At 44.3% G+C, this 72,089-nt stretch overlaps 3 protein-coding genes across 6 annotated transcripts in view; 2 read left to right on the forward strand and 1 right to left on the reverse strand.

The window, feature by feature from the left end:
* The first annotated feature begins 2,974 nt into the window (after nt 1–2,974).
* Nucleotides 2,975–4,040, forward strand: LOC124223405 (mitochondrial intermembrane space import and assembly protein 40-B). Its single transcript, XM_046635326.2, has one exon. It carries the CDS (start codon nt 3,111–3,113, stop codon nt 3,582–3,584), a length of 474 nt encoding a protein of 157 aa, XP_046491282.1. The 5' UTR covers nt 2,975–3,110; the 3' UTR covers nt 3,585–4,040.
* A 231-nt stretch (nt 4,041–4,271) lies between these two features.
* sima (HIF-1 transcription factor component sima) lies at nt 4,272–57,295 on the forward strand. 4 transcript variants are annotated; one of them, XM_046635271.2, is made up of 14 exons: nt 4,272–4,571; nt 16,996–17,183; nt 17,323–17,471; nt 17,771–17,959; nt 18,084–18,349; nt 18,434–18,540; nt 22,512–22,659; nt 45,654–46,149; nt 46,401–46,755; nt 47,340–47,662; nt 47,743–47,969; nt 48,067–48,212; nt 48,318–48,781; nt 52,742–57,295. In XM_046635271.2, exons 1-14 carry the CDS (start codon nt 4,510–4,512, stop codon nt 53,036–53,038), a joined length of 3,417 nt encoding a protein of 1,138 aa, XP_046491227.1. In that variant the 5' UTR covers nt 4,272–4,509; the 3' UTR covers nt 53,039–57,295. The 4 variants fall into 4 exon arrangements, with proteins under 4 accessions (XP_046491227.1, XP_046491224.1, XP_046491226.1 ...); XM_046635268.2 differs by lacking the exon at nt 4,272–4,571 and adding an exon at nt 12,767–14,499; XM_046635270.2 differs by lacking the exon at nt 4,272–4,571 and adding an exon at nt 13,303–14,499 and having other exon boundaries at nt 46,401–46,671.
* Nucleotides 57,296–60,518: 3,223 nt separating this feature from the next.
* puf (ubiquitinyl hydrolase 1 puf) overlaps nt 60,519–72,089 on the reverse strand; it is a 14,714-nt gene continuing 3,143 nt past the window's right edge. The window contains exons 6-12 of the mRNA XM_046634671.2: nt 66,255–72,089; nt 65,083–65,800; nt 64,734–64,924; nt 64,418–64,595; nt 64,145–64,311; nt 63,354–64,024; nt 60,519–63,181 (exon numbers count right to left, since the gene is read on the reverse strand). The exon at nt 66,255–72,089 is cut by the window's right edge and continues 187 nt beyond it. Coding sequence (XP_046490627.1) covers nt 62,313–63,181; nt 63,354–64,024; nt 64,145–64,311; nt 64,418–64,595; nt 64,734–64,924; nt 65,083–65,800; nt 66,255–72,089 — 8,629 coding nt within the window. The 3' untranslated portion in view covers nt 60,519–62,312. The remainder of the gene's footprint in view (nt 63,182–63,353; nt 64,025–64,144; nt 64,312–64,417; nt 64,596–64,733; nt 64,925–65,082; nt 65,801–66,254) is intronic.

Here is a 72,089-nt window from a genome sequence, read left to right on the forward strand (position 1 = left end):
TAATTTAAATAACCCAGGTATTGCTCAGCTTTGAACTTTGTGATCCCCTGGTAAAGAACTGTCGCGTCGCCTACTCCGAGGAAGTTTCGCAGTCCTCGGTATGGACAATTGTTCCCCGATCCTCTCGAGGACGGCTATCTCCAGAGCTCGGCCGGGCACCCTCGAGTTGCGACGGTTAAAATAAATAAAATTAACTACCTTTTAGAAATGTAAAATGAAAATTAGTTGCGCCCAGAAATGAGATAAGCGGGCAGAGCGGCGCGGCGAACGGCCGGGTGTACGGGCACAGCCTCGCTTCATCCTGCATTTAAAATGCGATCCGTAGATCTCTCGGATATCTCGATCCCGCTCTCGCCCCGGGAGTAGAGACGACGGGATGCTGCGTCAGAGGAGAGTTCTCGGTATTACTCGACAGAAGATTACACTTTGTAACTCTGCCCTCGGCTGACGCCTGCTCTCCTGGCGCAAACTCACTCTCATCCTAGGAGCGCGCGGTGCACAACGCCAATGCCAGTCAAGTTCACCTAGTTATAACTGTCTACGCACCTAAATGGTACACGGGCAGGGTACGGGCCACCATTGTTGGCGACAAACACAAACGCGAAGTCGAGGAACGTGACTGCGGGGAATCGTTCTTATCATTTTAGTTGTTTCGTTTTTAGTGTCGAACCGTACAAAGACGACTGCGCGCAGCACCGGGGTATAACAACGCTCCATTCTTCTCGTAGCAGGTAGCCAAACGTGCGTGTTCCGCCGCCGCATTGTGACGTCACTCCCGTACGGACGTAGGTATATACTCACCCACCCACCCCACCTACTCAGCTTATCCGTTCCTCCGCCCGTCCGTCCGTCTGTCCGTCCGTTTCTCCTTGCGTTAATAAATCAGCCCGTCTCCCGTACGCCGCAGATAACTCGGCGGTATTTTCTCCATGCATGCAGAGATCCGCGTAGGCGGGAGCTTCGCCAAAACATAAAACGTGACCCCTTCTCTCTCTCTCTCTCTCCCTTTCTGTATCCCTCTAATACCAGTGCATTGGTCGAATTATTTTCGGGGGTCCTCTTGACCCAACCTTCTACTTCGGTTGGAGTAACCTCGTCAATTGTTGCGCGGACACATTTATCCCAGATCCATTTACCACAAATACATATATTTTAACGTTCTACGTATCCGGTAATTTCTGTCTAACCAAAGACTAAACTTATTCTAGACTGACTCGGAGATAATACAAGAAGGTAGAACTTACGCGAAACCGATGTGCGTTTTTTCCCCCATGGTCGGCTCCCTGGCTGTTCCGGGGCCCTTTCGAAAGTTCGGCAACTGTCACGGATATGAAAAGTGAAAAAAGTATAAAAGAAAAAAAATAAAAAATAACGGATGCCCAATGCGTATCTATCAACGTTGCCCTCCGATTTCACCCGGGCATGCAGGCGGACGCGGAGGCTGGCCGGCGTCGCCCCTCGAGACCGCTTTGTGGATCTGCTCATAATTTATTGGGAGCTGCCTGCCAGACCAAACCGTAACAACGCTGCGCTACGTTGCGTCGCGTTACGTCGCGTCGCGTTGCGCTGCGTCACCGAGCCGGCCCAACCTTCCTACCAGCTTCCTACCTACCTACCTACCGACCAAGTCGAGGGATTGTTCTGCAAACTTGTTCACCGATAAGCGCCGAGATATATGGACCTCGTTATGTCGCTCCGTCCGTTCTATTACTTACACTCATCCTTTCGCGGACCCTCAATCAGAGCGGCTTAAACTTACTATGCTTCAGCCCGCCCCGCCGTGTATACCACACACGTTATATATACCTATATAATCATACGCACCGTGCTAGTGTGTTAGTTACCACGTACCGTACGCGTACGTGCAATCGGTTCATTCTTGCGATGACCGTGTACGATCCTGCAGCAGAGATAACCATTGGAAATTCAGTCGCTAAAGGGCATTATTGCTATAAGGAGTCTCCCAAATATAACGATATCGCATAGATAGGGTACCCGAAGTAGGCGTTATGCATGTACGGATGGATGACATGGTTTGCATCGATTTATTTCAGGCTGACGATGACGCACACGCTCCTTGCTTCTTGCGAGCAATTTCACTCGCGTATCTGGAATACAGTACCTATTCTCTACCATTAAAATCTAATATTTCCATTTCCATCGAGCCTGATCCGGCAGATTATGAAGTGAAATTCGTAGGTCGCTTTGCGCCTGTACGACCACGCGACGCAACCGGGCATACACGAGGTCGTTTCAATCTCTGCCGGGTTGAAACGGCATCTGTGGGGGGCAAGTTGAACCACGCGGCGTTGTTATGCAACACCGAAGTTCTAGAATTCCAGCCTGCAGGCCATACCGGCGTGGCGAATGGTCGACGGTGATACGGGTGCGTCCGTAACTATTGCTAACTTCTCGTTCTGCCGTTTATTATCAAGGAATAGTAAATTTCCCTCGAAATCGTTGTACGATTCACGCTGCCGTCAATGTGAGTGAATTGTGGCCAACGATTATTACTGTGTATCATGCGTTACTTAGACGTCTCTTTGTTAGTATGCCATTGATTTCTCGCACGTTATCGTAGTACTAACCTAACCCGGATCGGGATCTAACCTTGAATTAAGGAAAAAAAAAAATAAAGAAAGACACGGAATGCAGCTCCTCGGTCGCGAGGAGAAACTCCGTTCACCTCACTAGGGATCGTAAACATTTTAACATCTATTTTTTTTATTCTCTTCGTTTACAGAGAACTTCCCAACGACTCGAACCGTGAGATAAGTGCGGTATTTTTGAAGAAGCATGTTATGCAGGCTGTGAAAAAATTATTCGGAGCTGTTGGGGCCAAGTCGCAAGTAGATATACTCAAGTACAACGTCAGCGACCGCAGATTCGTCCTTCGCTGTCAATCCGACAGCTACGTTAGACTGAGAGCCGCTTTAACGTTGGCCAGTGACTACGAAGGGGAGCCTTGCGTTTATACCGTTCATAAAGCGTCTGCGAATCTTCTATCTCTAGCTGCCGATAGCAGGACTTTTATTCATTAAGTAAATTTGGTAGTATTGTTCAGTTTTTTCAAGTCATAGATTTAAGGTTAAATCAATCGTCGTTTAGTCATGTCGATTGTTAGAAAAGAGGGTAAGGACACAATAATATTTGCCTCCAAAGAGGATCACGCCTCTCCCAGTAAAGTGAATCTTCCCGAACCCGAGCCAAGTCCCGGTTTGATACTGGCCAACGGAGAAATAAACTGGAACTGTCCGTGCCTCGGTGGAATGGCGACTGGCCCTTGTGGTCTTGAATTCAGAGAGGCGTTCTCTTGCTTTCACTACTCCGCCGCAGAGCCAAAGGGCTCGGATTGCTACGACGCTTTCAAAACCATGCAGACTTGCATGTCCGAGTATCCTGCGCTGTACGGAAACAAGGAAGCCGACCTCGACGATCTTGGTCAGGCTGAGAGTCAGGCGGTAGTTAGCAAAGACTCTGAAGATCCGATAAAGGACAGTAGAGAAAGCAAGAGCGATGAGAATGGGATCGAAGCGAGCAGTGGTAGTAAAAACGAGATGCAACACTCGGTAGGGTCCAAATGAGAGATGTATTTACATATTATTGACAACGTTAGATATTGTTACTTTATGTACTGCCAATTTAGTAATTCCTTCGTTAAACAATCGGCTGTTGGTCGATATATCTTCGAGGCATGTGGATCAAACAGTTGTACAAAATTTCATCTTGCCGTCGATAGATATCGAAGCTTAACCAATAGATTAGAATATCGGCAATGTTTTGTATCCCTGGTGTAGAAAGAGGTAGAATATTATCGTAGAGGAACAGTAAACTCTTTTCACTTACTACCAGTTGTAATCGTTCGAAAGCATATGGTGTGCCGAATTTCAATAGTTGTATCTATCATTCTTACGTGCATTTTTGTAACACGCACAGTTGTCTGTTGCGTGAAATTGCGATCATTTCTTTTCTTCTATGGTACTGCTATGTCACGAATAAACGAAAAATGGAGCGCTGCATCTGTTACATTTCCCAACGAACGCTGCTATTCATGTGTAATTGTGTGATTCCTGTTTATGCATATACGAGTAAACCGTGAGAGTAACATTTTGTTTCAAATGTAGAATAAACGAAGAGCAGGGGGGCCGATTCGTTACGACGCTCCAAGTCCCGTTAACGCCGTTTGAATTTGGCGCCGGATTCGGTTAGGTAGAAAGTAGTTGACGGTTCTGCCGTCGTTGGCGTTGACGCAGCGTGTGGCGGCCATGTGACGTCAAATTATCCCCCTAACAAGTTTACCAAGCACGTCGGAATCAACGAAGTTCCCCGTCCCGTATTTTCCTACCAGGATCGTTGGTTAGTGAGGGCCGAAACAGTGACGTGGTTAAAGCGTGTTATTTATACCGCATCGGTGTGATTACCTGAGCACGTTGAGTAGGATACGCGTGTGCATTCCTTGGCAGTGTCTAAGAGTGTCGGGTATTCTACGTGGGCGCTCAGTTTTTTGGCATGCGCCAGGTCGATGAAATGGAGTCTAACAATAAGCGAACCAAGCCGAAGGAAAAGCGACGGTGAGTCCTTGCACAAGTTTCTGTTCAATCAATGCCCGCTTTTTCGACGAGTCGATCTTTTTCCATCTCACGATTCTTCGCACCTGCGACACATGATGCAACAATGCGAACACCGTGTGCGTGGAGCAAGCACACACCTCACTCTCCATCCATCCATCCATCTCTCTCTCTTTATCTCTCTATCTCTCTCTTGTCTCCCTTCTGCTGATCGTAATTCTTCGCGAGTGCGTACTGCGTGTAACCGAGAATTTCTCGGGCACGATTACACGTATAAACGTGATTGTGTACTATCCAACTCGCGTGATATCCCCGTCCCTTTAATTTTTTACGACTTTGGCCTGGGCACGGCGACCGTTGCGCGGGGCGATGTTTTCCGTCCGATTCGTACCCACCTTCGGTAACCTGAATAATAATTTCCCAAAAACTTTCATCTTAAAAGCACGCATACGCGTTATCGTGACGGCACACCCGCGCCTGCCGTTCGACCGTGTAACGTTGACCTCAGCTCTGACTCTGCGAATTTTTGCAGTGGGTTTCGATTCTGAAAACTCATAAAAAATCCTATCTGTAAGGAGAAAAAATACGGATTCCATTGTTACCGATGCCGTCGGGCAGTGTGAAGGGAGGGCCGAGTTGTAATTTTATCTGTCCAACAAATCTAGCCACTCGTTAGGTACTCGCGTATAATTTCATTGTTTTTTTTTTCTAATCCGTAAATATATCCCTATTGTCACCTCCGTATAGTTGAGAAGTCCGAGAACAGAGATACTCGAGGCTAAAAATATCTGTCGTCCTTACCTCTTGCAGGTCAGACATAGAGATCGGTATGTAGAAAGTGCTTGTTGATTCTTGATAATATACCTGTATAACGGGGGATTCGTTGTTTGTCGAAATGGCGCTCACAGACGATCATCCAACATCGAGCACGTATGCATGTACGTATCTACCTGGGCGAAATTCTTTCGAAATCTCACGCTCACACATGCATCGCCGATGTTCCTGCGGGAAAGCGTGTAGATTAAGATAATGAAGCAAGTGAGCGAGCGAGCAGCTGGGTAACGATGACTCGATAATTTCGTACCGCACGTGCAACGCGTGTAACTTATGCGATGTATTAAAGAGGAGGGCGCTATCCGTTTCTCTACAATCGCTTTCGTCAATTAGTCGAACGAATTAACTATTTACCAGGGATCAACAACAGCGCATGGAAGTCGTTAAACAACGATTGCGGTCGGTCAACTATCGTCGCTATAAGTCAGGGAGCGCACTTTGTCACCGAAAGCGGCGGAGGCGCAGGTCGACGTTCTTTCATACGCTAACGATCGGGATCGATTATTTTGGGTAATTCCTCGAACAACCACACCCTCCTTGACATCCTCAATGCCTCGTTATTGAAATTAAATTATCCATCATCACCGAACTCCGTTTTCTTTTTTTTCTTCATTTCGTTACCTTTTCGATTATAATGTCGTAACGCGGTTGCGTTGGATTACATTGCGTTGCGTCGCGTCGCCTTGCCTTTGCCTTGCGGTCGCCGTTGCTTCCCCGGCGACTACTCGCCGATGTGGAATATTTCCACTGCCGTAGGTCGAGCAGCCGTTAGCTGCTGTTAGATTTGAGGAGGCCTCGAGTATTACGACTCGGTTATGCACGCCAAGCGACCAACTACCCTGCGTCACAAATGCCTCCGCGTTGCGTTGCCCTTACTCACTCGAGATACACGCCTCGGGAATAATAATCCCATATCGACGCCCCGAATCATTATCTATCTTCACCTGCATCACAAAATTCTCGCCTGTTTACTTCGAATACGTCTCAACGATGCGCGGGGTGCATGATTTAATGACCGGCTATTATTTAAACATTAGTCTGGCCGCATACTAGAACGACAAATTTTCCGCATTCCACTTCGATTTGAAAAGTCACTGTCGTCCGCGGATCCTGAAACTCGTCATTTTCTTATTCCGCGCTAACAAAGCTTGGCGTCGCATTCGTATCCGCCTCTCGCGCTGCGTCCGCTTTTGCATAAAAATAATCCCAAATACATAATCCTGCAAATCGCCATTATTAATACCATGGTAATTCGATGCTCCGGCGGTATAAGCTGCGTTGTAAAGCATCCAGGTCACGTCGCTACCGCGGGATTTACGTCAGAGTTTGGACACAGACGCTGGCCGTTGTTTTGCGAAAGGAAACGCACAAGCCGCGAGTACAACAGACGGATCTTTAGACTGTGTTTTCTTCCATCCGGAAAGGAAGGAACGAAACTTTCGGCTGTTGACTAACCAATCCGTTATGTATTCACAAACGTCCGAATCACCTTTGATTCTGATGAGTTTCATCGAACCTCGAAATTTGGAAACTCCAATGAGTTTGCTCAAAATCGTACACCCTGACAATAGTTCGCTCTGACGAAACTAGCCCTTTGCCCGAAAAGCCTCTTCGTTTGTTTTTTTTTTCTCCAGTTTTCCCCGTTTGTTTATTCTCTACTTGTTCCTCGCCCTCGTGACGTCAATGAAGCCGAGTGCTGCACCTTATCTTCCCCTCCCGCTTCGTATCTTCTTCCTTTTCTTCATACACGAGATGGAATTGAGGGGCTGGACTACTCCTCACCGCCGGGTTTCGAAGAAAAACCGCGTTCGCTCTCCGCATGTACTTTACACTTTATCGCCTCCCTTTGTCTTCCATTTGCTAATAACGTGCCCCGATGCCGTGGAGCTGTAAAAGCGCAATAACGCGTTCGCCTGGTCTTTTCAGTATCGGTTTCTCGCATAGTCTTCGATCCGATTGAATTCTGCCGGTCAGCTCCCTAATTTCGACAGAGTGGCGATACGGCGCAGCGCTTCGCTGTAATGGAAAAGGATGTGTTGCGTGTGTTCGCTTGATTCACCTAACGGTAATTACCGTATTGGGTATGCAATAAAAATATTTTCAAAATTTCGACCGTACTACGAGAATAGCTTTCGCTTCATTGGCGAGCGATTAGGGTGCGTGTGTATCTTCGGTCGAGACGTCATGACGAAATCGCGTCTTACCGTATTTAACACCCTTGACCTAGGGCAATGTATTCTTTATTTCTCATATAATCGGCAGGACAAAGTTCGCCTTCGTTTCGTTCTGGCGTCCTTAAGTATAGGTGATGCGATCTAAGCAAACCCTGATAACAATGAATATGTGTAATAAAACCATCCACGACAACTGTACTATTCACCGCGTGACTAGCTAGCAATAAGTCGTTTTTGCCCGTAGGCCGAAGCGTGAATATGCACTTATTTGCACCAGGGTCTCTGATATATGCATGTTGTTGTTTCCCTCGCTGGTGCTGATTGGAGTTTAGTTTCTACTGCGATATATGTATACTTCTTTGTTGTTTACCGCTTGTTGCCTACGTCATGTATCCATGTTTCTATTACCTTTTCTTCCCCGTCCTGCTTGAATCTTGTTTACGTGTATAAAATCGTTTTCATTTTATTCCAAGTACGATGCCATTGTTGTATGAGGATCAAGTTAGTAAGGTTACCGTAACGACGCGTGTTTGGGAAGAATCGTTACTCCGCACCCTCAGAATTGTCGGAAATTTAGTAAATCGCGACGGATATCGCGTTTTCATATTTTGCAAAACCAGCTCCTCGAAAGTCATTCTAATGTGACGGAATGATAATTTGTTTCCCTGATGTTTCGAACGTCAACGTTACACCAACTTCAGTTTCATGCCTTTCATGCAGTTTCATGCATGATTGTCATCGTTTTTTGCTTCTCTACGGCACTGTAATTATTAGAGCAACCAGAGACTCGACCTGTTACATCATCTTATCCACCGCAAGATATGCGAACGTACCGTATATACCTCTAGTTTTTTCGAGAATCTGAAAAATGATAATATCATTTGTATTACAGTGCACTCTCAATAGTGCCGCTGCGGCACTAGAGGGGAAAACCTTACTATTGAGAACTATGGAGAGAGTGATTCTATTGAGAGCATTGTATTTCGCGATAATATGCGAAATTTTTCCTACGATCATTCGAGGCGTCGCGAGTTGAAATTATCTTGTTCATTTCATTAGCCTCTCCTATCGTCGTGCAGGACAGTTGACAAAAAAGGCGCCGATGATGAAGTTCGCGTGATTCGATTCGTTCCCCTTTTCCGACACACAGCGCTTAGGGACAGTGACAAAGAGACTCGAAAAGTTCGATCTGACATACGCGTTGCTGTTTTAAATGCGGTGAGCGCGATGATATGGATGCATGCAACGCGTGTACCAGCACATCCTGACGTCGCCGAGAGAAGGACAAGTCCAAGGCCACGAGACCATCGCGAAATAAATAATTCACCGGAATTTCGGAGAAGGTTTACTGCACGGCTGTTCGCGGATAATTGTTACTCCTTTTCTCTCTCTACTTATACTTCTCTCTCTGTCTCTCTCTCGCTCTCCTCGTAGTACACTGTCAAAAAAATCTGACTGAAATTGAATACACCTTCGTTGGAGGCATTTTCGCAGATGAAGTCTCTGAAAATTCGAACACAATGTTGACAATTAAAGGAGTATGTTTTAATAATAAATCCAACGTACGGTAATTGAATATTATTATGCAAGCGTACTTTGCCAAAACCTCGCAGTTACAAATTTTTTTGAACATCATTACTCTTACAATAAAACATATGCTAAGAATGTGTCCGAGACACGTGTATTTTAAGTGGGGTAATCCACCCTCTTTGGGGCACTTCCAAGAGTTGAGATAAAAATTTGAAAAATATCTCTCTCGTTGAAGATTTCACTATAGGTATGCAACAATATCCGCGATTTATTTTGCTTGCAGAGTATAAACGGCATGCGGATGTTACCAAGACACAAGTCGTATGGCCACGAGTACAATATGGCGATTGATTTATGTACACTTAGATCATGAATTAAGCCTTGGATTATCGTTACCTCGAATAGATGTAACGAGGAACTGGTATGGCCGATACAAGATATATTATGCACGATTCGTTCCCGCAATGTACGAATGCACGCGTTACGAGTCAGGGGCAGAAGAGAAGAAGGGAAAGAATAAGATCGCAATTTGCGAAAACACACTTTATTTTTCGACATTCGGTACGCTACGTGACTTATTTATTGGGCTTGTTCGTATTCGCTGTATAATTACAAGATTGACATTGGACAGGACTTTTCGTCGCAAACCGAATTTTCATCTACGCATTTAAGTATAAAATACACCGATAATTTACAACATTTCCACGTAAGTATGATATGCTGAATAACCGGCAATGCAAGCAGACGGGTGACTTTTTGTTTTTATCCTGTTCCGTTTCACTCCAGTGCCATTGGGTATAAAACCGGAATTTTAATGCCATTCAGTGTTGTAGTTATAAACACATTCGATCTGATAATCAAACATCACGGTAAATGATTTTTAAAAGTATTGCAAGTGGCGGCGAAAATATACCTGCCACTCATTGATAACGTCCAATCGTACCTGGCACGTGTTAAAAACGTCGGAGGTGCAGGGCGCATGTATAAATTAATTATTATCGAAAAATCACGCCGAGGTTGACGACGTACATGTTTTTGTTTTTAATTGTGTTTAATTATCATTTTTGTTATTTATTAATTTTTGCCCCGCCCGTGTCGTGAAGCAGTCGCGGTACGTGTGTGAAATAAGTTGACCCAGTTCCTAAACGAGTCCGATGCTGTTTGCTGCGTAGCCGCAGCGCCGATAGTAGCAACGCGTCACGCGTATTCCGCCTACTCCTCCTGTGTCCTCGCAACGTCTCTCGTATAATCGTGAGTGAACTATGCGCGGACGGCGGTAACTTAGTTTTCCCCACATTTTTACGGCGAGAAAATACCACCTTGCCACCCTCGGCATCCTGTTGCAGTCGCGCGTATCGTATCGCATCGCCGCATGAGCCGAAAGAATTATATGTCACACATCACGCTCGCCTTCGTCGCGGGGTCGTTGACTCGTTTGGCGAGATGACATGAGAAAATCTGCTCTCGGCTGACTGATTCGGTGTTACTATTTATATCTATAGTGCTATGATGATACAATTTACACGTACGTGCATCGGTGGTCTCTTATTGTCAGCGGCGTTGCACTGTTTGAAAAGAGTATCTTTTGAAAACTTCCCGATACTCTCTAGTGGCGGCATCTCTCGTCTGCTCCTCGCGGCGTTTCGTACGTTTAAACTTATACCTCCTACCCAATCATAATGCCGGAATCTGCACTATGCCCAACTATCGATGCGAGATCATTTCCGCCGCGTCGCGGTTCCTCGTCAGCTTACACCTACGGGAAACAATTTTACCCCTTCATCCTCTCAAGATAGCGAAAATACACGCGTAATGTAATAAAGGACGGCAGCCGAATACTGAAAACTTATCTTGCAGCACCGAAATCACATTTAATCCACGCAGTTACAGAACGGTGATTCAAGCCTATCATCGTATTACGCACAAATTGTGAAACGCATGATCGTGTACTAAAGTTCACGCCACCGTGCGAGAGCGATCAGATTACATTAGATTAGATCGCGAGGCGATACAGTGTGTTGTTTGTTATACTTATTAACCATTTAATCGAAAATTGATTGCCCACCTAATTGTGCATATCGGTGTAGCCGGGGGAATAAAAATGTTATATCATATAGACGTACACGAGCGGCGAAGATTTTACCGTTCACTGCATTTTACCGTGAAATTTTTTCGCTATTCAAACTAGGATAGCTGTAGATAATTTATTGATAAATAATCGGTGCACGTTCAATACGTGACGTGATGTCGGAGTTGGACGAATAAGCCAAGAATGAAGGTCGGGTAATGAGAAGGAGTGGAGCATCGCTGATATACTTTATAAATCGGTATACCTAATTGATTGATGCCGCACTGCACTGCAAGCGTTCGTACTTGATCGTCGCTACGTTAATTCGGGTCAATTTCCTCTCGTTTAAAGTTCGCTGTGCCGCTCGTCGTGCGGCTCGCAAAATATTACACCGCGAATTGCGGACACACGATGTAGTCATGTACGGTACGACTAGTACCTATTGACACGGCGGAGGTCATAAGTCCGCGGTATGCCGAGCCTGCGACGTTTTACGATCGGGACAAGCAGCTTCGTCTGTGCTGATCTCATTGGACTTGTGCCAAAATTAATAAACCGCCTTTACCGCGCGCCACTGCTCCAGACGTGAGGCAACAATTTTACAAAAAAATGAAAAAACAAAAAAAAAAAAAAATGAACTGGTTGTTAACTTGAAGCGGTCCTCTTTTTCTTACGCGGGAAGAAATATTGCCCTGAAATTCACTCCGCGGCAAAGAAAGAAAGGTTATCGATGCATAGGGAGCAAGAGAGAGAACAGAACTAAAAGTGTGATCACGGGCGGCGAAGTAAGTATAATTTATTTGTGTCAATTCAGAACCCGTTGGTCTAACAAAATGCTTGGTTGATTTCAACTGAATTTTGTTTGATGAACAGATCTACAATTGATAGAAATGAATGTATAAGTACTTTGCCGCTCGTCACCGAACATTTAGTTGATTCAATGACTTTTTTCTCGCAGTCTACACGCTTGATATGCGCAATTACAGTTTATCATCCCGCGCCACGTGTATTTCATTGAGACTTATTTGGTCTAGTCTTCTTCGGCCAATGAATGTAAAAAAATGTGTGTGTCAGCTCCGACGCACGACTGGAGTTTACTCCTTACGAACGATAATTATGATATATATCGAATAGAAAAAGAGGGTAAATGAACACATTTTCCAAAATGATAAGAGAAACAAACATATATCTGTAATTATTCGGATTATTTATATTACACTTGATTTTTACTCCTCATATAATTTCCATACCGGGCCCTATAACTCAAATCGTTTCTTAAGGAGTAAACTCCAACAATGTACAAATCCTATCACGCTACCTAATCTGAAATTCCTCCATGTGTGTGCGTTTTTTTTTTTTTTTTCTTATCTAATCACGTACGCTGCAATTGTATACCTGTAATCAAACTCAGCGCTGTTTCGTTGTAAAACAAGTTCTGTTCCAATTCCTTCATATTGTACATACAAGGCACATCTCACAATTTCCATCGAAAGATTAAAAATTAATTTTGTAATTGCTTTGTTGTGTAGATAATGTTCTTTTTCTCGACTTCCTCTTTTATCATAGATAATTAAAAAGTAGAAGCCTCTGCGGCCATTTTTTTTCCTTCTCTCTCATTCCGAGACTCGCGTCTCGTAATTGAGTTTTCTAATCGCCAGTCTTACGATTCACGGTGAGAGAGGAGAGGGTTTATAAATACAATTTTGATCAAGACTCTCGACAGCGTTATCTATCGGCTAACGGCTATCGAAGTTGGAAAAGATAGCGGCGCGACTAGGCAACCGCCGTTTTGCCACCCGCCCCTTGAGCATACCCAGGTCATCGAGTGGGTACGTTTTCGAATTCAGATTTAGTTATCGTTAGACGACCGACGGGTAGAAGAGGTACTTGTATCTCCGAGTGTCAGTGAATCTGGACAAACAGCCGGGGTGACGGTGGTGATATTATTTTATCACATATACCTATGTAATACGAGAAGGAAAGAAAACTGAGAAGAATTTTGTCGCAGAAGAAGAAGCAAATTATTGCGCATTTGAAGGCGTCGCAAAAACGATAATAATAGCAACAATAGTAGTAGTAGCAGTAGGAGTAACAATAATAATAGTAATAATAATAATAACAACAACAATAATAATAAAAATTTTTTTTTAAATCGCGCTTACGAAACTATGCAGAAACCGACATCGCCAGGCCATCTTTTGTGGCGCTAATTAAACGATGTTTATTCCCTTTTTTTAAACGATTTACACGTTATACCTCCTCATATAGACATTAGTTAGCTTTGTAAGTCGGGGTAAGAAACCCCACTGGATCTGACTAGTAAGACTGAGGCGGTGTCGGTATATATAAATAATTTAAATAATATATACGGCGATTCTTCCGTAATATTATACGCGCGAAGAAAATTTGAAATTATAATAGAGACGACGACGACGACGACGACGACGTCGGTAGTACGAAGCAGGGAGAAGCTGTTGCGTAATCGCGTTGATCATCCTCTCCGCATTGCGAAAGAATATCGAAAGAAGGCAACAATTAGCGCAATGAACTGGAGATCGGTAATGTCGTCGAACGCGGGGGAGGCGATCGGCAGATCGGTCGTCTATCCCTCCTGCAGTCCGACGATGCAGCATCGAGACTCCGAATGCGCCATGAACGTGAATTATTCGCAAGGAGTTGGACACTGCGGTCTGAAGCAGACTCTCGACGTCGAGGATTTGGGACGTTACTTCGAAGGTGACTATAACAGGAGCAACGAGAGGATCAGATACACCTGCGGCAGCGAGAAGAGACATTCGGTCGCCAACGCGGGGATTTCCGGGCACGCGAAGATCGCTGGTCCTTCGGAGTTACGGATGTGGGCCGAAATGAGAAACGGCTTAGGGGGCTCCGAGAACGACGGCTTCTTATCGACGAACGAGACCAAAATGGCGACGGCCAGCCTCGAGCCACGAGGAGAAAACGCGGACTTCCCTCGCGGCTCAACGAAATGGAACCGTCCGCCGTCTCGGACCCGCTTCGATCAGCCCGTTTCGTGGTTTGAGCTGCAGCCGAACCTAAATCCCGAGATAAAGACACCGTTTCCCGAGTTTAATGCGAGAAGTGACAACTTCTGCACCGAGTATCAGTGGCTCCGGTGCCCGGCCACCCAGTGTCCGATGCTCCTCGCCGACGGGTACGAGGGCTTCGGACGCTCCGGCGAGCCGCCGACGTACCCCTGCCTGCAGGACCCCTTCAACGAATCGGGATTCTATTACGGGGAAAATACCTCCCACCTCACCCTGGCTGATTGTGAATACAGCCAACGATACGACGAGGATTCACTGTAAGTTCCATACTGCGAGACGAGGCGTTTCGCGGATAGCAAATTTTTATATATAATTCACCGACCGCCTCGAGGGCTTTCGTTATCGTGCTTTGTAATTTCTAAGGACGGGGAAGGGGAGAGCCGATACGCTTGTCTCACCGAATCGAAACCGAAGACGACCGAGTGGCTCCTTCGTAGCTCTTATCTCGAACAGTAAACTCTCGGGTAAAATGGTTCAAGATCGCCGTCTTTGTGTTGTTGCAGCGTTCCAAGGGTCTCGTCGATACATCGAGGTTTCGTTGTTATTTCTACACCGAAACTGTTGTGTATTAGGTGTTATTCTACTATCGCATTTTGTTTATAGTCATTATTGTTGGCGAATACGCCGTTTCCCCTCGCCTCATACATACATTGTTTATTATACATATATACGGATGACGCATCGTAAGCGCCTGTCTTTTCATTTCTCTTCCAAATTAGTCCAGTTTTTACCGCGGCATTAGTTACGCGGTTCGACCAAATCCGTAGTTACGACGGCAAAAATTGTCGTCAAAATCCGTCTTGACTGTACGATAGTTTCTTATAATGCGGTTCGCACGGGGCAGGTCCGCAACCAAATCAACCAGAGGAAAAAGACGCAATTCTATTCACCCAGACGATCAAATGCCCCCCTGTATGTAATGTGTTGTGGACAAAATTATTCGTGTCATGCTAGCTGCGTTACGGTGCGGAATTCGATCGGCTCGTGACGCACGATCATTATAAATTTGGATCGTCGAGACCGTCTTAACGCGTTTTTCCACTAATGGCAAATTTGTCTGAAACAAAAATAACAATATTATGACAGTAATGCTTCTTTTTCCTTCACAGCCGTTTTACGTTATTCGTCTTATCGTTTATTATCGCGTCTCTGCGAGGCAACATAGAAATCTGGGCGCGGTAGCCGTTGGACTGGTTATATAAGGCAGACTTCGGTGTTTCCGTACAGGGAATAGAAATAATTAGCTCGTACATTATGACTGCGCAAGCAGCGCAAGGAAAAAAATAACTACCGGAAGAGGAAGTCTACGAATATGGGTTCAGGCTGTTGAAAAATGCAGCTACCTTACACTTGGCGTATATGTACTGAAACTTGGTCAAAGTATACAAGGCGGTGAGTGCGACGATTTGCAAGGATAATAGAATATAAATAACTTGGCGTAATCAGTTCAACTGACAGGATCTTGCGGTGTTTTCTTATCTGGGTCGCGTTATATGCCAAAGTCTGGTCGAGTGTGACGAGCAATAAAACAACGTTCGCGTATAAGATAGATCCGTGGATAAGCTAAGAATCGATACGCGATAATAATGTCTTAAAACGGAGCTACGACAACCTTCGGTTCGATTCGGGTCCCCATTACATGCGGTATTGACTATACACAATACCCATTAGGTATACGACAATCGCAGTAGCAAATTATTATAAACTGCTTGGTTATAAGAAACAATCAGTGCTCGGCGATATGACTCATATCGTTGTACATGCATGTGTGCAGTAGGTATACAAACTTGGCAACATACCCACGGAACGTATCTTGAAGCGTTCCCCGAAACTGTGCAACACGCAGAAATTAATTCTTACATGTGCGTATGAGTAATGTTGCGTCATGCTGAATATGGTGAATGACATGCTTTTTCGATTCAAAGAGATTTTATTTATCTAACGCGAGCACGTTTCACGCGTTTTTCCATGCGAGTTTTCCGTACACAATGTACCCATTTCCATGGCGGTCGAGTGAGTAAGCGAATGCGCACGCGCGGACTAAAATTGAAAATACCACTTTTAAGTCCTAGGACTTGGAGTGCGAGTGAGAGTCGAGTTGCGAATTCGTTACAATGGCAACCGCTTGTACGTGTGCGCCTATATATTATCCTATCTCGTGTACGGATCTAATTATTATCCCTACTATTATACACCCTGTGCAGAGATAAATAAGCGGTATTTTTAATATCAGAGGCCGGGACTTGAATAATGATCTAATACACCTTATACGCAACTCGAAACCCTGGTCACGATGCTCAGTGACCTCTGACCCAGAATCGGCCTTACTTTGGTCTGATTTGCCGCTTCTCTGCGCCGCTATCCGCTATCCGAGTGTCCACTCTGATAATTGAAAGCAAGAGACAGGGGCAGCAGCGACGCGTGATTGCAGTCGATTTGATCGACGTACCTGAACCGGAAGAGACAGAGAGGGACTAAATCAAGTTTTATTATCAGCCGGTGCGCGTGATTTCTCACTGTTTGGAAAATATAACGGTCTCGCGTCCGACTAAATTTGAAAATTCAAGCTAATCTCACTACGGTCTAAATTACTTGACCTCTGTCGAATTATAATTTTCTTTCATAGTCTGAGCTAAATTTGTTGCCTGTATGCAACTTTCGTACCGATATAAGTATAGTGTAACTCTGCATAGGTATAATTCACCGTATCTAAGTGCCTGTTGAAAGACTTGGTATTTTTCTTTCAATTCCAGAAGCAATGAAAAACGGAAGGAGAAATCTCGGGACGCCGCACGATGTCGGCGAAGCAAAGAAACAAACATATTTACCGCATTGGCGAATGCGCTTCCGGTACCGATCGAGCAGGCTGCCCACCTCGACAAGGCCAGCGTGATGCGGCTCGCCATCGCTTACCTCAAAGTTCGAACGGTCATTGATGCCAGTGAGTATAAATAAGAAACGATACCCACGTATGATTGACGTATCTGTGACGTATTGACGTTGATTTGATATTTTCGTTGCATTTTTTATTATACATGTATGACATTCTAATGAAACTATTGCAAAATTCTACCCACCAGTACCGGACACGTCTCCAACGTCGGAAACATCCGTAGAGACGGACGCGGCGTTCCTGAAAGCACTCGACGGATTTATGTTCGTCCTATCCAGCGACGGCGATATGATCTACCTGTCCGAAAACGTCAGCGATTACCTCGGAGTTTCACAGGTATAATAATCGTAATCATACGTAGTCGCAAAAACCGGCGATGGTAATGTCAAGAAAAAAACACGATGAACCCCTGCATTGTACTTTTAATTCGTCGTCAATTAAAAATTTTCACATGGGTTTTATTCGATAATAAAAAAACTGAATCTACGGTCGCACAGCAATGTCATTGTTCGTATTATAAATATACGATGAATTGATTTTGGGAAAGTTGTAATAATAATTTCGGCTGCGCCTCGGAGTTGATAAAGATAATTGTATCTTAATGAAATTGCCAACGTCTTCTCGTTCTCTTTCAGATGGACATGATGGGTCAGAACGTCTACGACTACAGCCATCCGTGCGATCACGAGGAGCTTCGCGAATGCTTGTCGATGAAGCCCTCCGGGGTTAACGACGCGAAACAAATGTGCAATCTGTTCCTCAGACTGAAGTGCACTCTGACCACCAAAGGGAGGAAAGTCAACCTGAAGAGTGCCTCGTACAAGGTATGCGTTATCGCCTTGGTCCTAACGCAATGATAATTAATACATATATCTTGTACGAAACAACATTGAACGTTGACTTTTGTATTTCGAATGCAACCTATTTACGGAAGAAATTTTCGAGCAGGTGATACACTGCACGGGTCACGTCGTGGCGACGCCTCGGGACCTTTCGACGCCTCAGAATCAGCTCGATGAGAATGGCGACAGCGTCGATTCCTTTGAAGGGGCTCACGTGAAGATCGAGAAGCAGGAAAAGGAGAGCAGCTCCGGCTGCCTCGTTGTCGTCGGCTGTCCGATTCCCCATCCGAGCAACATCGAGGTGCCCCTCGGCCGGCACACCTTCTTATCGAAGCACAGCCTGAACATGAAGTTCACCTACGCCGACGAGAAGTGAGTACGCGCCTCTGTTGGACGCCAGGGCGAAGCTCCGTTCGGATCTATATCCCTCTTTAATTCATCGATATTACCTTGCAGATTGGCCGAGTATCTCGGCTGGGATATCAGCGAGCTCGTTGGCCAGTCGGTTTTTGACTTTCATCACGCCCTCGACAATCCTCTACTCGACAAATCGTTCAAGTCGCGTGAGTATTTTTTAACTAATGGACTATCCTGTCTCTCTTTGTGTCGTTCATCGGTAGTTTTTTATTTCATTCTATTCATTTTCAATTCAATCGATAAATCAATCAATCAATCAATCAATCAATCAATCAATCAATCGATCAAAAGATCCATCTATCTCTCATATTCTGCGCGATCACATATTACATTAATAAACCGAAACTTTTTTCTTCTCCTTTCTTTTATAGAACACTTTTCTTGTTATCGTTTTCGAACGCCCCCGCTCGGTTCAAAGAACTCGTAAAAATTTAATAGAAAAATGAAATTTGAATCGCGATGTGAGATATTCTTATATAAAAACACGTGACCGTGTTTCGCGCCGTAAAAAACCGTTGAGTCGGAAAAAGAGCGCGGGAACAGAAAATATGTCGAAAACATCTCGCGCCTGGTGTATAATGTTTAGTAAGAACAATAAAAGTACCGAAGGATGCCATCGGAAGATCCTCGTCGGTGGTCAGATATAACTGGCAAATTGCCGAGCGACGCAATAATCGCGGCTCTGCGCGCACGTTTATTCGTAAAACTCGGGATAACCAACACCTTGGGACGTTTCAGAACGTGTTGTCGTATTTGTTCGATCGATTCGTTTCGATTCCCGTTATTAATTGCTCTTTATTTAATCATGGATTGTTGTTGCAAAGATACTTATGTAATTCAGACTCTGAGACGTAGCCGAGTCATGCGTGCCATAAATTTACCTACCGAGCGACACACGCGATGTTTCAACGTTACTTTATTATACGCATCCCTTCGTCAGAGACGGTTAATTGAAATTGGTGATTCTCGTTTATATATCATCACAGCAGGGCGAAAGTCGTCGCGGTGACGGGAGTCTTCGGTTAAAAATAGTCGAATTTTTGGCAACCGTTGGTTCGATGACATTGTGTGTTGTCTCGTGTTGTTATGTGTTGTGTTACGTTGCTACCCAGATTCCCTTTCCTCTGCCACCCTTCAGCCTTGGTCAAGCCAATTTTAGCTGTACTTTGTTGACATCCGTTGCGTCATTTCGTACGAATCTTCTCTCCGTCTGTTTTCACGCGTGTTTCTCATTCTCGCGTTTAATAAAGTTCCTTACGTTTCTGCTTTCTTCTATTGAACACATGATGGCTCCAAATATCACATTCCAGTTGCGTATTTATAACTACGGCACAATCGTTAATCGTTAATGACACGACATACCGGGGTGTTGGTGCGATTTCGTTACGAATCTCGAGAGTCTGCTGCCGTCTACTAATATTACGCTCACAAGTGCGAGCAGCTGGATATTTTTTTTTAACGTACAACAATGCGCACGAGAGATAATCAAAGGACAAGGTGTGGTGATATCGAATAAAACTTCGTTTCGCAAATTGAAGACCGGGGTTTATTTCATTGTTGTTTATCCTCCCCCCGCCCCCCCCCCCCCCCCCCCCCCTCGTTTTGTTAGTAGCTATTACACACGACTTGCGCGGAAGTAAAACCTTTTCATTCGGATCCGTCCGTGAACTTTTCTTTTTCCCTCTTATTTCCCTTAACCCCTCGTGCGACGTTCTGCTATCTTAATCCTTTCCTCATCCCTGCACAGGGGGCATTTTTTTGCTGCGATTTATCGTCGAAATAATCCTTCTTTACTACTAGAAGCCTAGCCTCTGGTCTTACCTCGCTGCTTTTGAAGTGTATGAGGAACGAGAAAAGGATAAAAGCAGGATCCGAACAATCAAACATGTTCAGTTAATTTGAACAGTGTACACGGTAAAAAGTCTGTGAGAGCGAACAACGATGATAACGATAAATTGATTAATTACGATGAAAATAAAAACATCAAATACGTCAAATTATAGGCTTCCTGTTATACGTAAATAGTGAAGTCTGTTTTCAACTTGATCCCTTCCTGCAGATCGATAACATCGCTCATTCCGCGGGTTCTGTCCCCAGCAGTTCTTTATCTCCCTCGCAGTCCCTCTACTCATCCCTCGGATGACGTCACGTTAAATTTTCGCTCGTCCGTCCGCGGTCGTGAAATCCGCGAGGAGAGAATCCCGCGGGAAGCATGGACACTCGGCCCTCATCATCTTCTTTACTGCGTGGCCCGGCTTCACCCCGAGCGAATCTCTCGTTTTCGCCGGCCCCAAGCCCAAGTAACAAAAGTGCGTAAAATCGAACCCCTCGACCTTGGACGCGCCGTCTCTCTTTCTCTCTAGTTTCACCAGCTGCGCGAAATTGGCTCGATTAAGTGGGACCACTGCCTCGACGATTGCCCGCCCTCTTTTATTACTAGGTACCTATCCGCAGTTTCTATTCTCCTCTCTCTGTCGCAGATTCGAATCACGGTCAGCTCAAACGTATTTAGTCTCACCTTAGGGATTTTTCACATGCATAGCAGATTGTAACTTGAAAATCAAATGGGTCACATGATACGCGAACGTTGCGGATGCATGAATTGCCGACTCTATTTCTCTCCCTCTGGCTTGGAAGTGAGAGAAAATTTTCATCTCCGGAAGGTATCTGAAAAATTGAGTTTTGATTTCCGCGCGGGATGTCCCAAAAGGTCAGCATGGGATTCCGAGCGAGGAATAAAGATTTCATCTCTCCCTTCGTTCTATATCCTCCGCTTTTTCTCCCCAAAGTGTCCGCGGTGGCGATGAGGTCGAGTAATGAAATTCACTTTGCGTATATGTATATACACGTATAAACCGCGTGTAACAGCGGCGAAGCTCAAGATTTGTTAGAAGGCGAAGGGAAAACGATGAAAAAAACCTTGCATGCTTTTTTCCTGCGAATCTGTATCTACGTATCCACGCACACACACACACACACACACACACACACACACACACACACACACACCTATTGTGTGTGTGTGTGTGTGTGTGTGTGTGTGTGTGTGTGTGTGTGTGTGTGTGTGTGTGTGTGTGTGTGTGTGTGTGTGTGTGTGTGTGTGTGTGTGTGTGTGTGTGTGTAAATATATACACGAGACGGGTTTAACGCCCTCGAAAGCTGCCGGTGCTATGTCGCATGATCCGATTGTACGTATGGGGGTGGGTGGGTGGGTATTAAAATAAAGAGAGTAGAAGAAAAAAAAACAGTTCGAAGAGGGAAAGAAACCGCGAGATAAAACGGAAATCGCGTCGCGGCGCCATCTGAAGAATAGGTAGGTCCGTGTACCGTCGTAAAAAATTTCTCATCTCGCGAACGACCGCGCCTGAGAGATCTTTGCAGTGATCGACAGAGAAACAAACCAGCCGACCAACCGCGCAGGCTGACTGGATTATTCTAATTTTACGCGTCTGTATACAAGGGTCGATATGCTCATAAAAAAAAACGAAAAAATTATTTATTTTCAAAACCCCTTGATCTATTTCAAGATGAATAAAAAAAATTAGGAAATAAACTGCGAAACGAAATCCACAACGTGATTTATTATGGCGGAGTGATAAAAAAAAGCAACATCTTCTTACTTTTCAAAATTGCGCAATATGTAGTGCAGTATGCACAGATTTATGTGTATATCTAGATATACCTATGTACTCGTATAATCGTGAATGATTATATGTAAGAAAGAAAAAAAAAGGGGAATGAAAAAAAATGTAAACCGGATACCGTAGAAATTCATGCCTGGAGAGCTTGTCGCTATTTTCAAGGGTCTATAAGGGGGTGGAGCCACGGTGAGATTTCCTGGTTGTTTATTCGACATTTCGGGTCGTGAAACTGAGTCGAATAATAAAAATGTATAAAAACAACAACTTAAGGAAAGGTGTCATCGTGACAAATCGAGAAGCGAGCGATTTGCAGGTGTGAAATGGTGAAATGGATCGATTGACGCGATTATTGGCTTCGTTGGGATTGACTTGGCGAAATTTCGGCGAGAGTATAAAATATCAGCGTCGTTACGTTTGCATACCGTATTCCACGTGAACCTATAGATTTCTCATTAATTATTTCTCTCCGTTTCCAGTGTTCAGCAAAGGACAGTGCGAAACTGCGGCCTATCGCTTCCTGGGTAAAAAGGGAGGCTACGCCTGGGTCGTGACGCAAGCAACCCTGATCCACTGCGCCAAACAGCACAAGCCGCTCTCCGTAGTCTGCGTGAATTACATCCTAAGGTAAGAGACGACGACAAACAATTTCTCTGCATGTTTACGCCCGTGATGCAATCGCTGTGCCAATTTCAACGCCGATTTGCGTGCCTCGACGGTTCTCCGCTGGGGAATCCACCCTTCCCTGAGATGATCAAATTTCGATCGAACATCGTTGTTCGGTGTTTTTTCCCAAAAAACGGTCGTTGAACCTCGTAAGTTTTATTCCCCAACATGTTATCAGGGATCCCGAGGCACGTGCGATTATCGATCCCGGGCTTTCATCGCATGATACTTGTTATTGCTGAGTCTGTTTTTCGGGGCTTGTTTCTTTCTCTGTTACTTTCGATTTTGTTTCTTTCTGTGTTTCAAAGATAATAGCTTAAGAATCTTCTCGACGACGCTTTGAAGGAGCTGCAGTTCCCTCCCTTTGCCAACTCCCGCTTCTCAATCTTCGGAATTCACGAAATATCTCAATGGTAGATTTTTACAACGCATAGTATACGAAAATAATTGATTTTTCCTTAAAATCTGACGAAGGGATTCGAATTTGTTTGAGTTCATATCATTTTCTCGCGTTTGTTCCCGTTTATCTCGTTCTCGAGTCAAATTTTGCCGGCTAAGAATCCCGCACCTCTTCAAATATACCGATAGTTCGGCTTTTTACCTTCTCGCTTTTTTTTCTCTTCGATCATATCCTTCGGAGTGATAAATCTTTACAGCTTCTCTCTCTTTTTCCGTCGGTCACGCAAGGGTTAAAAACACACGGTATTCTTGATTTTGGTCAGAAAGATCCAAGTCCGTCCACGTATTGTAGATAGACTGAAACAACCGGTTCGGTTCTCCCCATTTTTCCCCGCGCAGTTTTCTTCCCGAAAGGTAGGTGGCAATTATATGTTTGGATTTATTACCACAGCACTATTCTATGTGGTATCGTGTGACGAAAGAGGATTGTTCAGTGTTTTGGAAATTTTCGTTACCATATGCACATGTATGCATAAAACGCGCACGCGTATTATATGTATGAAATATAGTACGCAGGCACATGTGTATTACGAAATCTGAAAAAATCTTTCGACGACAGTCAACGCGACTGTTCGTATCTACATAATTACATACGGTAAGAGAGCATACACTTATACCTTTATCCTAGTCTATATGTATATATACGACATTCACACTATACCTATGCGCATTATACCTGTACATTTTTATTACTGTTCTGTACTACGCCCCCCCCCCCCCCCCCCCCCCTGATACTTTGGTATCACTCAACGAAACAAATTGTATCATGGGACACGAGCTGCGCATGCATACATTGTACGGCTGCGTAACACGTAACTGTGAGATAGTTATTAATCTACCCAGTTTACATTTTTATTATACAAGGTACCTCACAAAAATGTATGTACAAAGCGTCCGGTGACTTACAATTAACGATGACGACGGTATAATAAATACGCGCAGCAAGCCTCCACATGATATTCCAAACAGTTTATGCGTATGCATTGGAAATCATCTTTTCACGCCTTTCTGCGGCAAGGCCGGGTAGAGTTTTGCGAGTTCGCAGGTCTAAAAAGGCGTTGCATACGGAATATGAATTGGTTGCCCCGTTTGCCGTTCCTCTTTCATTTGTTGAACGTGTTATTTATTTATTTATTTTTTTCAATTTTACGACCCTCCGACCGGTCCTGCATGTATAAATTCGCAACGCGTATGTAACCTGCTCGTTTAATGATCCTAATTACCACGCGCTATGCTACCTGCCTTGTGTCCTCTTTTCGTTTTACGAGTACCTCAACGGTCGACTCTGTAATACAGGTGTATACCTACTTATGTACAATACGCGAGGTGTGCGAACTTTCGCGAAAGGCAACGCAGAAACCGAACCTGCGGCCACGAAACATTTCTGTTGCACGTATTACGATACATAATGGATAACAAATTGCCCCGATCCAGAACTTCGTGATCGATCGAAGCGAGGTGTAACAACTTTATACGAGAAGGTGAAATAATTGGAAAATGGAAAAGAGAAACCGTTGCTGTGTGCCGGCCGAAAGTTGATATAATAATGAATTCTGTACGTGTGTGAGGATAATAGTCGTAACTGAACCGATAATGAATAAGAAAGGAGAGAGAGAGGGAGAGGGAAAAAAACGTCGAGGTGTCTTGCGGTGAATTTTGACAGGTTCCGATGCCTCTTTTAATTCCGTCCTCTCGGTTGCAAATAAGGCTTCGCATTAAGTTTTAAATACTTGTCACCTGCCTCGTCTATATAACTATGCTGATTACTCTATCTGATTAGAATTTTAATACACAGACTTTCAGGTGCGCCGGCATCTAGGACTCGGTGTACAAATGTGAAAGAACGGTAACTTTCGGGTTGACTCGAGCAAAAGTCGACGAGTAAAAATTCGTTACTCCCCCGGAGATGAAAGAGAAATGATGCATCCCGTACATTCGTAACGTCGTAACTTACAAATCGGCGAAATATTTTTGCGTCAAATGACGACACCGGCGTAACGTGGACCTTGCTCAAGGATCTCGATCCGTTGCGTCATGCCGGCAGAGGTGTGCGCCTGCCTCTCGACCAATCGGGCACGAGGATTTACGTTATATAGTCAATGCCCGCCGACGGACTAGCTGCAGTTCAAATTCCGGTGTCGCCGAGGTACGCGTGAGGCCTCAACTGTGACATATCGCATACCAGGATTAATTGTCGTACATGCAAGCCGAGTACCTGTATTCCTTATCTGCTCGCATCAACGTCTCATTTTGATACGCGGTACGCACGTGCCTCCGCATCAAACGAACGCCACGTTAGCCCGCGCCGGGCGTTGAATCCGTCTTCGTTATTATCGTAATTCTGGGAAGGAACGGAACGCGGATTCAATCATATAACAAATCACCGACTGAATTTAATTCGCAATCTCGACGTAAGTTATTTCCAGCATTTCTCTCATTCTTGTTCTAATCTTAACGCTGTGCTATGTTACGGTCTGTGGGTACATATGACAATTTAACGAACGAATGATGAACGGACGAGTGAACGACATATCTCGTCGTTGGAGTCTTCGTGCAAGCCAGAGGCGTATCTTGGATGAATGTTTCCGCGTGGCGAGAAGTCGTCCAAAGTTGATTGAAGTCATTTTACGTACGTGTCTGAGAAACCGTCGTGACGTATCGTTGAAGCGACGCGCGATGATTCGTGTGCGCTGGCTTCCGCGTAGAGTTTTCCTTTTTCTTCTCATTCAACCGACGATGAGGCAGCTTGGCTTTCCAAAGCGAGGTGTGCCCGCCCTACCCTATCGGATAGCGGTCGGCTGGCTCCTCGGTGCGTTGTGTGAAAATGAATCGGGGGTGGAATACAGGGTAGAAGGAGTGAGGAATGCCGCGGACGTTGGAAAAGGCCGAGAGAAAAAGGGTGCAGGGATAAATATATATTTGGGACGAGGAAAGATTTCGTTAGAGCTGGGATAGGGGGGGGGGGGGGGGCGATAAATTCTACTTTAGACGAGGGCGTCACGAGGTGAAAAAATTAATACAGCCGGCGAGGATGGCGACGATTCCGAGGTACAGGAGTCACGGTACCGAAATGTCAGCTCGTAAATCCTCCAATAATCGGAAGACGGTGGAAAAAACAAGAACTGTTCCTCGCCAATAGCTTTGATAGTTCTATTTCTTATAATACCCTACTCCCTGTTATAGGTAGGTACAGAAGTTTTTCTCTTGCAAAGGAGATCTTGCCGCGCGACGGAGAAACTTGGCGAATCCTCGTCGACTCTATGCTCTATCCTCCCGGTATCGATCCTGCTACCTCCGGTTATACGATCTTCCTCCCGGTTCCCGCGCGTTCTTGCCTTCAAAGCTCCTAAATGTGCCCGAATTTATTCACCATAAAAGCGGAAGCCGCCCATAGGGAGAGGGAGAGAGATAATGGTTTTTTTTTCTTTCTTCTTTATCGTTTAGAACCCAGTCTCGGAGTTGAGACGAATAAGAAGATGGATACAGTAACGGAATAGTTGTCTCCGAAAGTTGTTTGTACCGCCGCCCTGCAGGGGTTTCTCAAATCGTCCTTGGGCGAGATCCTTGAACTCGTAAAACTCCGCGTCCACCTTTCCACCCCCGCCGCAGCGTCTTCGCTAGATGAAATGCCTCTCCCCCCCATCCCCCTTCCCTCATTGCGTTTCTCTCCTTTTCCCCCGACCGCGTCGCAAGACGGCGTTAGCCTCAAGAATCTCAACCACCCCTTTCTCGCAATCTCAAAATCAGCCTCTATCCGACCGGCAGTTCCCTTCGGATCTTCCCTTCCTCGTGCGCCGAGTCCAAGATACGCCAGACGCGTTTTAACTTTCCGTTATCCCGGGCTACTCCGGGAAGTTAGTCCGCAAGAAGTTGCAAAGCACACTACCGATCTTCCTGGCCTAAATAACTCCCCCCCCCCCCCCTCTTCCTCGCGTCACCCTCTGCCCTGGTTTCCCTCTCTCTTTTTCTCCCTCTCTCGGTCGCAGCTTCCCCTCCACGACTCCGCCCCACCTCGATGTTTTTCCCCTTGACCCCGCCGCGCATCCCGGAGAGTTCCGTTCGTTCGTTCGCGACTACGGAACCACTCTCCCTCTCAGTCAGGGGGCACGGCTACTCCGGTTCGAACACACCTCGCACTGCACCGGATCACTCTTCGCCACGTCTCTCCGACGACACCACCTCGATATTCCCTTTGCCGGAAACGAAACAAGAAACTTAAAGAGGAGAAGGAAAAAGGCCTAGATTCGCGGTCTCGGCCTCTATAACTCGTCTATCTCACACTGACTCTGTTTTTTCATATTCAGCTCTTGCATTCTTATTGCCCTGTTGTTTACTTATTTATTATCGCTACCGTCTACGCTTTACATATATACATAAACTCCTAATGTCGCTGTGTTGATGATGCAGTCTTCATATCAATATGGTTCTTGAAAGTGTTTTTTTCCTTTCCTCTCTCTCTTTCTCTCTCTCTCTTTCTCTTTTTTTTTTTCCATCTTCCGACACTTCTCCGTCGAAGTGAATTCGGCCTTTGGTTACCCGAATGAATGTAGTCTTGTTTGTTATCACGCTTGTTTGTTGAGACGAGGAGAAGGGAGTTACGTAGAAAAGCCGAGACGTACGTAGTGTCAAATGCAGGGACGAATTACACTCGCTACTGTTTCACAATCCCTGCCCTCATGTTATGACATACATATGTGACGTGCGTGCGTGTGTAATAGAAATTGGCATAAAAATCGGCGCGTACGGGGTTGTGAACATTTTCAAAACTAAAGCAACGTACAACTTGTCGTCAAAGAGAATGAAAACGATGAAATGCCGAACCTGTACCCTATCATAAATATTTATGACATAATATCGTAATGCAAAGGTGTGAGGAAGGAAATTTTGAGATCGCCGGCAAGAAATCCAACGCCATGCGAGGGTGCGAATCGAAGGTGATCGAAGTTCGCGGAGAAGAAAAAAGTTAGTATATGGCACTCTCGTATGAAATGATGGGAAACAAAGTGTTTCGCTTATAATCGTAAGTTTTTTACAAGTTTCTTCTTTATCTCGTGAAATTTTCGGCATTCCCAAAGAGCGGTGAAACGAGCTGTTTGTTTTTCCGTCGTGGTATCGCGGTGACTCGACGTACTCCTCGTGAAACTGACCGCCCTTCGTTCCTTGAACTCCCCTTGACTATTTCCGTCCTCCACTGTTTTCCCAGCATTATCTACCATCCCTCGCTATTCGTCTCGGCTTCATTCATCCATCGGATTGTCAGAGTGCACAGCTGTGTTGTAAGTATACCGCAACGTACCTACCTACATTCGCAATCGATATCAATTCTGTGACATCTCGTTTGCGCGTAAGGATACCCCGACATTTTACCTACACGCGTATAATAATACATGCTTAAAATTCAACTTATCAGTCCTTACGCATGTAGCGTGAAATTTAATTACATCCCTGGACTCGGGGTTTAACCATAAACTCTTGGGAATGATAACGCAATTGAAAATACGAGATCGCTCGCTATTTTCACTCAAAAGTAGGTGATAGAGGTATGTTTCGATTCAATCTGTAACTCGAGACGAAGGGTGTGATCCGAGTCATGCCACGGCGTTGTTACACGCTGATTCACCCTTGTGAAGAAGGGTGCGCAACACGCCATAACTCTAATTAACGATTGACGCTGATCCACCGTATAAACGACAACACCGACTAAGATTATCGGAAAATTTGGAGTAGGTAATCGCATGTTGCACGGGTGATCTTCATCATCGATTTCCCGCTTTATCCCTTGTTTTTGTCGCAATCGATTACCCGCCCGAAAAGACACGTCTCTTGCCCACTCGCGATAGCTATTTCTACGTAAAACGGAAGTGCGCGCTAGGCGAAAATGAAAATGAAATTGAAATTGAAAATGAAATTGAAAATAAAATCCCGCCCCTGCTCACAATCAGCATCGATACGTGACACTTGGGTGCCTATAAGAAATTCCCCTCCCGAACTGATCGTTGGCGTAGGTTAGTGTTTCTCTTGCGTACCGTAGTCCGTATAATGTATACAATATACGTGTATACGCGTGTATACATTCGTTTCCGGGAGAAAACCCCTCTCTAGGCATTTTCCTAATATATCCCAGGGCGTATATATTCCTATACGTATCGTACGCGCGTTCCCATAAAGGTGTGTGTGTGTGTGTGTGTGTGTGTGTGTGTGTGTGTGTGTGTGTGTGTGTGTGTGTGTGTGTGTGTGTGTGTGTGCACATATACATATACACGTACGAGTACCTACATCCGACCCAAGATGATCTCTCATTAATCACGCCCGCAGTGCGGCTCTCTCTCTCTCTCTTTGGGTCTTTATCCCTCATTCAGCTTTCTTGGTGCTTCGAACTTCGGAGAATTTGAATTCGCGCCTCTTAACGATCCCCGCGTCAATGTCTCTTCAGCGGTTCGATCGTGCACGATATTCGTCAATTTTCTCGCAAACCTTTTTCCTTCATCTTCTTCTCTACAACGTATCATCATCGTGAACGTTATTACTCGTGCGGATGCGGGTGCTAAATGATCCGTGAAATTTGGCAGATTTTCGAAAATTCTATGCCGCTCGCGTGATTCTGAAGATGAAAGAGTGAAGCAAGAAGTGTAACTAGAAGTAGGAGGAGGATCAGATGCAGCTGACGGTGCAGATGATGACAAAGACGCTCGATCATGCGGGATAAATTGTATGACCGTAGTATTCGTTTCACGGAGGCCAAGGTTATTTGCCGTCTCTCTTCCGACTCTCATCAGCTGACGACGATGACGACGTTTACAACACATCGCGTTCCATTCAACCGAGTCCCCCCCCCCCTTCCCCCCTCTCTATCTTTCTCTCGCTCTCTCTTTCCTTCTTTGCCGTAGTTCCCTTTCGTAAGTCGGGTTCAAGGATGATACAGACACCGGAAAGGGTGTTTGTGGCGCAGGCGCTTTTACCTTCGCTGAACTGCGATAACTCGGCGAGGCGGGAGAGCGAGAAAGAGGGAGAGATGGGGGAATCGTGACTCTGGTCGATAGCCCCTAGCCGAGGTGGGGATGATAGCCGGGGGTCGAGCGGGGGTGGAATCGAAACTGAAAGCGAAAGCGAAAGCCGGCTAGGAAAGCGAAAGCTTCAAGCGTCCATGGGAATCCGGCGGAACGACGGTATGATAAAAATTTACAACCCGTTCAGTGATTAATTCAGAACCGCGATTATATACTCCGACTAAAGCAGAAAAGAAATAACGCCAATCCCATTTCTTCCTACCCGTTCTCATTATACCCTTTACGCGTTTTGTTCTCATCTTTCGTTTTCGTCTCTCATTGCACGGAAAATTTTCAACTTTTCTCTCGCTTGAAGATTCGGCTAAAAAAAAAAAAGAAAAAAAAAACAGCGAACGACGAGTGCTAGGGGTTAGAAATGAATGTTGCTCTTGCTAATTTTTTTTTAATTTTATTTATTGCTACGCACAACTTAATTTTCTTTGAGTATCTTGTACCTATAATACAATCGTTTGACCTCTGACCCATATCTGTAGCAGCCATACCTGCACTTTGTAATATATCGGGGAAACCAGAAGTACCTTGTAACCAAATAACCTGACCTGACCTAACCTAAGCGGACGGTGATAACACAGGTATCGGGTATCGTTATTGTTTTAATTATCTTTTTTTTATTCCACCTCAGATCGTCATAAACATTGTTTACCACCCATCATACAATATAATACAACGTCTGTTGTTGGCTGAGTAGAATGTAGAAAAGCGATAATAAAGAAGAAGGAAAAGTAGAAAGTTTTTTCTTTTATTATTAGTATTTTCCTCTATCCCCGAGATTCAAGGTGTTGTTCCCGTTAAGGCAATTCGCGAAACAAAGAAGAAACAAGAAAGAAAGAATACTCACAATCCTGACTTTTGTCAGCTGTCGTGATGAAAAACTAACTCACATCTTACACCCAGATAGGTTCAATCGTTGTAACATATATGCCTGTCGAATATTACGTATTACAGATATTTTGAATTTTTTACCGTGTAAAACGTTAATTCACAAATAACGTTTCCTTGTCAAATGCGTTTTACGATAAAGTATTCGATGTTGCATGTGCTAAATAACTATAATCCCGTAAGAAAAATACACTCGCGACATTGAACCGTGGCTCTTTAATTACGTCATTATCATAGACTACATGCGATTTTTTATGTTCTTTCGCTTCTGATCTTGAGACATAATCGCTAATGCTTTCTTCCTTTTTTTTTTTTTTTTTTCACCACCCCGCATACTGAAATAACAGACATTGATAACGATAAATATTATCACGGCTTTTCTTGCATGATACAGAGATGTGACAACATATTATACGATCACGCTTACACTTGTGGGAAAAAAATTTACTTATTTTTTCTCTTTTTATTTTATTTTTTATTTTTATACAGATATGAAAACTTGCGGTTGATTCTGCGTGGCTCCCTCTTACGTGTTTCATAATCACGCCACTAAATAAATGCGTCATAAAGCGCAAGTGGTGTTGTTCGGTAAAATATACGTGCATGCGTACAACTTGCAGCCATTTAACTCGAATTATGTGACTCCTTGTTAAACTTTACGGATAAGACCTTGTGTTATACCCATACCTATTCGAACACACCTACGTATTCACACTTCGCAAAATTAAATTCGCATTTTCGATTAGTTTTGCGAATGATTTTCTCGCGTCTTATCTGCAAAACGAAAATCATAACAGAAAAGAGATCCTCGTCTTACAGAAACTAAAGTTCTCGGAGAGATAGAGTATTCAACGCGTTCCTACAGGTACACACGCCGCAACAACGAGCAGCGTAACAATGAAAATAACTGGTTGAATTGTGTACATAGATTCCTACGTTTAACCCGTAATATGTCAAGTGGCATTAAAGTTTATACAAAACATTTTTCTCAACTGAGTTTGATTAGAAAATCGTGCCACTCGTTGAGCATTACCCAAGCTCGACGGAGATACGGTGGTACGTACATACGCTGCGTGACTCGGGAGATGATCGCAAATCGTACACGTCGCTACGTCATTTTTAACCCCATAGTTTGATCCGTTCTTATCTTGATTTTTATTTTTTCGTCAGTTTCGTCAATTTCTTGCGCATTATTTGTACTCGCGTGAATGTACTTGAAGCCAATCCAAGAGGAACGCAGAAAATACGGGAAAATTCGTCTCCCGGTACGTTATGTCCGATCGTTTCTATTATCGTATGCTTGAAAAATCTCGCTGTCATGTCGCACGAAAGAACCGTGGAGCCTGAGAAATGCCAGTGTCGTTATCAGCTTCGTTTACGAGCAGGGCTCGAACTTTCCTCGTTCCATATACAGAACTCCGGGTTCATACCATTTCGAAATCAGATAAATTCCATCGCGACTAGAGTATCACGCGGGGTTCGGCCTCCCCACCGACAAGTAACGCAACGGAGTAGCGTAACTCCTAAGGATAGATTTGTTATTTTTCTGCTCCATCCTTCGTTCTCTGTGCCTTTCCGGTGACGGCCGAGCGAAGTCGATAATAAAACCGTATACCTAATACGTATAAAGTGCGGTGTCTTTTATCACCCGCGGCGACGGATTTTCGTATTAGCAAGCCGTAAATGCTGCGGCAAACGAATGTATTATATAGGTATATACATGACTGAATGTGTGAAAATGTAAGAAGAATATCGAAAGAAATTTGAAAGTAAATGTCAGAATAAAAACGACAGCCGCGATAAACTCGACGATGTGGCCAATATCTAATCCCTGATCGCTATCGTAAACCGCATTATTATATTTGTAGATGCAATCCTGGAACGTTTTCTACAAGCGCGGCGATACGTAATATCGCAATTCAGATTATTACACTTATCGTACCATGCATCAGCGTTCCACGCGTGTTTCTCGCTTATCTGTCCGTGATGCGAGTGTAACAATTTCACTATCCGCTACGGACGAGTGAATCAGTCCACGATTTTAACATCGGGAATCGCCCGATATGCACTATGCGGTGGCAGCAGCTGCATCGTAATTCGAGTACAGGTTTCGAAGAGCGGGATCCGGAAGATGGCCACATTTGAACAGCTACACCGGAATCTCGCTCACTTACTTGCGTTTCTTCTCGTATTCGCCCCCCCCCCCCCACTCTCTCTCTCTCTCTCTCTCTCTCTCTCTCTCTCTCTCTCTCTCTCTCTGAATTCGTTCGTTTACTTTTTACCTTCCACTTTTGCTGCTTCATTTATTTCAACTTGTTCCCCGGGCAATTTTTAGATCAAGAAAGCCCGAATCGCGCGCATCAAACGTTATTCGCACACTTGCCAGGCCGTAATTCAACGGTACTTCGTCGGTGTGTTGTTGCAGGCATACGTGTATTTATATATTGCTGATCGCTCTAGATCACGTCTGATCATTCTCGTCGTATCTCGATCTCACGTCGAATGTTACAAAATTGTATTTCAGCGTTACGCGTACATTGCACCCATACCGCGGTCACGATCATTTGCGTGTTTGGCCGAAAGTTTTGCTGATAATCGATACCCCCGTGAGTAATTTGCACAAATTTCATTGACGCGATAATTGAGGGGACCTAGGTGAGAAAACATTACGCTGCACGCGGGGTAAAACTTGAACTTGAACGTAAACGCAAACGTACGTCGCGCTACGTGTAAAACGTGCAGCGCCGCAGCGTGCGTAATAGTAATAATACATTACGTGACATATTTTAGTCCCAAACAAAGCAATTGAGGGCAAACGGTTGGGTCGGGTTAGTTGAGGGCATTGGCGGTGCGAATTGCTTGACTCTTATATTTTTATTTATTACGTACCCACTGCGTGGTACAGCCGAGCATCTGCCACTTGCCATTTCATTAATCGTGACGACGAGTCCGTTATTCCCACTCGCTCGACGAACGTGCGTACAATTGTCAAGAATACCGTACGATGCAGCGATATAACACCGTAATTAGAGAAATCGTATAATATCCAGAATCCGTCTCGGTTTTTAGATCAGGGCTTACAACAGTAACCGCAGGTACGGTGGGTCGGCATGACCGCTGCGTACCTACGTATTGTACACGTACGAGGTGTTGGAGCAAGCGAAATCTTACGTCTATGCAGAGACGAAAGGAGGAGACCAGAGGAGGTTGGGGTCTGATGGGATGAGAGATAAAAAAGCTCCCTCTTCGCTTTGTAGACCTGAGCAAAGATTTTTCATGCCTGATGCCGTAGGTTATACGGGAGGGCTCGATGAACGCGTTGAGTGTATTTTTAACCAAGTTATTTCGGTGTCTTTTAAAAGAGACGCACCGTGTGCTGCATGTATGGAGACGGGCAGGTCGGTAGTTACCAACGGCACGCATCCGTTTCTACTCCACCGTCCTTTCCGTACATCGCGACACTCGCGGCTGCTCGTCTGCCACATCGTCACGTTATTACAGATAATCAGGTCTGTGTGATTTGCTCGCAGAATTGATCAGGTTCCCCTGCCACGATGTTGCCGTTTGAACGAATTCGATCGATTCGCTAGCACCCTCCGTCAAATTCAACGTATCGCAATCCTTTATATCGTCCAATTGTAAATGACGCGCAAATCGCTTGCCGAACATGTTTCGGTCTCGGACGCGACCGAGCCTTGCATCTTTCGCATCGTCTCGAAAATCGGAGACAACTTTCGGTGCAACTTTCAATACCACTTGATAGCGATTAAATCAATATTTTCTATCTCTTCCCGCGCATTTTACTGCACTCGTGCATCTTGACGCACAGTCTATCTGTAATGCGTATTTGAATAAACTAGGAAGCGGAGGCGATCGGCACGGGTGATCAATAACGCGCACGTAGCGATGGGTTGAGAAAAAATGTTTCATCAATCGCGGTGTTCTCTTAAATTTGTTTGTTTATTCGTTTAGTACACGTGTACCAAGTATGCATGTGTTAAATGTGCGAACGTCGCGTTAGACCTACTCGTATATATGCAGGGCGAATGAAACATCGCGAATTATTCCATTCCCGCTCATATTTAAGCCCGACGTTACGCAACGTTGTGTCGGACCACAGCAGCGGCGGTAACTTGGACTCGGCGTACTCGAAGCATCGGCTATCTTCACCAGTCGCACGCCTCGGGCACGTGCCGCGATTCGTCGATCAGTCAAATTCGAGTCAGCGTTTTAACAAGAATCGGCGATATTCGTTCGGTCGCCCTTGGTTGCAACGATCGCGTTCGTCGTTTCGGTACACGGTCGGAAAGGATCATTTGACTCGACTAAACGCGGCGAAGACAATATACTTTTGTTGGTCTGACAAAATTTAGTCGAAATCAACCGAACATTTTGTTGAACCGATGGATCTTGAGTCGAGACAAGTAAATATTTAAGTACTCCACGCATTTAGCTGTTTCAATACGAAATGCGGCTTGACGATAGCCAAAAACTGATGAATTTGAGTTTTCCGGAAGGGAGCGAACAGATGTATCGGCGATCGTTTCGCACGTACGGAAGATCCCGAATTACAGCTTACCTTCGCTTTCGATATTCAGAGAATCGCGTCGCGATTCGCGGCGTGAAAAGGCGTCGTAGCGCGGCGCGGTACGCGACTCGTCACACGTAGACACGAACGGTTTCGCCATTCCGTGGGAATAACTCTCCGATAGCCGGCGGAGAGTTCGCGATACCCAGCACGTGGTTTCCCTACGGTCCGATCCGAACTTCCGAGAAATTCGTATCCATTTGGCACGCGGCGCCGATTTACGCGTACCTGTCCCCTCTATCCCAAGCAAGACGCCTCTTGTTTATACCGACGCGTCTTCTCGTACTTTCCTATTATACGTACTTCACAGCGTCGAAACGTGTTTTGCAATCTTCTTAACATTATCCTACCGTGTGCACGCACGCCTAGGTACGCACGCGTGCGATTACGGTTCTTTCATCGGACGCGGAGGAGCGTTGAGGGGCGAAAAGTTTGAGCTCGGTTCGGGAGATCGAAAACCTGTTATGCCTGCTCCGAATTTACCGATCCTTCTTTTTTTCACCTCTTTTCCCTTTTCTTTCTTCTTTTACATTCTATTTCGTACGTTCCGCGCTCGTAGCCGCCGCTCCCTTACGCTGTCTCGCCCGGTTTCTCTTCCTTTTCGTCTTCCTCTTGGTTGACGGTCTCTTGTAACGCCCGTCCCTCGGCTTCCTTTACCTTCGGCCTACGGTCCAGTTCCCCCACTACCGTAGAAACTCGGCTACTTTGTACGACGCAACACGCATCTGAATTACGTCGGGTGCCGCTTGGGGTTGGTCGTATAGTCCGGTCTAGCGATAGGGTTACTCCGCTCCGTCCGGGAGTCCTCAATTGTTCCTGCGCCCGGTATTTCAACGACGGAAATTCGATGTTGTTCACCTCCCGTATCGAGTCCCGCCACTTCCCGTGTACCAAGTACTTTCCTTCTCTTATTTCTGCGAGAGTCACGTGAGAAAGGCAATAAGAGAAAAACGGAATCTGGAGTTAAATAATTCTCTGACTTGACGAGTGAGCGTAGGTGGGTAAGTACCGTACCGTTGATTATACCTCTACGGCGATTCTGAGAAACTGGTAGGATCGGCGCCAAATATTTGACCGTTCAATATTATTTTGTGGAATATAGTCGTCTCGGTGTTTCCACGGAAAAAAATTCGGAACGAGATGCTTTCGTCGTCTGCGATACACGTTTGGCTCGGTTGATCGTACCCTGATTTATTGCTTTAAATTGCGGACTGAGACTAGGTTGGACTATTTCCCGCAACCTTTGTCCATTTTTCGGGTAACAAATGAATACCCCGCGGCGATAGAAGCTTTCATCTTTGGGGGCAATAAAATCAATCGCTACTTTTCTTACTTCTTCCAAGTTTCTAAATTTTTGTCCAGATAAAAAATGCCGCATTGATCGAAACAAATGGTAGTCAGTCGGAGCGATATCTAGACTGTACGCCGGATGTGGTATGACTTCCCAGTATAGCTGCAATATGGTATTCTTAGTGGTTGAAGCGACATGCGGCCGAGCGTTATCTTGGCCAGAAAATGGTCGTTTCTCACCGATTGCTTTATTTACTTCATTCGATTGTGCACTGTCGTAATAAAGTACTCCTCTTTCATCCCACCGTACATCAGATTAGAGCTTTTTGAACATGGGTATCGCGCTTTGCCGTTGACGTTGAAGGCTGACCAGGATCAGACCATGACTTGCAGTAGACTTATCAACGCCAAGCTTGGCAGAAAGTTCCGCCGTTGTCTGAGCTGGGTCTTCGTTCGGCAACGCCTGCAATTCGTCAGTTTCTAGGGTTTGAGGCCTACCGGAACGAGGTTTGTTGCCTAAATCAAAATGGCCATTTTTAAATCGCTGAAACCACTTTTGGCACGCACGTTCGGATACAACGGATTCGCCACAAGTTTCGCGAAGTATTCTTGTAGCTTCGGCTGCTATCTTTGTTTTGATTAAATATAAATAAAATACAGTGACGAATATGCACTTTGTCAAATATCCATATTTTAATAAATGTTCAACCAAACTAGTAGGTCACTGCGATATCAATGACTCGTAAATCGATCAGATTACTCAATATTACACCATATTATTCAATTTACAGACGAATATTTTTTTTTTACTTTAGATGCTGTCTCCTTTTAGATACGTGCCCTTACGAACTTTTGCAACGACCTGATATAATATTAATTTCGTACACCGCGCGCGGAGAAGAGAGCGATATAATTTAACGCGTAGGTGGACATAGGAATTTCGCAACGGCGAGGGGGGAAGAAACGAAAGAAACCCAAGGGGGTGATATTATTTTTAATACCGTACGCACACGTAGTGTTTCCTTCTTCATTCCTCTATGTTGTATACAGGCACTGTCACGGGTCCCGTGCGCGAGGAGTCGTAATCCAAGCGCGGCTTGATCGAACATTGCAAGTTTATTTCGTTTACACTTGCTTTTTTTTTTCTCGTGCCTGATGTTGAAACGCAATGAATTCCTCATCCATAACGTGTCAAGCTCACTGCCCAGACCGAAATACTTTCATGCGATTTGAAACTTATTGTTAGAAAAAGAAACCAGAGATTCTCTCATCTGTCATTGTCAGCATCATATTGTAGAATGTGTTTGTTGGTTGTGCTCGTGGCCGATGCAATGTCACCATCGTTAATTTGTGATCGACGATTGCGAAATCTCGTATGCCAATAGTATCTTGCGCTGATTGTGAGACAATTGAAACCTAAGCTAACTTTATTAACAGGTACTTATTCATTTTTATCGAAGAGGCCAATATCAATTAGTTGAAGAACGTTGCGGAGAGCGCGGCCAGTAGGCGACCGTCGACGGTGCGTGTTTTTGACTTTGGTGAATGATTCTGTTCCACTTTTGCCCCCCTATCCCTTTCTTTGACACAGGCGACGCAAATACATATCGGCCAATTGTCCCCGCGCGCTCGTGTGTGCGTGTGCCAGCAAACGGAGTTGAGAAAAGAGAGTGGGCTGCTGCTGCTGACGCTGCTGCATGACAGGCTCTGATTGCGAGCAACGTGAATTTATCCGTTCGAGATGCAGGCGTGGGTATTACCAGTGAAATACGCCAGGAGCCGGCCGACGTTGTGATGTACGATACAGCCGGTTCGCGGGAGGAATTTTTTGATTCCTTATACCCCCGTCTTCTTCGCTTCCGTTTCTTATCTTTTAATCGATCCCCGCGCATACCAGCCGATGGGCGGTATAACGTAGATGAGAATGAAGTTAAGAGCAGAGCAGAGTCTGACTGTACGTTCGTGTTCGACTTGGCGTCGTACCACCTTGTTCCACATATCAACCGTGCCGCGTACGTTGTACGTATCTATTCTGTTTTGCGTCCTATGGTCTATTTACATTATTCACGTCTGGCCAGCGACGAACTATGCACGATTCCTTCCACATATGCTCCTTATTCAGCGACGTGTTACACACGCCTCCGGCACTCCGCCCCACCTTTCCGTCCGCGAATCGTGCAGATCGAATCTCTACGTCCGTTCGATCGCACCCGCGGAAGATCCGCGTGATCACCGACCAAATCGTTGCTAGGTACGCGCGTCGCGTATCACCTGACCGGTGTAACGAACAACAACCGATATTGCCTCTACCGACGCGCGGCTATTATTTCCCTCAAATTAAGCTTGAAACCCGCGTCTGTACATACCACGGAATAAATTCTCGTACAGAACCACCGATTGCCGTTACGTAAAGTATTGTAATATGTATGTGCATACGAGTATTCAAGTGTCCGCTCGTCGTACGTGGGTATAAGGTACACCTGACCAAGTTTGTACAAAAATCGACGAATATATTGATGGTAATGATGTTTTCACAGAGCGCGGAAGTGTAGACGTATGTTTGCACATGTGCAACGTGTAGGTACCTCTGCGTAAGCACACACACACTCCGAGACTGTCTAATTCAGAGATATTCAAGATAGGTACGCATACTCAGTCAGCCAACTATCCGCGATTGCCGCGCAATGAGTATAATCTCGATTGGGTACGTATGCAAACGCATTATCCAAACTTATTCATACGTCAGTGGTGTCCCTGGCCAAGAAACGCTCGTTGAGAATTTTATTTTAAAGCTGCTCAGTTGCGCGCGTATAGGCACGTTTTATACGTGTGTGCATATATGTCACGCATGACCACCTCATAGTCGAATGATTGCTGCCGCAGGGGGAAAGAAATCGCCGGTCCTGTGTATGAAAAAACGCGATCTAGACGAGAATTCCGGCATCCGTACGATCCGCAGTGGTATAAAAATAAACCGGGTGATAAAAAATGTGATTCCGAAGGGTTTGCAAGAGAGTTTCAAACAATTCGGATCGTCACCGAGTCCTGTACCCTGTTTTTTCCACGCTTATTCACCGATAGGGTTACCTATTTTCTTCGGTCAGTCGCGATTGATTTTCTCGGTTTCTTGTTTTTCGACGGACGAGGATCGCCATCCTCCTACCTCGACACCTACAACATAACCTGCAACGTCGGTCGACCGTCGAGAGTCTCGTGATTCTAGGCACCGTGCATCAGCGACGATGTTGGCTGGCAACGTAACAGCGCGGCGGCCAACACGCCCGAGTTTTATCGCACCCGTCGCGGCGGGGCGAGGAAAGGGAACGGAGGAAAAAAAATGGATAGATCACGTGACGTATTCCGGGCTCCCCTCGGCACCCCGCGACTCTATGCGACGGCCGGTTCCCTCATCTCGGTTTCTGGCCGGTCGGTCTTGGTGCCGCGGCTGCATGCGCGTATCGCCGCCGCTTCGCTCGCTTTACTCGCTTGGCTCGCCTGGCTCCGGCGTGGAGAGCGAGTTCGCCTCGGGTAGTGATCGCAAAAAATTCCATCGCGGCTCGTTTAGTCGTCGTCGTCGCGTGGTTGTGGCCAACGCCAAGCAACGCCGGGATTCGCGCTCTACGCGTATCGTAACGCAACGCGCAACGTTTCGCCTCCTCGCTGTTTCTACGTCCGCAGTGTCGCGGTGCTTGATCGGTATATATCGCAAGTGCCTAGCCCGCATCATATTCTCTGCACGATTCCAATGGTGCGCTTCAGCGCCGGTTTTTATTACGAAAGAAACGGTACAGATTTACCAAGCCTTCGGAAGATGCATCGTTTTTAGGAAAAACTCGTGGTACCTGGAAGTGACGGGAATATAATTTCGGCCATTTCTCTCCATCTGTCTACCGATGCACCGAGTATAAACGATAAGGAAATAGGTAAAGAAAGATGCAAAACGATATGCGGATGATGTAGAGAGAAGAAAAGTTAGTTCCTATTTATCATTACGTATATACCTGTAATATAGAAGTGACATCTGTGATGTAACTGCTGCATAGGCGATAATTCCGAGCCGTGGGAAGGTAACGGAAAGAATAATCGACAAAACGGAAAATTGTATCACACGCGTTGCAAGTATATTCGATCGTTGGGTCCTGTAAACCTGTTGCTACAGTGATTGGAAAAAGAAGACTGAATAATAGATACTGTGTTACCGAACAACGCTTATATTACAGTACGTACGGTTGAAAGTTTCCATTTCCTTCTTATTGCGACGTCTCAGTCACCTGCGATTCCGGTTTGCTCGATTATCGTGTTGAACGGAAGTAACAGTGGGAAGTAAATGAATTGAAAAAAACTTGGAAAAAAAAAATAAAATAAAGAAAAAACAAACTTGAAATCTTTATGATAAATTAATTGATCAAAATAACGACACTGAAATGAAAAAAACGCGGATCGCTGAGTGTGATTTCACCGATATACTCGAGGGCAAGATTGTCACCTGAGAAGAAGAATAAGAGAACACGCAAAGATCGTCTAGTTTGCATTGCTGCTGCTGCTGTTGCTGTTGCTGCTGCTGTTGCTGTTGCTGCTGGTGGTGGTGGTGGTGGTGGTGGTGGTAGTAGTAGTGTTAGTGATGCTGTTGTTATTATTGCTGCTGCTGCTGCTGCTGCTGCTGCCGGTTGTGATCCTATAATCCAAGGATACATTTAATATCGTGTACATTAGTACCGTGTCACGAACTACTTCGCACTTAGCGACAGGCAGTAAAATTATTATACCTATATTACGTGTGTTTGTGTCGGTGACGAGAAATTGTACTCGTTTTTGTGACAGATATACAGATAAGGTACGATAATGTGTGATATACAACGTGCCTGAAAGGCCGCTTCGGTAAATGAATTATTAAATCACGTGTCGAATCTTATATCAAAACGAATACGCAGCAAGAAACGAAATAAGAGGAAAAGAACTCTCGCGGATCGTTATCGGAACATAGATTTGAAATCATCGAGTGTCACCGAGTGTAGGATAAAAGAGTTGATCGACAACTTTTCCCGATACGTCGTTCAACAAATTCTTAATTTAATGAAAATCTTGTGCCACCTGCTGGTACCGTATTACCATTACATTCTCCTCTACCACTGAGAAAGCGAACAATATCGTTGACGAGTATCCATCCGATGTTTGAAGACGTGAGTTAGTTTCTTCATCATAATTAAGCCATCAAGTTCTTTTCCCTCTCTTAACTTTATCCATTGGTATCCTTATCATTGCGGATTCTTCTTTTTCAATGAAGCGTATAAATAATTACGATCAGGGAATCGATATCGAAACGCTGACGTTGCGGCACGCAGGAAATCTTATCGAATAACGTGCGTAAAGAGCGATTTAGATACAGAGACAGCTGGTAATTTGTATACTTTTTCCGTTTTCTCTCTTTCTTTAGTTTATTTTCTCATTTTTTTTTTTTTCTCTTCTCCGAATAGGCAAAGCTTCGCGGATGTAGCGAAGGTAGAAATTTTCTGCACTCGAGATCTGCAAATTCACGGTCGTTCGAGGGCAACGGTAGATGGAAAGTGAAGTGAAAAAATAAAAATTGAAATCACTGCGCCTGTTGTCATATCCGCGGTACGTTCGACGTACAGTAATTCATCTCGATTGAATGCCTCGCAACATCGCAATCGTCTCGCGATAAAACTATACCTGATGATTTATTGTCGGTTGTTCGCGCGGTCGGTACGTGTATCTACCTACAATTATCATCTTTAAGCCGCCTTGAATACCTCCAACACATGCCGCACCTGCTCGGTGAAGTGATAGCGCGACGAAGAGATGTCGGCAAGTCTCGTTGAATTGTATTACATAATGTTGGCAAAAAAAAAAATAGGGGCTCGAGGCAAATAGAAATCAAGGGCGACGTGCGTCTATTGAGAATGAAGGGAAAAATAGATCCTTGCGAGCTGTGCTACGAGTTTCAATTTGACGCTTGCGTGCAGCAATGCGAACGAATTTCGGTGCATTGAACCTGGCCTCCGTGCAGATGTGTAATACATTGTATAATAATACGCCGGGCGTTCGAGTGGCCTCCGTATGAAAAGGTCTGGCAGCTCTCGAGAGCTTTTCAGACTCTACCTACTATTTTTATTCGATGTATTCCACCCGTTCGCGCGTCTGTTCATTAATAATTTAACGGCCTTATAGCGAAACTGGCCGTACGCGCATCTCTGTAACGGATAGGAATCTCTAAGAATGGTCTCGACCCGACTGGGAACCAAAACTTCACTGTACTTCGCGGTATTTCGGTATCTCGTTTACATTTCACCTGCGCGTGCAACAGGTTCTGTCCGTTCTGACCAATGCCGACATGACAGGTCTGCTTGTGCCCGACGAGACAGGCGGTGACACCGTTCGTACTCTCGAGTTTGTTGCACGCAGAGGCCGGCGTGGATCAGCACACCACGTGCTTTCGGTTCTCTTGACTCTTGCCAGTTGCGTAACAAGGGGCAAACTCGTCGACGCGCGAGCCACGGCCATCGGTTTATTTATAGCGATACCCGTTACATATTTAACCTGCCCTAACTTCTTCTTCTACTTCTTTCATCCAACTGTCACACCGCAGGCTCGACTGCTTCGCACACGGAAAGTCTAACCGACTGACTTGCTCCCTTATGCCGTGGCCGATAAGAATCGACCCTTGTCATTTTCTGTTAGACTAGTTCCGCGGTTCCGGTGGTCATCCTCCTATAATTTTCGACCATCGGTTCGAAATCTGTAGTCAAGTTTTAAGTGCAGGCATCCCTTCGTATGATTGGTATTTGCCGTTGAGAATAAGAAAAATTTCACCACGAGCGCCTGATCATCGTACGGAAGAAATAAAAAAGAAATAAACAAATTGTAGGAATGATTGTGTATGTATGATGTTAGTGTACGTGATGCATTGTAACGGATAAATTGTTAGATAAATACGATAGGGTGACGATCGACGAGCACATCGTCGTCGTGTTGAGATAACCCCGTCAAACGTGATAATTAAAATTCAACTAGTTTATAGAAGCTCGGCAATACTCAAGCTGCATCATCCTCGTGTAATGTGCGTCACTGAAGAGATGCGAGTATCTTTACCTGCGTTAAACGCGCCTCGCTACCCCATTTCTCTTTCATTTTCACTCGCTGCACCGTCCGCGAAGAATAATTACTATACGTGCGGTTGTTTTCATAATAACCGTGCCGTTGAAAACCGAAATAAACATAAACACGTTAGCGTGCAATCGATAGATTATATTCGTTCATTGCTTGGTTGCACGTAAGTTTATTCCGTGCACAGAGCTACGTTGAAATTGCACTAAGAGGTGCGAGTATATTTTTTTTTCTCTCACCTCCTATAATTAATTATTGGTGTTCTTGTAACACGATTTACGTAATAATTTTTGACGCGTCGGTGCTACTACGCTCACATACTGATGTTTACGTACGCGGATATTTGATTAGCCGCCAACTCGTCGAGAGGATTCATAACTGGCTAATACCTACTGTACTGCACGAAAATACGCAAAGCCCGATCGAAACCTGAAACGCGAAGCGGGAATTAACGATAAAACGATAATTCACTAGGGGGTGTAGCACCTACAACGCTCTGTGCGTGTAGGCTATGTTTGCTTCTAATTCTCGCCCGTGTTTGTTTTCTCAAGATCTCTTCATTTTCTTTTCCTTTTACCTCCTGACCTAGTCGACGTTTATAAACTTTTCTCCGTTTCTCGTTTTCCATTTACATCCTATTTCAGGTTTATTTTTTCTTCGAGCCGTAGGCAGCCGCAACGAGGATGATTGATAGGAAGTTGATTCACGTTTTCATGAAAGGCTTGCCTGCGACATCGCGTTTAGGAGAATCTATTCGTGCATGCCCCCCCCCCCCCTCCTCTCTCTCTCTCTCTCTCTCTCTCTCTATCTATGAATCTATCTATCTATCTATCTATCTATCTATCTATCTATCTCTTCCTCTTTTAAATAAACTGATGACACTATTGCCAAATCGTGCTACCTGGTTGTGGTCAACGCAACAGGTAGTTACGGACTTTGATCTTTCAATATGACATCACGTCGAGCCGACGTACTGCACTCTCTCTCTCTCCCAAACGAAGAAATACTCAAATGGTAATTATAATTGAAGAATAGAAAGAAAATAGAAATCGTAAAATTTAGCAGCCGCAATTCGCGTAGAATGTACCCACGCGAACTTCTGCATATCCTCGCCTCAAGTGCCATGCGAAAACGGTTCGGTTCATTGAAAGTGAATCCGCGCGACACGCCGCGCAACAAGTTGTGCTCTTTGGCACGATTCATGAATGCTGCAGCGGAAAACTACCGAGCAGCGTCGCAGCAGGCGAGGGGATGAATGAAGTTCATTAATCAACCGCGCAATCGCTTCCCATTCGAAATCCTGCGTGATTATGAAATTGACAATCCATGAGAGGGGAGAGCGGGCACAGTGGATAATCGGTGGTAATAGTTCGATTCTCGTGATTTCGCAGGCTGTAGATCTATAATAATGTCATTCGATCATTATTCAGCATTGAAAAATGAGCGTGGAGACGAAAAATTCACATTCAAAGTCCCCGAATGTTGCGAACGCCGCAAGAGGCAAGGTGAGGGTCCTTTTCCAAGTTTTCTCCCTTTCTCTGTTGCAGTGAAATCGAGTGCGAAAATGAAGTGTACAGCACCCGCCAGCTGGAGGCTCGCTCCGTAGATGTGGCAGCCTCCTCAGATTGCAAGCAACCTCTGTCACCGGTAGCTGTCGCCGGTTGCCCAGCAGCGATAACCGTACCGACAACCATCAACCCCAACAACAACAACAACAACGTTGAAAAGTCAGACGCCGGCTGCCCCGGCGAACTGATCACCGGGGATTTGCCGATCGAACACCCGGGACCCTTCTCCGTCACCGCGGCCTTGTTCCGACACCAGGAAAAACCGATCGACGAAACACCTCAGGTGTCCGAGAACAAGCCATTTGATACCGAGAAGGACTTATTCTCGAAGCCCGTGTCGGCCACGGACCAGATATTTGGTGTTGCTAAGATACCCGAGTCGCAAACCGATAATAATCTGCAGTTGCCTACGCTTCGCCAGCAGAGAAGTCAAAACGTTCCTCTGCTCCCGAGACCGTCGGAGAATTTATTCCAGGTGAGAGGAGGCACGCGTACGCTTATAATAAACTTGCAGGGTCTGAACACGGTTCTCCGTATAATTGTGATATTTTAGCTTTAAAATACTTTTCGGAATGTAACTTACGTACACAATCGACCATTGCCGGGTTGAAACGGAATACAAAGGTGAATAAGGATCGTCCTGCACAGCATCCCGTGACTACTTTTTCCAGCTGTCGATAAATCGATCTTGATGATGATGACTTGATTTTTCATTTTCATTCTCAGGGAAAACGCGTACTGCAGTACTCGGCAATCAAACAGCAACAGCAGCAGCAACAGCAGCAGCAGCAGCAGCAGCAACAGCAGCAGCAGCAGCAGCCGCTGCGTGCCAAACCGCAGACAGTGACGAGGGACCTGATCGTACCGATTCCTCAAATCCAGGAGCCGCCCAGCAGGGTTCCACCTCAGACAGCGACCGCGAGCATATTCGCACCTCGCACGAAGGACATGAACAAGGGCTTCCTAACCTTCAGCGAAGACCAGCCTGGCCTTACGAGTGAATATAATATATGTGCATGTGCGGATATGTCGTTGGATGTATGCAGTAAGCGAGAAAACGATGCTGCGGAACATTGCTGGGGTCAGTTGGTCGGATCGCGAATCTCTTTCATTCGCTTGAAGTAAATCTGGTACGCGTGTCGGGCCTACTTTGCAAGGTGATCTTGATCCCGTTCAAGGCTGCCAAATCCGCATATTTCCGGTGTACGTCCGCGTAACGAACACGTATTCCATTGTCACCGACGCCGTGTATTGTGAAAGCCTGATTATTTTACACGACCGTCAAGTGTGAAGAAAATCGCGCGTAACGTTTATAATTTTGATCGGTTTTACTCGACACCCTGACGGCAACAACGCCTCGAGGAAGTCAAGGGTGCGTCGGCAACGAGGACACGTTACGCCCGGCCTGGCCCAGTCTTGAGAAGAATCCGTTTCGAAATAAATATCTGGCGTCGGTCTAATTTCATTCGCGGTTGTCCTCGTGCGGCGCGGCAGCTAGCCGTTGCGAAACTCGGAAGGACGATCATTGTTACACTCGGCTCAATCGTTTCTCATCTCATATCCAGCATCATATCCCAATTCATTGATTTTATATGTGAACTTTGTTGAGTGCGAAGTGCCCGTCTGATTGGGTATATCGAACGTCGTTCTTTTATCTCTTTGCAGTGTTGAAGGATGAACCGGAGGACCTTACCCATCTCGCCCCGACGCCAGGCGACGTCTGCGTGCCCCTCGAGGACAACACACCCTTCTTCCCCGACATGCTCGTCGACCAGTTTATACTCGAGGACAACTACTGCCCTCTCCTCAGTCCCGGACTGCCAAACGAGCTCGGTGAATCCCTCTGCAAAGATTCCGACCTCGCGGATCCGCTCAGGAGCAGCGAACTGGGCGAATCGCTTGCCGACAGCGATCCCTTCATGTACAGGGAGACGCCGCCCAGTCCCGGCAGCGGCAGCCCCCATCTTCTTTCACCGGCTCTAAGCAAGGTGAGCCTACGAAAGTAATTGCGTACAACTTTCGATCTCGCCGTTTTCTCGTACATGTCGTTACTGGTATGTCGTTTCAGAGCCCGGGAAGCATAGACTCACTTTACAGCCCAAGCGGCAGCGGAGGCGGACTTTCCGAGGATGAAATGCTGATGCTAAGCATCGGTGACGTCCTCGTCGACGAGGATCTCGCCCTCAGGGCCCCCTATATTCCAATGTCCGACCAGGACGAGGCCCTTCAGCTTTTCATCAGCGATGACATGGTCATGTGGGGACCGTCACAACCGCCCGATAAAAAGTCCAAGTGGTCAGTTTACTGGATAATCTCGCCGAGATTAAGGCATGAAAATAATGCTGCAAGTCGAGTGAAATAGTAGAATGACTCCGTTCTCGTTGTTCAACAGGTCGAACGTAGAGGGCGCGGAGACGAACGTCAGCTCGAGCCTGGAACAGCTGCTTAGAACGAATTCGTCCAACGTCAAAAAGTCCAACGACCACGGGGGTGGATTAGTACATCCGATCGAAACGTTTGGTAACGTTTACAAGAAAAGTGAGTCCCCCTCCTGTCGCTAGACGTTGAAGGACGATAGAAATTGTCGGAGAATCCTGAACGTGGAATTAATTAACTATATAATCTCTATCTTGGTCATCGCAGGTATAAAAGAAGAGAGCAACGGCTGGACGGCGTCCAGGGCCGAGCGTAATTCGCACAAGCGTGTTTACTGCAACGCAACCTCGACGTCCGCTAGTTTCGACAACAACGATAACTGCAAGAGGATCAAGTGTGAGGAGAGAACGTCGAGCTGCGCGAACGAATCATCAGGGTTTGATGGGGGCCGAGGTGCCGGAAGCGCACTGACTATCCGGCAGGGAAGCCAACTGCTTCACCAGCTTATGTCTCAACAGTCGGTCGTCGGGAGCAACGCAAGGAGCGAATCGACGAATAACGGTGGCCGAGGAACCGACGGTGGCGGCGGAGGCGGAGGAGGAAGAGGCGGTGAGAGCGAGGACTCTTCTTCCTTGTCGACGACGACAGCGAGTACGACGGTCTTTCCCCCCCAGCTGCATCAGCAGCAGTCCAACAGCGTGTTGATGAACCTTTTAGTATCGGGATGCGACGTAAGGGCCGGTTATATTTGTTTAACTAAGCAAAAACAGAAACAGAAACAACAACAAGAAACTTCCAAGAGCATAACGACAGCGCGAAGTCAGTGATGTTGTTGATCTCTCATTCTTTCCTCAGCGCTATTTCAGACGTATAATATTAAGTTTTGCGTATACGCATTTTAGTAGTGTATACCGCGAGGCGCAGTCATTCCATGGGAATATTTTTTGTTTTGATTTCTAAATTATTGTCCCCACTTCATGTCCGCCATCGGTTTTGTCCTATGCGTAGAGATAGTCGTATGTGAAATTTGGAGTGAATATTTAATTGATGATAAGAAACGAAAATTCGGATGCGCTAAAAGCTACCGTCATTCGAAATAATATGCGACGATCGCGGAGGACTTGCAACAAAAAAGAGTAGTAGAATGGCCTGGTACAGCAACGCTTGGGGTATCTTTTCTACGGGTAGACGAGTCTCACGGCTAGCAAAGAATTTTCAGATATGTCCATACGTGTCGCGAAACCGTCAGTTTAAATTAAATTTAATCCGGCCAAGATATATTCTAAGAAAAACCCAGTTGTGTGCGACTGAAAATTTTGAAGAAAGAATTTAAACAAGTAATAAAACACTATTATTCATAATTATACGTATTTGTGTATAGCTAGTGTGCGCAACTGTGCATTTATATTTACGATCTGTATCTATTTTATTTCCATTTTCTTTTCTTTCCTTTGTAGGTTATTCGTCTTATTCGAGGATAAGAAATAGAGAGTGAGAAAAAAATGAATTACGAACGATGTCTAAGTTCGTGTTGCAAATAAATAGATTATATATATATAAAAGAGACAACGACGGTTTTACAAAGCACTTTATTCCACGAGGCCCAATTGGTATGTTGTACAACAATGTATAGTGATGTTTGACACGGTTTGTGTTATGTGTAACTTACGTGATACCGATTTTAATGTTTTCAATCTACGGCCTTAAGCTTCTCATAACTGAGCGTGGTTATCATTGCGTTAGTGAATGTATGTTGTTTATTGTAGTATTATACGTACGTACCTACATCGTAGTACCAGAGTTTATTTTGCACGATATATTTTGAAAACAAGGCTGAAGCAATCAAAGTCCCGACGCGATCGATAAGTTGTATTTTTTCCGTTTTGCAACTAGTTTTTCCTCACGTCTCGCGAGAATGAAAGAATAGAAAGTGAAGAAAAGCTAAGCAAAGGAAAGAAAATTGAAATATTGACAGTTCAGTGACCTACATTCGCTTGTAAATATCATTTCGTAATATAGTGGGCACCGTTGCCCCCCCCCCCCCCACCCGCGCCGCCGCTTATTAAAGGGTTAAATGAATTTTATAGCAGGACGGAATTTAAAAAATATAATTTAAAAAAGTACACAGTCAAGCTTAAAATCATCGAAATGACGTAAATGAATGGTTAACGAGTTACTTTAATGCAAATTAAAGTCTGTGTGGTTAGTAAGCCTCGATCGTAAATATTATTAGATTAGGGATAGTTGTAAAATTGCAAATAAATTATATATATAGGAATACAGTAATTATATTATGTTCACCGTTATTGTTATAATTATATATGAGACATTAATGAAGTAACCGTAGCGTGGCATAGGCTAGAATGACTGCTAGTGTTTAGAACACGATCTGAATGTACATACGTGAATAAGATATCGGTTTTTTTTTTTTTTTTTTCTCCATTATCTTAGTTTTCTTTTCTTGGGAAGCCGCGAGTCTCTCGGTTTCGGTCGCTGTTCATTATTTAGGTGCAAGTTTTCTCGAGTCGAGAACTGAGGAAATACAAAAATCATACTCACATCGGCATAGAGACTCATCAATTAATCTCGCGAGTGAATACTATTCGAAACGTTGTTGAAAAACACAAAGTAATAATAATGTTTATTTATTTTCTCCGTTTTCATTCGCGATCGACGTTAGACGACGATGAAGAACGTAATAACAATTATGATAAAAGTATCGAAGAAGACAGGGGTGTATGCGTAATGGTCGTAACACGAAAAAAAATAATTTAAATATATCTTCGACGCAAGGAGAAGAATGTCCGAAAAACCTTTGAAAGTGAAATTTGAAACGTTGAACCGCGTCGAAAATATAAGTGAATGTACGAAAACGCAAAACGACGGTGTAAGAAACTAGGCACGTTATAAAATTAGTTGTTATATTATAGGTGTATATATAAATATGTTGTATAAAACAAACACACACGCGCGCGCGCTCGCACAGTACATGTGATAGGTGCGGCAATTTATAGAAAATGAATAATACGTTATTGTTATATGGGTGATATCAAAAAAGGTGATGTAGAACCACCAGGATTGTTAATTTATTTTCTGAAAATCATTTATAATGAATCTTGAGAAGGATAAAGATGCAAGGGGAAAATAGAGAGGAAGAGTTGAAAAAACATAGGAATTCTAAAGTATAATAAACTAATCGAATATGTACGTATGTGTGTGTATAAATTTTATTCGGCCGGCAGATCAACACACCATCCGCTCTCTAACGTTATGTGCTGTGTAAATATATTTAAAAAAAACGAGTATATTTAAAATTGTTGTTAAATATATAAATTTAAAGAAAAAAACGAAATATATATTAAAAATTATTAACAGTCAATCGTTTCATTCCAATTGACGCCCGGCGTGTCTTTCATTACTTCCGTTTGTCCGTTCCTCCTTGGCCCTGTTTCTCCCAACCTCGTTCATAAACCCTGATTTTGTATCACTTTTTGAATATGTATTTATGCTATTCCTACAGGCTTTTCACACATAGTGCAATTCTAATTTCAAGCATCAATTATCTCGTACGTATGTTCAATAGAAATATTTTACTCCGTATTAATACACGTAGCTACTTAAATTAAGCGCAGATGTAAAAGCATAAAATATCTCCCAAAAATAGTGATTCTTTAAAAGTGACAAAAAATCATAATGCAAAGCAAAGAAGCCGGAAAGCTAATGACAAATTTTTTCCCTCTGAAAGCTTTACTTGGGTGAATCATATTTTTTCCACTATCTTGTTCCGGTTTAAATAAGTTGATATATCAACGAAAAAAGCTTTTAGCAGCACGTTGAAAAAAAGTTTAGCAAACGAGACAAAGAGAAATGGGGAGACGACAGGTTGATGAAAAATTGACGACGGCGTATTATAAATATCGACATTCGTTACGATTGCGATTATAGAATCACTAGCTCGAATTTGTTAATTTGCCACACACTGCTTACACGTATGTGTAAGTTTATGAGTACATGGACACAGATCAATCTGCTGGATTATTTCATTGGATATTAATCGAAAACAAGAACTGCGTAAATTCTGCGCAGATGTTTAATCGCAATAAAAACGCTCTGCAGTGTTGGCTAAACTTGGTATTCTAATTTTACAAACTTGATGTTCTAATTGAATATTTGTTTTGCAAGATGAGGGGTCTCATCTTCTTGTATATCCCGCGCGAGATCGTTTTTAATCCCCTCAGCTAGGACCTCGAGCATCTGTGTAATTCACGTATTAGCACCTACTCGGTAAAACGAAGCAAGAATCCGGATTCCAGATGCCAGGGCGTTCATTCTCATTTTTATTGCACTAGTGCGAAACCTACAGACAAGTTAGGCTTCTTAAAGATGATACTGTTGCAATTTTTTTCACATCTGAACATAGTTCTTTTATGCCATCCATGTCGTTCATGATTTTATTTGTACCCACATCATTCTATCCCGATGATCCCTCTCCACTTCCCGTATGAAAGACACCACCAGTCGTTTGTTAACGGACTATAAAATTATCTTTACAATTGTAAATATGTATATTATAGTTTGATTCAATAATTGGAACGAAACTGGTCGCAAGCTCTTGGACGGTGTTTCTGTCGTATGTGCGATATAGCGAAAACCAATGATTACGGTGTAACTGAATTCTGTGTGCTTTCCAGGGACTGATAGACCCTCGCAATATAACACCTCTCCTCGAAAGGAAGATATCCCCACTGAGTCTGAACCTCGAGAATCACATCGTGCCGCGGATGCCCCTCAGCATGGCGCTGAACCATCTCAGTCCAGATACGCGAAAGGAGCTCGTGAGCGCCGTGCCCAGGAACAAATCCTGCGCCGCACTTCATGAGGTCGTGCCGATGGAGTTGGACAATTTCGACTTCGACGTAAATTCGCTGAGCCCCGAGCTAATGCACGGCCCGGACCTCCTCAAGATCTTAACGAATAATCTTGCGTAGAGATCCTTGGAAAGTCGAGTTTTTATTTTTTACGTTAACACACATGTATCTATATCATCTATACATTGTAACATATATGTAGACATAACTGTTATATGGGAGGTGAGAAAGAAATAGCGTAGAAAATGTGATTAACCAATTGACTAATTAATTAATAATTGCTGAGGGAAATCGAGAGTTTTTCTACTTAGATTGTAATATTAATTATTGTCGAAGTTATCTGCACATGACGCAAGAATTGTCGCGAATAACCGCGGGCAAAAGCACATATATGCTCAAAATATCGTTTTTGTACCTTGTGTTTTTAACTAATACATACGTTGTTCGATAAGGTCGCGAATGTGTTTCTTGTAAATTGCGTTTCAACTATAATAGGTGTAATAATAATACTGCCAAAAGTAAATTATGTTACGCTAAAACTTCGACCTAAATGTTGTTTGACCTTTTCTGATTAATTTGTCATTTTATTCTTTTTTGCTTCACAATTATATTCTTTGGTATTTGAATTTAGCCTATTTGTCTACTACTTGATATACATGTAACATACTGTCATTACTATTATTATTAGTAGTGTATTAGTACGAGTAGGAGTAGTATTCTTATTACACATACGTATAACGTAATGCAGAACTATTTTCGATTCAATTTATCGCAGATTGTGCGACTCGAGGTAAACTCGAGGTGGACTACCCTTCTCATTGGGATGGGATTATTGTTATTTTCTTTCTCTGTTATTCTAATGAATCAATTCGACATAAGAGGGAGATAAAGTAGGCTTGCTCGCGTCAACTTATTGAAATATATACCTATATATTTTACATATTATTATACGTATAATAATACATATATATTTTAATACCAGCGAACATACATGAAGCATAGGAACACAGGAAGCATAGTTCTTACTTTTACCATTTACATTATAAAGATCCGTGTAAAAGAGTAAAGAACCATGTTTAGTACATGTAGGGTTCTATATTAAAGATGTCATATACTAGTGCGTATACATAATTGCCTACGTGACAAGAGGGTTTCTGACTATACATACACAACGATGAGCTTGGGATTGAAAATGAAGTTGAACAAAAAAAAATGAGTTGGCAAGAAAGATATACGCCACATGTGCTTACGACAGTCGAGTGCCAACTGTAAGAGTTTGACTTCAAGTCCAATATTTGATTTTTCTCAAAACAATACAGACTAACCTGAATAATCGTTTTCCCTTCGCACAGACTAAAGGTGGAGATGGAGGGATCAAAATTTCGGAGTTCAAAAATTACGTTGAAACGCGCGGGGAGGAAAAAAAGTAAATGAGTTGATCGGTAGTATAATAATTTGTAAAGCAAAGAAAAGGAATACATAATTATGCATCTATATACATATACCGTGCATAGTTGAGGAAATGGAAGAGTCCGCAGTCAGGCACTAACAGTCCCATGATCGCGCGCTCTCTCGTCCGTGAGATCGGATACGTTCGCTCAGAGAGCGTTCGCTACATTGGCCGATCGTGCCCGACTTCGAACTGTTTCATTTCCTCAACTACGCACGGTATGCATTATTTCCATATTATGATTGTTTTTACTAGCTGACACATTTTTATTGACAATGTCTCTACAGAATTATTAAAATTTTTATTTTCCTGTTTTATTGTACGATTGAATTAACATTTTTGGCCTTATGGCACTTTAATGAAACAAACCAAGATATACTTGAACATGTAGTCCGAATTTTTGCCCTCTTTCTAATTACCTCTGCCATTTGTCCATTTTTTATATCTTTTTTTGTTACATATTATAATTTCTATCCTAAATTTAATTTATTCTACCACGATTGAATACATGATAAATGATCACCTGTGCACTGTTATTTGACACAATGTACAAAAACGAAAACAACAACTCAGAATTGAAATACGAATCATAGGAAAAATGTGAATTATGTTTAAGTGACAAGATAATGTGACTTTAAACAATGCTATACTATAACAAAAGTAATTGAATATTATTTTATAAGGCAGATCTGTATATCTTATTGTGTAATTATTATTAGTATTGTTATAATTACGAATATATCATAATTATTCTGATTATGATCGTAATTGTTGATCGACATTTGATACTAGATATATACGTATATGTATACGAGGCACGTACTGACATTAAGAAAAGTGAATCCTGCAGGTGATTAGAGCTGTAAAACTCAGTAACGCAATGCTCATTGTCGTAAACTTGCTCGTGAAACGCATGAATCATTGTAATTGCATCGCCAATCCCGAACGCAACGAGAGAACTGCTTAAAACAGAAAACTTCAAAAAAGAAAACTTTTAAAAAATTAACCCACCAGACACTTCTTATTTGCGACGTGATAAGAGAGTGATGGCAGTATTTTTATTAAACTTTGTTGGCACCGTTTCAGCTTCACAGACGATTGCGTCTTACATGCTTATCGTTAAAACACATGTAAATGTTTCGTAAAATTGTCGACGTAATACTTGCTTTTGTATGGCGGATACAATACACAATTAATTGAGTACAATGCGCCTGCCTCTTTGCTTTGCTATATGGCATCGACAATACAAATTTTGGAAATTTATTATTGTACTTAATGTTCCATTTTGATATGCCATATGTCTGATGCTGGTTATCAATTTGATAATATTTAGAATCTAGGCGAAGTGAATGAAATTAAAGTGGTCCTATTTATGCCCCGTATCCGAAAGCGGGTATATACGAAAGTCACTCGCCGAATAAAGGTGTTATTTGTAACGAATGAAATTTAGATACAGTATACACCTGTTATGTAGTAAATTCCACTTAGCTTATAAGTGAAGAAATTATAAGTATCAATATAACTAGCATAAGCATTCCGTAGCTAAATACTAAATATATCTATATCTTTATAACCTTATGAGTATACAAATAAATACCAGATTTATTGGGTATCGTTTCACTCTAAAAATGAAATCCACAATACACATGTGCTTTCAGCGTATTCGGCAATTTAAAAATACACATAGTCATAGTATTAATATAACAATATTTCACATGTGCATTTTTGCGATTTTTGAAGCCAACATTTTTTCGATTCGGAATTTATTTGTATAACTCTTTTCCTTCTAATTGAACCTTTGATTTTAATTGGCCTGTGCTGAGTTAACTGTTGCTGTCTGCTATCTGATAATCGTTAGCGGATTAGAGCCAACGAATAAAATCCTTACTGGATTTGCCAGTAAGTGCATTCGCGGAATTTGTATTGCTCGAACCATAGACTCGAACGATGTGCGGACAATTAAAGCCTATAGTGTCATAGATGATTCACTACAAGTGCTAATCCAATTAGAGGAACCAATTTGAGCGGGTACACTTATAGGTGTGGTGCGTATGCGCATGCGCTGGGGCTTTCAGGCTATCCGACATGCCGTTATGTATGTTGGGTATCCTCTTGAAAGGCGTCAGGCGTAGGGTGAATAATATGTGAAACAGCTTGTACATGAGCGTACTGATAACTGAGAAATACTGACTTTCGCTGTGCTGTAACTCATATTCGTACAATATAACATGCTAATAAGTTAAGGATAACATGCAAGAAATGTCGAAACTTGACGATTGGTGAATTTTCCACATGACTGCCTGACTATTATACGAGTAAATATTTTACAGAAAATGTTATTCTACACGTAATTATGGAAACAGAAAAATTAGACCACACATGAATATAAAACCTAAAATTACGCTGTACATAATTATACTACACGAAATTATTCTACATATGATCATACCATATCAAATCATACTGAACGTAATTAAACGACATAGAATTATACCACATAGTTATATTACTCAAAATCATAGTACACATAAATATGCCACGCACAATCATTCAACTCACATTCTACCTGTAAATATATGATTGAACTTGTGTGTATTGAACTATCTACTACGCAACTACAATTTATAAGTATAACCAACTGAACTGTGAAAATAAGATACTCTAGGTAAAATATTGATGCAAAATCGATTGTACGAGTAGGAAAGTGACTATTCTGTGATTTGACATGTATGCAACCATCGTAACTAACTCGTCTTTTTTTATCATTAATATATTAAGTTGTGGGTTTTGATATAAATGTAAGTTAAGACGGGCTGCAGATAGGTGCATTATGTAACACTACAGATTATGACCTAATGTTTAAGGATACTGATTTGTTCTTGTCTAACCTATTATGTGAATAAAATAAAAAGTATTATACCTCACGATTTATGCTTCTCATTGACATATAAGATTATGCTTCTAGTTACGAATTAAGCGAATCGGAGAAATTTCAGCACAAAATTATTCCTGGTATCAGGAGCGCATATGAGCCGAGGAAGTCTTCTAAAAACAGGGACACATTGATTGACTGCACGTGATGTCGACGCTGTGTGACTGAAGGCATGCCTGCTTGCTTGAGAAGGCACGTGATCTCTAATTTTCGTGCCACTTCTTATTAGAACTAAGCAAATCGGAGAAATTTCAGCGAAAATGACTCCTGGTATCAGGAGCACAGGAGAACCGAGGAGCTCTTCTAAAAACAGTGACACATTGATTGATTGATTGACTGCACGTGATGTCGACGCTGTGTGACCGAAGGCATGCCTGCTTGCTTGAGAGGGCATGTGATCTCTAATTTTCGTGCAACTTCTTATTAGAACTAAGCAAATCGGAGAAATTTCAGCAAAAATTACTCCTGGTATCAGGAGCGCAGGAGAACCGAGGAGCTCCTCTAAAAACAGGGACACATTGATTGATTGATTGACTGCATGTGATGTCGACGCTGTGTGACTGAAGGCATGCCTGCTTGATTGAGAGGACGTGTGATCGCAAATTTTCCCGCCACTTTCTCTTAGAACTAAGCAAATCGGAGAAATTTCAGCGAAAATGACTCCTGGTATCAGGAGCACAGGAGAACCGAGGAGCTCTTCTAAAAACAGGGACACATTGATTGATTGATTGACTGCATGTGATGTCGACGCTGTATGATTGAAGGCATGCATGCTCCGAGTATCAGGAGCGCAGAAAAACCGAGGAGCTCTTCTAAACACAGGGACACATTGATTGACTGCATGTGATGTCGACACTGTGTGACTGAAGGCATGCCTGCTTGATTGAGAGTGCATGTGATCGCTAATTTTCCCGCCATTTTCTGTTAGACCTAAGAGAATCGGAGAAATTTCAGCGAAAATGACTCCTGGTATCAGGAGCACAGGAGAACCGAGGAGCTCTTCTAAAAACAGGGACACATTGATTGATTGATTGACTGCATGTGATGTCGACGCTGCATGACTGAAGGCATGCCTGCTTGATTGAGAGTGCATGTGATCGCTAATTTTCCCGCCATTTTCTGTTAGACCTAAGAGAATCGGAGAAATTTCAGCGAAAATGACTCCTGGTATCAGGAGCACAGGAGAACCGAGGAGCTCTTCTAAAAACAGGGACACATTGATTGATTGATTGACTGCATGTGATGTCGACGCTGTATGATTGAAGGCATGCATGCTCCGAGTATCAGGAGCGCAGAAAAACCGAGGAGCTCTTCTAAACACAGGGACACATTGATTGACTGCATGTGATGTGGACGCTGTGTGACTAAGGGCATGCCTGCTTGATTGAGAGTGCATGTGATCGCTAATTTTCCCGCCATTTTCTGTTAGACCTAAGAGAATCGGAGAAATTTCGTCGAAAATGACTCCTGGTATCAGGAGCACAGGAGAACCGAGGAGCTCTTCTAAACACAGGGACACATTGATTGACTGCATATGATGTCGACGCTGTATGACTGAAGGCATGCCTGCTTGATTGAGAGTGCATGTGATCGCTAATTTTCCCGCCATTTTCTGTTAGACCTAAGAGAATCGGAGAAATTTCAGCGAAAATGACTCCTGGTATCAGGAGCACAGGAGAACCGAGGAGCTCTTCTAAAAACAGGGACACATTGATTGATTGACTGCATGTGATGTCGACGCTGTATGATTGAAGGCATGCATGCTCCGAGTATCAGGAGCGCAGAAAAACCGAGGAGCTCTTCTAAACACAGGGACACATTGATTGACTGCATGTGATGTGGACGCTGTGTGACTAAGGGCATGCCTGCTTGATTCAGAGTGCATGTGATCGCTAATTTTCCCGCCATTTTCTGTTAGACCTAAGAGAATCGGAGAAATTTCGTCGAAAATGACTCCTGGTATCAGGAGCACATGAGAACCGAGGAGCTCTTCTAAAAACAGGGACACATTGATTGATTGATTGACTGCATGTGATGTCGACGCTGTGTGTATAAATTAAGGCATGCCTGCTTACTTGAGAAGGCATGTGATCGTTTGCTTACGTGCTACTGCCACTTAAAACTATGCAAATCGAAAAAATCACCACGAAAAATTACTTCCGGCATCACCAGAACATCTGAGCCGAGGAGCTAGATCAAAGACACGCCTTATTCCTGAAAGCCCGTGTCGCATACGTATAAGCTTGGTTGCCTATGACTAGGCGCATCCACTTGGACTAAGCAACTCGGAGAAATTGCAGCGAAAAATCACTCCTGGTATTAGGAGAACATCTGAGCCGAGGAGCTCGATCAAAGGCACGCCTTATTCCTGAAAGCCCGTGTCGCATACGTATAAGCGTGGTTGTCTATGATTAGGCGCTTTCACGTGGACTAAGCAACACTGAGAAATTGCAGCGAAAAATTACTCCTGGTATTAGGAGAACATCTGAGCCGAGGAGCTTGATCAAAGGCACGCCTTATTCCTGAAAGCCAGTGTCACATAAGTATAAGCGTGGTTGCCCATGATTAGGCGCTACCACTTAGCTAAGCAACTCGGAGAAATTACAGCGAAAAATTACTCCTGGTATTAGGAGAACATCTCAGCCGAGGAGCTTGATCAAAGGCACGCCTTATTCCTGAAAGCCCGTGTCGCATACGTATAAGCGTGGTTGCCTATGATTAGGCGCTACCACTTAGCTAAGCAACTCGGAGAAATTGCAGCGAAAAATTACTCCTGGTATTAGGAGAACATCTCAGCCGAGGAGCTTGATCAAAGGCACGCCTTATTCCTGAAAGCCCGTGTCGCATACGTATAAGCGTGGTTGCCTATGATTAGGCGCTACCACTTAGCTAAGCAACTCGGAGAAATTGCAGCGAAAAATTACTCCTGGTATCAGGAGAACATCTGAGCCGAGGAGCTTGATCAAAGGCACGCCTTATTCCTGAAAGCCCGTGTCGCATACGTATAAACGTGGTTGCCTATGATTAGGCGCTACCACTTGGAATAAGCAACTCGGAGAAATTGCAGCGAAAAATTACTCCTGGTATTAGGAGAACATCTGAGCCGAGGAGCTTGATCGAAGGCACGCCCTACGCCTGATGGCCGTGTCGCGTACATGTAAGTTTGGTTGCCTATAATTAGGCGCTTCCATTTAGACTAAGCAAATACGCTAGAAGGCTACTATTTTCCTTTTTTATTTTCATCATTATTCTTATGATTGTATAATACATAGAGATCTAAGGACCATTGAGCTATAACATAATATATAAATATAAACTTTAAAATCAAAACCTTTTTTTGAATTTATGTACCTCACAACTATACATTATGCATAATAATGAATACATTTATTAGCATATATGTAGATATATAGAGAGAACATGACTTTAGCAGAAAAATTGAGTTATTAAATCATTTATTTTATGAAAATGCTTTTCGGTCGGCGTTTCAGTTGTCGATATAGGTAGATAGATACAAATAGGGAGAGCAAGAGCACATATCCGCCAGTACGGCTTGAAGAAAATATCAACGGCGAACAACCAAAGTGCTAAAAACAACAATCGATGAACCAGTCAAAACTTTATTAGAGAATGTTTCAGAGAAACTTTTCACGATTGATGGTGTAATTGGAGCAATCCATACTAGGTTTTATTTCAGTATTGAAATTGTAAAATGGTATTAATAAACTAAGCATGTTGCATTCAACAACGCTATTTTTAAGAATGAATTATAAATGTCTGAAATGTTAGACATCTGAAATTTTGTGTACTATTATATTATATATTAATTATTAAGCTAGCGCAATTGGCTAATGCTAAATTGTCATCGTGTTAACGAATCTTGTGCTCAGTTTTTAGCAGTCCACATCATATGCTGTTATACGGTAAAATAATAAACAAAATGTAAACAGAAAAAAAACAGTACTCTCAATCTCTAGTTACAATTGGAAACTCATACACATATCATCATATGCCTCCATACAATATCGGCAATAAAGTATGAAATAACGGCGAGAAAGAAGAAAACCCTATTTGTAGACAATTCAGTAAAAACCTCGTACACAAATTTATCGAGCGGTGACAAAATCATGAATTGGCAATAAGACCATAGTAATATTGACCATTGAAACAACTACGGCCTTTATTAAATCAGCCGTCTATATAGTACGAATCCATAAATGACGAATAAAAAGTGAGAATACATCCGATTGTAATATACTCTCTCTCGACTATTGTTTCTTTCAAATAGTGTGTACGCAAAACAGGTTTTATTTGGAGACTAATCCTTCACATCCGTTCTAGAACGCGCCAGCAAGTTCGTGGGTTATCTTCTAGTCGACGTTGACTGAATGCCGAAATATGTATTTTCTGGTGTTAAAACTGTTGCTTAAATAGTTTTACATTGAGCAATATAGGTATAATTATGTCTCTACTTTGGACGCGGACACGTACGGTTTTGTACGGCTCGTTGCTCAGCTGAATATAAGATTCTAATGCTACAATTTGTATAATTCCAAAATTTCACGCTATTGTACGTAGCGATGATAATGTAAAATTAATTTGCGTTGAGTGATGGCATGACAATTTATTATTCATTTTCTTTTTTCATTTATTTATTCACAAGCGTGTGATACTATGATTGTACTCACATTTTCGTCTTTACGACTCTTTCTGTATGTTATTGCTTTTCGAAGATTCCCGTTCCATATAATAGCAACCGATGCTTGTTATAATAGTAAAGTTGATAATAATTTGAACAGAATGGATATTATGCCAAGAAGAAAAAGAAAAAATATATGATTTCTGTTTTGAAAAATCGACTGCAGAATTCTATACACAGTGGAAAACCAACAATTCATGAAATATGAAAACCCCAGATTAAATGCATGACGCGTATTTTTTCAACAACAAGACCGCCGGCCAGAGCATCTGCACAAATACCAGTCTTTTTTAAATATAATTATTACTGTTAATTAATTGTTCTTAATTTGCAATTGCACAATCATTTGTAGGTCAACGATTGTTTTCTCAAGCATTTCAAGCCACGATACATTGGTCAGCGAACAGCGTATCTGACTAAAACAGCTGCTTGCGGTTGTCGTGGTTGTCGTAGTTGTTGTCGTCGTGCCGCAAACAGCGGTGGAAGATACGGTCGTAATATTAGTTGCTACAGTCTTTGATTTAACCGAATCACCCGGCTTGTCCTCTTCGTCTATTCGCGACACGTTAGGACAATCTTCTTTGTCACCGCACTGAATTTTATCATCCACGTTAAGAACGAAGCCGGCTTTTTCTTCCTTCGTCGTCGCATCGTCGACCAACAAAAGAGTGGGTTTGTCATCCTGCTCCTCTTCCTCACTCGAGCTCAACTTCCGCTTCTTAGACGGCGCTTCGAGCTCCGTCTGTCCGGCCTCTTTCGCCTTAGCCGCCCTCGTCCTAGCTAGAAGCGTGTCCAAGGCCGGCTGAAGACCGCCGGGAGGTTTGAGCCTCGTGCCACTGCTGTAAACGAGAGCCAGAGCCCTCAGATCTCCGGTTAATCTGTGCGCAGCAACTTGAACGTCCACCGCCTCCACCATCGCGGTCAGCGAGCTGACGAGATTGTCGATCAGGGAACAAGTCTGCTCGGTCAAAACGTGGCTGGCTAATTTTGGAAAAAAAGTCTTCAGGAAGGCGTGTATAGCCGGCACACCGAGTGACGATCTCTCGTCAAGGAGCACCGCGTCCACGTAATCCACCGTGTATGATGAACAGAGTAACGCGGCTATGTGCTTTCTATCAATATGCGTTGCCGCGTGCACGTCCAGCCATAATCGTGGAAACAGCGCCAGATGAAGAGGAACCCCTGAAACGCAAATAATTCGGGAGATTATAAATAAGAGAACTGGTTTCGTTTCCACTATTTTATAATAAATGAACAAACATTCGGGTGAATGAATTTTCCCTGTATCGACCCCAACGTCAGCTTTAATTAAAATAAAGGCGATAAAACCAGTAATCACACTCAGTTTACACACCTTCGAAACCAAGCATCGCACTGAGATTAACCAATGTGTCGGTCATGCAGTCATTGTTTATAGCCAATCTGCACATGACATCGATCAGCTCGTGATACGGTAAGTAAAACTCAAGCAGAGCACCGTCGTACTCGAGGTCAACGCCTTTGGACGCTTCTAGTTGAGAATGGGGAACTGCCATCTGCACCATGGGTCGAGCGGGTCTAGAGGCCATTTTTCCAGGTGGATTGGATCGCCGGGGTAGATAAGGGCCGGGAGGAACGGCTGCGTGGGACTCCTGGAGGGCTGCGTGACAATGAGAGAGCAATGGGGCCAGGATGGAAATAGCTTCGCCGGGCACGAGCATCACCAACTCTTTGAGAAGGTCGATAGCCAGTGTTCTCATATCAGGCGGATTGTATGTGTTAAGCAGAGTGGCTAGTTTTCTCAGTACGTCCGGCCATTCCTTGCTGTTTGCTAGTATATTTCTTGCGTCTGGACCGTCGCGAGCTGTTCTGACGCAGCGTATCAACTCGACTATGATCGCTATCAACTCTGCCAGGTCTCCGGCTACATGGCAAGCCGTCGCTTCATGGTACATTATGTGAAGCATATGAAATGCCTCCAGCGCCATACTCAGCCCGCCATTGTAGACGACGTACAGACGATCATCGTCGGATTCGATAAGGATTCTGACAAAATATGAAGAAGCTGATTATTGAGGATTGTTTTACTTTGATATTTTCGGTTCAAATTTCGCCTAGTTATTCATTGTTGCCCCTGTGTTCCAAGGTAGTGTCGGTCATATTTACCTAAACGCAGAGATGAGCGTCGCCCAGCACGAGCGCCCGTCCAAGCCTTGCAGGTAAGAGGACAGGGTGCCTCGTCGAAAAGAAGCAATTTCGGCTTCTTCTTGTTCCGTTTGATCCTGATGTCTAGCTACCAAAAGCTGCATTAGTTTGAACAGTTCATCGACAGCCTGGAACAGGAGTACGGAAATAGCGGATGTCAAGGTTCGTGTAAATAGGTCAAGTGCAAAAGTCGGCATTCTTTCATTAATTATTCCCATACTTTGGTACACTTACAGTAGAATATTGAGTAGGGTGTGGAGTAATGTTCTTGAACGCCCATTGGATATTTTGATGAGCTGCCAATTGTCGCGTAAAGGCACGAGACTGTTGACAACAGAGTCTGAGCAAACCGTAGTACGCAGGAAGCATAACACGATTAAATAAAACAACATCTTGGTCTTCGTGATCGGCTCTGCGAAAAAATAGGGAGACAAAATAAATAGTTTACGATCTTAATAGCAAATAAATCATTTGGATTGACAAACAGTTAAACATTTTTGCCGAGAGATTTTAATCTCGACTATTAAGTTCTTATGTAACAATAACTTACAATATATAATTAAATGCAATATTCTTTGTGATGTGTGGATTGTGCAGTATCATTGCGACATTCTCAGGACAGTCGGAACATACATGATACCAGAATAATAATACGGCTTGTTTATTGTGATGTACGGGTATACTTGGCTCCGATAATTTTGGATGAAACAATGTCCACAAATCATTCAAGTATTGTCCAAACTGAAACACAATAGACGAATTATATAACTCACCTTTTATCTAGAATATACTGTAATAATATTAAATAAAAGAAACACAAGTCTTTATGCTGCTTCAGTGTAACAACACAAATGAGAAACCAAAATAAAAATTGTATTTAGAGACCATATCCTACTCACCATCAGTTTTTCAGTCTTAGAAACAACGCAGTAAGTAAGTAATGCGAAATAGGCAGTGAGTTTCATCGTTCCGTGTGTTTGGATGTCGATGTAATGTCTGGCTGGTTGTAAGAGTCTCAACAACGCTGTATAAATCTGGTGAAGAACCAGGGTTGCTTCTGACGAGAGTTGCAATTCCCTTGCAGAATTACATCCCAGGCCGAGTCTATGCGCCGTTCTGTATCCTTGCCTGAAGTGGGTGGACGGAACCAGAGATACGAGCAAAAATGCAGCTGCGGATCTGACCCTCTGATTCGAGTGTTCCAGAAGGAAATGCTGCAGCCAGGTATCGAGGCCCTGCAAGACCCAGGCATGGGCCAATTTGCTTCTAGCAACGGCAAGGGCCAGCCACTCGAGTGCTCCGTGAGGGGCAACTCTTGCAGCTTCCCAAACTCGTCCGAGAACCAACTGGGTCATGCAGGGTAAGCCACTGGGGCCAGATCCTTCGGTGAGAAAAGTCAACAGCTTGAAAAATGGCTGGCAAACATCCGTGTGCTTGGTTATAGCCTGGAATATCATCGTAACTATATGGACGGCGAGTCTGTCGTTCCAGCGACACAAGGATTGAATCAAGTTCCGTGTCTGATTCAAGTTTATGACGTCTCGCGTTTGCTGGTACAAAAATGGAAACCCTTTTCCGCCAGCGACTGCATTCAGATCAGCGGGGGACAGCGTCAGCCTGTAAAATTATTTGTTAAGAATAATTTGTCGTTTGTCGTTTCATTGCAAAACTTAAGTTGAAGAATGCAAAAAATAGTCTAGAAAGTATACTTTTTTCAGTGGCTTTGAACAATATTTAAGTTCAATGTATGGCTATGAAAATTCGAGATTGAATCTATCTTAAGGTACCACCGCACCGCCTGAACGAAAAGCACCGCAAAATCGAGTCCGAGCTCAACATGTTAATCACTCATCAATTGTAGTATGTACCAGATTCCAAAATTTCAAAGATTTCAAATAATTTCCAATGAGTTGAAATTATTTCATAGATTTCCAGAGATTTCCAGAATTTGAAATTATTTCATGGGAGTTCATGAATTTCAAAGAATCTCAAGGAGTAAACCAGATTTCACAAGTGATTGCATGAAGCAAACCCCTCGTTTGCGTTGAATCGAGGAAAAAGTGCTACGAACCTGTGATCTGCTCCTCTGCTTCGTTCCACCAGAGCTGCGATGAGTGTGATCATTTTGTCGAGAGATGCCGGCCTAAGTTTGTCAGTTGGAACGGCTACGACCTCCTCTTCCTCCTCCTCCTCACTGACAGTGTCTACAAACTCGTGGGTCTTATGACCGAGATAGAAATTGACCATGGTTGAAATGGCTTGTACTTGAATTAAAAACAAAGTCTCTTCCTCTCCCATTTTGCTAAATTCGTACAAGAAGCTGAAATACTCAGTGAGGTGTTTCAAGTGCTGCTTAGCATGTTCCATGAGGGAAAGCAGCATCCTCACAAACCTTGTGACACAGGACTGGGTGCCGACGGTGCTTAGATCGCCCTCGGGATCACAAGCAAGGTAGAGGGGAGCCTGAGTGGCTCGCAATCGTTGAATAACATGTATGCAGAGTCGCTGAAACATCTGGCGCACCATCTGGTTTGGGCATTTGACAAGGATCTGAATCGGCCACCAGGAATCCCCAGCCATTCTTTCCAAAAATCTGGCGCAAGCTCCTACCGAACCGTTGAACTGCTTTGTAAGCAGTTCAACCCACTGAACCATAGTCGGTTTTTCCTTAGCGTGAATGAAAGTCTCCATGAAAAATGAAGTTGAGAGCTCTGCCGACATCTCGGTGATGTCGGGTTGCATAGACAGTAGAGTTTGTGGTATGTAGCCACATATCTGCCACATAAAGCTGAAGTACGTGTGCTCAAAAATGTTTTTGTCCTGCAGAAAGTGCATGTTGTCTTGCCATATCCAATCTTCCAATTCTTTATTGAGCTCCAGAGGTGGAAGATTGTTGATCTGCTGCAGTGACTGTAGAGAATGAGGCGTGTCCATCAGGCTAGAAACTGTGGCCTCGTCGTCTTTGTGCTGATCACCTGGATTGGCACACCACTCATAGAAAAGCATGTATGCGGAGTTGGTTTTCTCGAAACTGAAGTCCATAAACTTGTCGGTGACAGAGTCGTACGTTTTACTGGTCATTTCGCCACCAAAACACTCGGCGGCGATCTGGTTTGGGTCAAACGGCTTCACTTCGGCGTCATTGAACAGAAACCACTTGTTTTTATTCGGCGATGTTCGATCTCTGATGAAACTATAATAATGCCCTCCATCCGCTGTGCCAGTGTGAACGGTAACGCCGATCAAATCGTATTGATGATGCTCTGTGGCTTCTTTGTCGTCAGCAACGCCCGAGCTCCCCTCGCTCTCAGACTTCCTTTTTTCAGAGGCAATTTTCTCCTCCTGATAATGCTGGGGCATGAGTTTCTTCTCGACATATCCGGACATGTCCAGTCTTAGTGGAAAACTGAAATGCGTATTTACCTTCTCCTTGAGCATTGTGACCATATTGAATGTGTAACGCATTGTGTTAAAGCATAAAATGTGGGGCAGTTTCTTAAAGCAAGCCCTCTTCTCAGCCCTGACTTTTTTTCCGCACTGTGAACATGTGTACATATTATCTCCCTCCAGCGTATCTTTCACCGTAACTTCATCGAGGCTTTCGTATAGATTCCTCATATCGGCCACTTGGCATCTGACCGTATAAAATTCTTCCAGCGTTCTGCTGACATGCTCGCAGTCGAGCGACACGACGTTGTTGGAAATAACGCCGCAGAATAAAGTCTTGACAAGATTTTTCAGGTCCATTGTCATTTCCTCAAGCTTTGAGACGAGGTCTATAAAAAATTCTGCCATGTCTTTCTGCTCGCCGGTATTCAGAGGTGCGTGATCCATTGTATACACTCTGCAAAAACTGCGAGGATTGTAAGCCTTTCTTTCAGATTCTTGAAGATATGCAAACATTCTTTGTAACTCCCTGAGCGTCAACTGATGCTTGTTAGCTTCCGCGCAGTCGGCACCCAGAATGGAAATGCGAGCTTGCGGCATCATGTAAAGATGCTGCATGCAGCTGGCCATATAACATGTGGCACCTAAGTTTGTCAATCCCACATAGCCGCAGTCCGATCTCCCGTCTTCGTGCGGCCAGTAATCCCAAGGATACGGAGAATGGGGTCCTGGTCTGTGCTGAGCGAGTAACTTCTCGTGAAGTATCCTGTAATTACCGGGTGCAGATTTAACCAATTCAACGAGCAAGTCAAAAGCAGCTGATCTCGAGACTTGACTTTTGCATTTGGGCACGTGTTTTGTTCTCGGATTGGGCAGTGCGAATAGAAAGTCGAAAACTTCGTGCAGAAGTTTTTGTCCGAGTTTACCTTGCTTACAAGGGGGATTGTGTATCATTATGTTACAGGCCAAGTTCAGGAGACCGACAAGTCCATCGTCTTCGACGGTGTTGTGACGAGTTTCAAGATGCTCCCTGGTCAAAACAGAATCGATAACTCTGACGGCTAGGGCCTCTATGTCTATTGTCGAAACGCACGACTGTTCCAAATTCTCTTTTATAATTTCCTCGGGCAGAGAATCAACCAGTCTGCATACCAGCCAGAAATAATCCCTACACGCTGGGCCATATGGTTCCTTCCCGTCGTCAAGAGCTGAATGTAAGTGAAGAGGCAAATCAGGCTTATGATGAAAAGGCCTCATGGCCTCGGCAACGACTAGATGCTCCAATAACGTGGAAAGCATGGGTCCAATCAGACTGGTAGTGTCTGTTCCTCCGTCATCGGAGCCTGTGCTTCCCAGACACAGCCTATACAAGGCGGTGCATACTTCTCTCCTAACCGTAGGCTCAGGATCTTCTAGAACAAGCCGCCTTAGCCAGGATTTGCCAAAAGGTTCCAATGACGAGAAAAGCGACTGTCGAGCAGCGGGATCGCTGTGTACCCAGCAAACGAGTAGCGCCGTCGTGTAATGAATGACCTGGGCCCATCCAAACAGTCCAGTTTTGTAATGGTTCGGATCCCTGGGGAGAGAGGCTTCGTGAAGAATGCTAGTTATCCTCGGCATTACCGTATCTACATCCATCATTGCTAGCATAGCATCGCTGAGACGAGGAACGAGAAGTTTGTCGGCCTTACTTCGTTTCCGCTCTTCTTTGACGACTCCGAGGTGGCAGAGCTGCTTTAAAAGGCTAGCAAGACAGTCCTGCTGCCATTCGCTACCGTCTCCTCGCTCCAAACAGCCGGACATAAAGATATCAAAGAGATGTCGAAGTCCACCGTGTTGAACGAAGGCTGCTGCCCATGAGATCTCCTTGTCCTTATCCTCCTGGTTGTCCTCGGCGTCACCTCCGCCCTCGTGAACAGGCGTGATAGTTACGCTGCTTGTTGAGGTTGGTTGATTAGACGTATTCCTTCTGCTGAGCGACTCGACGATGTAAAGGGAATACATAAGCTTCTGAGGACTGGCAGGATCAAGTAATTCCGGGAAGGAAGCCTCCCCTAATTTTTGAAATCCGAGGAGAAGGGTCGGGCTGGTCGGCAAAAGTGTCAGGGTATCCCAAACTCGCCTGGAAAGTACCTGTGCTTTGGTGTGCGGTATGGTTTGGCCCCCTTTGACGATTGTCTTCATGGCGCTCAACGTCCTCATTAAAGTAAAAAGTTGCTCGAAGTATTGCGGTCTAAGCAGAAGGAGAGTGGGCAACGATTCTCTCGGTGGAGGTGGTAGCAAAGACGGTGAGTCGACGTCTCGCTTGCCACTCCTTCCACTTCCACTGCCTCGACCTGCACCCAGAGATATAAAAACGAGCTGCCCATCCTTGAAACCCATTTCTTGTAGGGTCTTCTCGTCAAAGTCTATGGTCAGCTCTTGGCCCTGAGTTATCATCCTGATCGGCCCGTCCGTGAGTAGCGAACCAAGGACAGAGCTGCCGTTGGCGCTTGAGTTGCCCAAAGCCGTAGACGCTTTGTCCTGAGAATTCTGGGTGTCATCCCACCACTTTGCCACTTCAGCCCTGAGATCAGCGACAAAATCAGTACTGAGCAAGGTGAAGCTGGTTTTGTCGGGTATACCGGCTGGCTGAACAAATATTCTTATCTGTTGTCCTTTTTCCGAGGTATTCATCGCTACGTGGCTCCCCGCGCCTCTTCCTTCCAAAGCCCATCTTCGAAGATGGTAAGCATAACGTTTTCTAAAGGCTTCCAAATGGGTTCTGAGCAGGAGCAACGCACGCTGTATACACCGTAGACTCGCCTCTTCGTTTGTTTCCAGATCAGCGCTGGCCGCAGCTAGATGCATCATGCATTGGGAAACGAACTCGGCCTCCTGAGTAAGCTGCCGCGACATGTAATAGCCGTTCAGATACTGTATGGCAGCCATACTGACGTCGGTGCTCTTGGCTCGCAGAGCTATTCTCCACAGGAAATCCATTCCCACGGTATCAACGTCCCTCAAAGGTCGGTCCAAGTGGGCAGCGGCCAGCCTGGCAAGGTTGCACAGCTGTTGAAACAAGCTGAGACCAGTCATGCTTATGGTTTCAGGAGGAAGACTGGGCAGCTTCCGCATGCACAAATGTTTAAGGGTATCCATTCCGAGAGCATGCTGTTCCGTGGATTTAGCTTGGCTGAGTAGCCAGCTGAAAAGTTCGTCCGAGCACATGGAATCCTGAGACAGACACTGCCACAGTATGTCGACCTGTTCTAGACTGAGTCTGAACGAGTCTGGCGAACCGAGTGGCGAGAATATAGACGACAGAAATTGCAGCCTCACTTGAACCTCAGTCTGATGAGAATAGAGATTAGTCTTCGACCCGTTGGTGGCGTACGTTCTCAGGTTGTTGAAAAAATGCCTCATCATTCCTCGCTCCCTGTCCGCCCACGTGGTTATCGTGTGAGCGTCCATCGCGTCAAACTGTTGAAAACTAGCCAGCAGCTTGGGCAGCAGCCTCAGAGAAACGACAACCGATCTGTTGGATGCCAAGTTTTCTAAGCATCCCTCAATGAATTTCATCGGTATGAGCCTGTCTACGTTGAAGCAAAGCAAACTGCATAGCGCTTTTTCAGCCTCCAGAGCCAGACCCTCGCCCAAGCTGCCTATCTTGTCATCCTGTAGAATGTCCCACAGCAAAGTGTTTCCGGGTTTACAAACGGTCTCCAAATTGAACTGCGAGCTGAGCCTAGCTATCGTCTGTCGAGCAGTCCTGAGCTGTGGTGGCCGGCAGATGGACCTTCTGAGCGCCATGGCCGGATGTTGATGGTCCTGGTGATATGCCTGCATCTGTATCGCAGTTAAATGCCTCGCTGCCAGCTGTGCGAGTTCCTCCTCGCAGCCGCTCTCCTCCCCGTCAAAATCGGCCATGTTCTTCTCGCTCTTGTTCGATATCCGGCTGCTGTAAGAGCCCTCCTCGTCTGAGAGCATTTCGTCGAGGGTCGAGGCAAGGAACGGCGGCCCACTCGAGTGTACGAGTCCCGCTAACTCGGACATGACGGCACCGGTGTCTTCGGCGGCCGTGACGGCTGCCACCGCAACGTCGCTGTCATCCTCGTCATGAGACGTATCCGCGGAATCCGGTCCTCTATCGATACCGTGAGCGTGCCCGACCAGGGCAAGGTATTTGCTCTTGTTGGCTCTTCTAAGCAGCGCGGCCGTCGTTGGGACTTGCTGATCGTTTGGCTCCATCGCCATTGCTTGCTGCTTGACGTGATCTAGGGTGTCGTCAACGTTGGTCGGATCCGATCTCGGATGGTCCAGAGTGTTCTTCAGGATGCAATCATTTTTCTTCACTCCATCGGCGTCAGGAAGCAACTCGCTAACTTTCGCCTTCTTGTCGCAATCGTCCAAGTTTGATTGGCCAGTACCTGAATCGAGACATCTCAGTGGCTTTTTCCTCTTTCTCAGTAACTTCTTTCTCATTTTTTCATAAACGTTTATCTCCTCGGTATTTGACTTCTCCGTGTCAGCCTCGGCA

Source organism: Neodiprion pinetum, chromosome 7, assembly GCF_021155775.2.
Source record: "Neodiprion pinetum isolate iyNeoPine1 chromosome 7, iyNeoPine1.2, whole genome shotgun sequence".
Taxonomy (NCBI): Eukaryota; Metazoa; Arthropoda; class Insecta; order Hymenoptera; family Diprionidae; genus Neodiprion; species Neodiprion pinetum.

Bases quoted from the DNA above. Each gene is read 5' to 3' on its own strand.
- sima (XM_046635268.2), top strand. From the start codon at position 13,718: ATGAACTGGAGATCGGTAATGTCGTCGAACGCGGGGGAGGCGATCGGC. The intron at 17,184-17,322 runs GTGAGTATAAAT...TCTACCCACCAG, and splicing joins TCGAACGGTCATTGATGCCA to TACCGGACACGTCTCCAACG. The intron at 46,150-46,400 runs GTGAGAGGAGGC...TTTCATTCTCAG, and splicing joins CGTCGGAGAATTTATTCCAG to GGAAAACGCGTACTGCAGTA.
- LOC124223405 (XM_046635326.2), top strand. From the start codon at position 3,111: ATGTCGATTGTTAGAAAAGAGGGTAAGGACACAATAATATTTGCCTCC.